We start from the raw sequence: 72,089 nt of genomic DNA on the forward strand, positions 1-72,089 counted from the left end.
TTTATTGTATGCATAATATTGCGAACGATACAGCATGCTTTCAGTATTCCAATAAATTTGCTAAAACTCCTCTCACATTGTAAAATAGAAACCTATTCTTCCTCCCCCTTCCTTCCTTCATTTATCACCACCGCGAACTCGCCAATACAGCAGTGCCGTCGCATCTGTTCTAGCGGCAGAAGCAGAGGACAACCGTCTCTTAGGTTGGCATGTGCTTGGGGCGGCATTTACAAGAGCTTTCGCGTTTGTATTAGGTCGTACATGTCCGACTGTGGCCTGAGCTGTGTCCCAGAAAACTAGTGCTCTTACATAGAAGTTGAAGTGAAAGCTTTTTGTACGCTTCATTAGAACCGATATTTCACGGATGCTATAAAGGGCATTGATCGACATAAGCTAGAAACACCTAATTTTGTGACCGTCCAGGAAAGCTTCATTGCGTTTTTCAATGTGGCGTTTAGCACTCATAGAGAGAGCGACTTGGCATTTTGCTTAGGGCTAGACAGGACAACTTCCGCGGATACGAGATTGGAAGGCACATAAGTGCGCCTGCGTGCTGTGCTAAGGCAGCGCTTCTTCATTCACCACAGTGCTGCAGAATGAGGAAACCGGACTGGCCACTAGTGAAGTGATTCGTGAAAGGCAAAAAAATGAAGAAGCATGTCATATATTGGGCACATATATACATCTTTGGCGCCATGTTTTGCAATGCTGACTTGTAAAATAAAATTTTTGAACAAATCTAGAGCTGTGTTCCAACAAATGTGCATCCTAAAACGAGAAAAGCAGCCCTCTTTTACAAATACTGGCTTATAGCTCCTTGATACCTTGCGGCAGCATAATAAGCGGTAGGCATTTAAAAGAAAATAAATTGGTGTATTTTTTTTGTACGCAAGCTTGCCATAGCTAATTACATTTCTGGACTACATGGAATTTAGCAGAACGCATGTTGGTCTTGAAGCAAGCATTGAGTGACATAGCAAAAACATTTCCGGTTTTACGGGGGCTTTTAAGCTAGCGTTTGTGTTTATGACGAACATTCCGCTTAAAAAAAATTCTATTGGCATATTACCTAGTGACGATACCTTTTTAATACAACCAAACAATCCCTCCAAGGCATCCTGAAGCCGCAACGTCGATGTGAAGCAACTAAGCCTGTCCGCATGTCGCGCGGATTACTTGTTTTCATCCAAATTTATTTAAATCTTATTTTGCAGCAGGTAGTCAAATAAATATACCTTTAACTCATATGGACACTTGAGATTGCAGTCTTGTGTTGGGCCCGTGCAATATGTGGAAAAAAGAAAGTAGCGAGGAAAACACCGAGGGACGTTATGAAAAATCAAATGTATACAGTCGTTAGGCACATAATGAAACAAAAAATAAAAGCAAGGTGCACATCGGACCACACTAATATAAAATCAGATGTCTTGCTGGGAAAAATTATACAATAAATAAATGGCATCTCATACTGGACAAGTTTGTAGAACTTTGAAGTTAAGAGATAAAAATATAGCTGTTTATAAATTTACAAGGAGATTATTCCAAATTGAGGCAGTAGCATAGAGGTGCTTTTACCATGCAGCTTATTAATAATTTGAACGTTATAATAAAAGCTGTAATGATGTCTTGTTTCATGAGATGAGTGTATGAGAGCAGAAGAGTGCTTATATGTGTGTTATAAAATATTAATTGAATATTTGTGTAAGAACTCATTATAATTTATAATCTCTGCTAGCAAAGATCGAAATTATACTGAATCCATTTAAGGGTCGAACGAATCTCTCCATGGGCTTACTGTATAAAATAAAGCCCAAAGCTATTTTTGTAAGGTGAAAATATCATTTATGTTGGTGGCATATGTGAGTCTCTAGGACTCAGAACTGTAATAACTTTGACAATGGAAGCGGCAATAACAAAAAGCTCTTAGTGTATCAACTGAAAATTTTCTAGTATCTATCAGTAGGGCGCAATCATGTCTTAGCTTGCAGGCTAAATTAGCTTTGTGGGAATGAAATGAAATGTCAAGTGAACAGGCTTATCTAGACATGCGTATTGATTGACTCTTTCTTGGAAATCATAACCAATCTTAACTTTCGAGTCCTGAACTTGCCCAAGTAGCAAAAATTGGATCACGATATGGACCCATACTGGTCCCATGGAGCAGCCCATACGAATGCCATGCGGGATTTGCAAATATGGTCCAGAGGGGTCACGAGTGGGCTGCTCAATTTTGCCACGCCCTGTTCCGATTCATATACGGGTGGGCAGTCCGACTCAGCGGAACGTGGGCAGCATCACAAGTCATTATTAGACCCACTTTTGTGCAGGCGGGTGCCCCAAATTGCGCAATGCTTTAATGCTCATGTCGATTAATGCCTTTCATATCCGAATACTACCGGTGCGGTCTTCCCAGCGGCCAGCCCATTTTGGGCTGTTGCTATCATGCAAAGTGTTGCTGTTAAAAGATGAAGTCATTTTCGGCTCTGCTCAGAACCCTTTATTAACCAAGTGCACATTTAGCACCATGTCTTTACCCGGTAATCTATACTTAGTAAAATGACAGAAAGTTATTCTCAACACTATTTTATCTCGTCTGGCCCACAATTCCCAGGGACGATTCGGAGGTAGCTCAGTACATACTGGTAAAGCGTAACAGTTGCTGCTGTATATTTCTGGCAATACTGTCCGATTAACGTAGTTGCCAGAGTCAAAAAGCAGTCTTTAGCAGCGGCATAAATATGTTATGAAAACTGTACACAGGAGGCAATTTCAGTCGCGTATAATATGATTAATATAAATAAACTCACACAATTAAATGCAGGATAGAGAAGCTTTGGAAGTGTTAAGAGCGGCTATGGACAATTTTGGGCAAACTGCGGCCTTCCAAGGGCAGCCCGAATTGGGGTCACCTTAATGTTTACCGAGAGCTACACTGGTTATTAGTCCAGTATTTCGTGGTCGCCGGGACAGGCGAATTGTGGCAGCGCGGCTACCATGGCAACCGGAAAAGAGCAGCAGGTACGGTGTGCGCTTTGTTGTCACCACGGCCACGCACCCGCTCCGCCGTCGAAACCGCGCGTCACGTCCTGCGAATGGTCAGTTGCTCTCGTACTTCGACACCATGGTAATAAGAAAGACCTCAAAGGTGCGTCGCGCGCTTGTTAGGCTACCAAGGGTACTATAGCAATAACTTATGAAACCTGCACAGAGAGGAGAATTGCGGAACGACAACAAGAAATTCACAGTAAGCTGCAAGGCTGGCCGAGACGCTAAACATTGCCCCTTCTCGGCAGGACCAAATATGAACCCTTATTTTGAATATTTGTATGTATGCAACCGCGGAAATCATGTAAAGCTATTTTTCACGCGCCAACCCGTCAGCAATAGCTCATCGAGAAAGTCCATGCAACTAATGATGGTTAATGCACACAGTAACCGAAACTAGCAACAAAAGTAACAGGCCGATGGCTGCGCACAATGTCAAGGACGCCCTCAAAGAATAAATGCTACTTGCTGAAAGTCTGAGTCAAAACGTGACTACTCGAGACGCAGTTCGAGCAGTGCATGCCATCACTTGCCGCAACGGGACCTCTCTGCGGAGAAGTGCTGACGCGGCACCATCCGAGTATTGCACTACACAAGCTTACTGTAAACACCACAACGACGTGCGACTACATCTGACACATCGCAAACCACTATCACGTTTCCATACAGGCGCTTGCAAATGAAAGACGTAGACAAGACTATTCAATCAAGACACCGCTGCCTTCTCGCGCCGAAGCCCATCGCGTTCTGGAAAGTTTCAACGGGATCCCAATTGCAGAAGACAGCCGCTAAAATAAGTTGCTCTATAAGTACTGCACAATAACTATACCGCGTTGTATTTAAGTATTTAGCCACTCGCGGTAACATAAGAACGTGAAGATGTTATTTTATTTTTATTTTTTACTCAGGAGTTCCAATGTTTACACGTCAATGCGAAGATATCCTTCCAAGCGATTGATGTTACTAGCAATCGATTTCCTCAACCTTTTTGTTCCAAGGAACGCAACTGTGCGATGGACCTTCTCTGTGCCTGGCGGTAGGTATCCAATGTCTGTGCAGGCATCTGCGGAAAACGTTCATTATTAAGACGATCAGAATCGTTGATAGGCTCCTTCGACGGCAATAACGAGATATGTGACCGGTCATGGCACATCTTTAACACTTGTTGAAAGCGCCACGGGTCAGGTTAAACGTGGGTGCAAACTTATTCTGGATGGTAATTGTAGTCAGCCTGTTTTGCTGGCAGGCCATCCCACCTGAGTATATGATCCTTTGCCCACCGTGGCTGGGAAGAGACGAAATCGTCATATTGTCCTTTAGTGGTAACAATACCTTTGACGACTAACGAGGATGCTTACAACTCACTGGAATAAATTCTTTATTTGGATTGACTTGCTCCCGCAGAACTAAACAATCGACATCGGCGATATTAACAAGCGCGGTCGGTTATCGTCGATCTACGATTGCCCGTCACATCCGCCAAAGCTCAATTTCAAGGCGGCGAAGAAACCTCTAGATAAAGTTGCAGGCGGTAACTAGCATAAACTGGAACATTGTAGAAGCATGCGCGCGAGGCCGGAATCTAGATACATCTCGATGCATCTTCCCAATGTAGCGAATGGCAAATCACCGTCTAGCGAGCACAATAAATGAAGGCAGAATCAATCCGTGCGCTAAAATTACAGTGATAAGGCCGCAGCCAGTGACTGCTGAAAAAGAAAGAATAGTTACTTGAATTGTTCGCAGCATCACTCCCCCATCAAAAAGGCATCGGCTTGATGCTTACAAAAATAAACGCAGAAAGGTAAACAAAAACAATTACAGCCTTTAGCACGACTAATAAGTCTTCAGGCGCACAACAAGTATGATGTCTGGGTGCTCCCGGCGCCTCTGGGAGATGGTCGTGCTGTCAAGGATAACCTCATATTTAAATTGTCCGCTGCACCGAATGGCTTTATGGAAAGATAGAAAGCCGCATCAGTCTTTCACTCAGTCCGCTACAGCGTATCAGCGTCCAAATCCAAACTTGGTCTCCCGGCTTCTACTCCGTATTGCGTCATCACAAGTTCTATTGTCGGGCATCGGTGCGTTGCAAGTATTAATTTCGCACCCAGAAACGTCGTGGGGCTTCTTCTGCGTATTGTATGTAGTCTGAGACGTCAAGATTGTCCTCGTTTTTTATGTGCGGCAACATAGCGTCGCGTGTGGTCAAAGGCTCCTGCCATACAAAGTGATAAAGGGCTCAACCTGGTTGTCTCTTGGACGGCGATGTTATAGGCGATGATTGTGTAGGGAAGGACGGTGCCCCATGTCTTGTAAGTTCTTTTGTCCAAGGGTGCTAGGCGGTCGTCCTCCGGTTTCTTGACAGGTTGTACTTCAAGGTGACTTGAATGAGTTCCGCTGTAAATAATGTTCTACTGTCGGTGATAAGGAATTCGGGGCGCCGTCTCTCACATGATTGCGCTCGACAAAAATCTTGGCTTCTTCTTCCTCGGTACTATTAGGCAGCGCTTTTTCTTCATCGTAGTGGGTAAGATAATCGATGGCCACGATTACTCACTTGTCACCTGCACATGAAGCCGGAAAGGCGCCGAAGAGATCCATTCCAATTGCATCAAAAGCTAGGTTGTAGGTGGTATTAGGTTCAGTAGCCCAGAAACTCTGATCGGAGACTGTTACATCGCTAACACGGCACGTTTTCACGTATTGTGCAACGTCAGCAGGTAAGGCGGCTAATAATGCTTCTTTCAAACTCTATCCTGATCCTCACTGCGTTAACTGTGCAGTAAGGATCTGCCAGCTGCAGGGATGGGAAGTCCAGCGGAGCCACAGTGAAGGGTGCAACATTCAGATGAGCAGCAGAAGGCTGCCTGGCATCCTTCTGTTGCACGAAACAAGGAACCGCGAGATAGGGCATCTGTATAGAGATGTTTTCGGCCTTATTTTATACGTGATGGCGAAGGTTTACTTTTGAAGACGTAGTATCCAGTGATCCAGAAGACAGAAAAGTTTATTCAGTGAAGACAGCCAACAGAGTGCGTGATGATCTGTTACGATGGTAAAGTGGTTGCCATACAAATGCGGTCTTAATGTTTTGTCGACCAAACAACGCTACACACTTCTACGTAATAGTGCAAGGTTCAGCTGCAGTACGTTTAACGCTCACGGTTGCGGTTACTGCTGCAATGGCCAAAGTTCTTCGCTACGACTACATAACACATTTTAAGCCTGAACTCCACTCTCAGTTTTGTGTGCATTAATACAAGGAATCTTTTAGAACCAGTTCCGCAGCAGTCGAAGAGGTGAGGTGGGTTGTCTTTAGCTTTATCAAGACGGACGTTGTCGGTGCTACCACTGACCCCACGGAGCTGGCTGATGTAACTGAGCCATCTGTATACCCACGTATTCGGCGATTGTGCTTAGAACGAAGGTGATCCAACGTCATTTGTTGTAAGGCAGGCATTGGTACCCCAGCTTTCCTCTCCGTGCCAGAAATTGAAAGGTAAATATGAGGTTCATGTAGGCTCCATATGGGTGCGAACGGTCTTGAAGCAGGGGTGAACTGCAAGGGAAGATTAGTGCGGTGAACCTCAATGTTTTTGGAAAAGGCAGTACATGGCTTGGTTGCTGAGAGATTTGAAAAGGGGTGATTGGGAACTCGTGCAAGGTGTTTAATGTTTGTTCTTAAGGTCTTGATAACAACATAGGGAGTAACAAGATGTTCCCCGGCTAGAAGAACAGTTGCTACCGTTGAGGTGCATTTAGGCGAACCGAGGCAGATGCGGAGAGCTAGAGCTTGCATACTTTGGAGAGTCTGAATGTTCGTCTTCTTGATGTTGTTGAATATTGGAAGGCTGTACCGCATGTACCTCATAAATATTGATCGATAAAGTTGTAGCATCGAGTGCACCGGTGCGCCCCATGACTTCCCCTTGAGGAAAGTGAGAACATGGGCAAAGGCAAGTAGTCTCGTTTTCATGTCATTCAAATGTGGGCTCCACGAGAGATTCCTGTCGATCACAACTCCCAGGAAGCGTTGGCTTTTTTTTTATAGGGAATGGCTTCCCCGTTTATAGATATGGTGTTTTGTGAATTTGGTTTGCGTGTGAAGGCCACAAGAGAGCATTTTTCACTTGAAATGTTAAAGTCCTGTAGGTAAGGCGTCACAATTGATGCTGCCGTTTGACGTCTCGCACGGACTTGGCGATGAGTCACACTTGACGCCCAAATGCAGATATCACCGGTATAGATGGACATCTGAACAGATTGTGGCAGCAAATCGACCAGGCCGATGAGAGCAAGGTTTAACAGGGTTGGTCCGTCCTGAGTCTGGATAAAAAGGGACCTCTCTATAAATAGCTGCGTATCCAGCTGCGCATATACGATCTCCAATCCATAAGGTTTGCGATGCTTGCATAATAGCCTGATGTGTTACATTATTATGAGTGGCGTTAATGTGCAAAAACAACGCCCTAGACAATCTTTTTAAATTTTGTTTTTCACCTGTACGGATGCAACCAAGTCAACGACGTTGTCGATAGACGAACAGCACCGTCGAAAACCGGACATAAAGCCTGGCTACACCTGGCATCTCTCCAAGTACCACTCAATTTGCGTAAGCAGCATTTGTTCCATATATTTGCCGACACAGCTGACAAGTGCTATCGGGCGATATGATGAAAGCTCGAAGGGGAATTGCCCGGGTTTCAGCAGTGGAATGAGCCGGATGGTCTTCCAGTCATTGGGAACTGCGCCATCGCATCATAAATTAGTGCAAAGGACACAAACACACACAGCGACGTGAGAAAGACTAATAACAAAGCGCTTTGATGTCTCTATCCTTCCCGTCCCTGTCTTTTTATGCTTCAGGTCACGGCAAAATGAGTAAACTCCATCTACCACTAAGGTTGAAAGTTCGACGAGTTGAATCTTGTTCATTTTGAAGGTAGTCCAAAAAGCGAGGACCAAGGAGATTTTGCGCTACCTTCAAAATGAGCAAAATCCACCAACTACACCAAGGAACAGCCTCGCGCTTCATTACGCTTACGCGGCAACAATGCAGTACTCACATTACGTACCAAAGCTTGGTGATGAAAAACAGTTTACATATAGTACGCTCTGGCGAAAATCTATAGATTGCCGCCTTCTCACTTCTCTGTTCTCTCCCACCTCTTGTCTGTCCTTTACAATGTGCTCAATTTGTCTGTAGCCATCAAACTCGACGCTTTCTACTTGATTGGTACTTCCCCTTGTCACATAGGTAACGCGGTCAGGCATCGATGCCAACCATCTATGCCAGAGACTAAGCTACTTCGCTCAGTTCACCTCGCTATTGATAACATCAGAGAAGCCACGAACACAGTTGGCAGCCTTACGTATGCAGTCTATGTCAACCATAAAAACAGCAACATTGTCTGCATGCGCCAGTTGCTTCAATTTGGCTGCCTGTATCTTATACACAATCATACTTTACGGGTGGAAACCACAGAGTAGCCGAAAATATATAACATCACACAACAATACGTGAGCAGCTCTGAACAATGTCAGCGCCTCAAGTCTCGCACTACTCCCCCTGCCGGTCTTCTGCGACCGCTAAAGCCACTATCGGAGCCTTTTGAAAAAGTTGGTATTGAATTGCTTCGCCCATTTCCCAAGTCTTCAGAAGGACACTTCCGGATTAGTGTCTATATTATATGATTTGCCAATATATATGGAGACTGGAGCGCTCTTATGCGCCAAGGCAAGGATGTGTCATCAATAATGCTGTACTGGATTTTTCTGCGTCATGGTGCCCCCTGTGTTATCATCAGCGACTGAGGACGGCAGTTCACTGCCAACATTTTCGAGGAATTACTTCGGCGGTGCGGCTCCGACTATCGCCACTATACACCTTACCAGCCACAAACAAATGGTCTTCCTGAGCTCACACACCGAAATCTGGAGCCTATACAACACCGCGACAACCGCAACGATGGGGCCTATACAACAATTCAGACAAAGGGAGCCAACAGAAGCGGATCTGACTCTGCTAAACATAGATGGCCACAACAAGCTCAGCCAGACAAATGTATCCTTCGCTACATATATCTTGGCATAGCAGAGCTAAGCCACTGCCAATTATTTTGAAGACGGTTGGCGTGATGTAGCAATTTCACTTGCCTTAGATGAGCCGGTGCCACGGAGGTTTTGGCCTTCACGCAAGATGCATTAAGGAGCGCAAGGGACCTTTAATGAAATTTTGTGTTCGACATCTCCGCAGGCTTGGCCTTGCGTCGAGAACAGAGAACATGTCGGTGTCCAGGTTGTCCTCAGTTGGTGCAGGCTTTCGTTACTCGGAGCTCAGGTCATCCGGCTCTGAGCTTCACACAATCACCGCGTTGAATCGGTCCAGTTCGGCGTGCATTACCTCTCTGCTTGTCAGGAGTTGCTTCAACGAAGCCGTCCAATGCAGTTTAAACTCCTGGCCTCAGCTGCCATTGTTCTAAACGGGATCCCAGGCTTTATCATAAAATAAACGTTCGCTTTTTTATGACGTTGGGTGGATTATTTTAGAACTGCAGAATAGGTGTATTTTACGACTGTAATGCACAAAGAGGCACTAACTGCTCGCAGCTCCGAAGACTCATACTGTTTGCCTTTCGGCTTGATGAGAGAGCCGCTTGAGCTTGTCTACCCCCTGGTCCACACATCCTCATAACATGTGCACGGAGCCGTCTCACGCAAGGTAAATGAGCTATGCTAGCCTGTTTCCTAGAGAGGCCAAAGCAGCCTTTCTTCTGAGCTACTTTTTCGGCTAAGTTGCTTTGCCGTAAAGATGGCGGCAGCGCAAGCGGCACGACTATTCGTTAACAACGGCGCAACGAATCTGACGAAATTTTTGTCGTTACTTGTGAACGTGAGCGTTTTTGCATAAAACTTGGTCAACTGTGACCTTACATTGGAATATTATTGTTTAGCATTACTTGTAAATAATAAAATCGAAGCAGGAAGATATTGTTCTATGTTATATGCTAAAATAAAAGCATGTTGAAATACTGCATGTAATCATTTTTGTGTTGTCTATTTCGGTTTTATCTGATGTGCGTTTGTTTCTGCACGTCATCCACTGAATTCATGCGAAAGCAGGTTTTATTTAATGATTAGCTTGGAAAGAATTTGATTGCACATTGGAGTGAATATTGTCATCCTCAAACGTTTGCATCTGCACCGCTGCATCATATGCCTAGTTAAATACGCCGTACTCATATGTCATCTGGACGAATTTATTAAAGTCCGTAAGGATAACGTCGGACGAATTTTCAGAAGGTGTGATAGAAGCCGCAATGCTTTCGCATTTCCGCACGTAAAAAGAACCGAGTACACTTTTCAAACTTTTTTCTTCATTACCAGTGCTAGGTTTTTGAAATTGAATGTGAAATATATTATTGTTGTGTGTGTTTGAGTGCATGAACAAAAGATGTTTTGCGTGAATGTGTAGTTGCATTTAATATGTAATGACACTTACAAATTCAAAATTGGCTTTCCTCCAAAGCGAAGGATTCTGCATTCCACACCAAAGCTCGCTCCTTAACTACATTTGTGAGGGGTGAACCTCGGTCTGCTCAACACGACTTGAAGAAGTTAAAAATGACGCAGGCATTTAGATATTACCAAGCGTGCAGTTTACGATTCAATAATTATTTCACTGATACCTGAGTTGTTTGAAGACTATTTTCATTTAAAAGGCGACAATGTAGTATAATAAGTCATTCAGAATCCGTAGAGCCAAAGTTGTCGCAACTGAATTGGTATTTGGGGCGCTGCTTGAATTTGGTACGATTCGGTATGTTTGGCCATTAATGAAGCATGTTCTAAATTTTTGAATATTTTTATTTATCTCCATACGAGAAGGTATTCCTGCACTGTACGCCGCATTTTCTCTCTTTCTAAATGATTAAACATTTGTTAGGCAGCTAATACGAATTAGCTGCCTAACAATTAGCCTAGAATTAGAAAGCAACCCAGACCTTTCGCTTCCATGAAACCTTGACGCCTTAAAACAAGCCTCTGTTCTGGCTTACACGCGGCAAAGTGGAGCAGACGGGCTTCAAATTCACGTTGTAGAGAGGCGGCGAAATCTGTGTTCGCAGAAGGCCTGGAAAAGGAGAGATACACATTGAAACAGAAAGTGATCTTGGAAAATATTGTACCACAGTTTTGAGGGTTTTTGGAGGATAACTGGTTTAAGACAATCCAATATGAGTTTTACTGATGTTCGCTTTATCGACGAACGCACAAACGTTCTGACCGAGTCTGTGAATAACTATTTTTCTGTGCTTCACCTAAATGAATGTAGCCTACGTCCAAAGAATAACGAGGTTTGGTAACTTCGTATAGTTCTATCACGGTTGATGTGCCAAAAATGAAACCCTTAGAGAGGTTCATAAAATATTAGCTCTAACACTTAACAAGCGGGGCTTCACGCAAATCTCAATTGTATTTGTTTACCTCTAAACGCAAGCCAGTTATGTTTACGAACGAAGCGTGTGACGTAACGTGGAGGCCCTGTGGTTTCTTAACATCGGTTGATGCAACAACGAAAAGGCAACTGCTTCGCTTATCTAGGCCTGAGGTGCTGTGGATGAAAATGATACGATAGCAGCGACTAACCATTTGCCTTGCACCTGAAGAAATATAAGAAATAGTCATTGAACTTGTTTCTAATCTTCATGTCATTGCTGATTTTTTCTAAAATGTCTATCCCAAAAACGGCGTAATTTCCCCCATTCAAATACAGCCATATTTGGCCGTAGTTATCTATGAACGTCAGGAATGTATATAAAAAGAAACGAGGTTTATAAATTCGCGTCTTTTCCTTCAACGAGTGACGTGTTTGTCTTCTTTTCTTATAACGTCATTTGGTTTTGCTTTTTTTAGATGACTCTTATCGGGCGTCATACATATTTATTTCCTGTTCTTTTGCTTCTATTCGTGTTTTCGTCTCAGTTTCTTTTTTTACGAAGTTCTACGGCCGGTAGTTACGCGATTTTAGTGAAAAAAATAAACATTTCCTTTCAAAGCTTCACCAAATAGATGGCTGAAATGCAATGCAGCAAGAGCAGAAGCAATAAAACTACGGTATATGCATTGGCTGCGGCTGAAAGCTGTGAATGTGTGAGATGCCGGTCCCAATGCTTTTTTGGCTCCTGGATCCCTGGATCAATGGATCAACCACCACTACCACACCATAGTAAAGCTATCTAAACCCACCAGCTGTTATTCCTTCCCCATGCTAAATAAAAGTACACCACCTCAAAACACAGGACGAAGAAGGTTAACCTTTCTTTGATGAAGTATCTTATGATGTATCAACTTGCTCACGCCTGCATCTTGCACAGTTAACTTTTCTCGCGCTGCGTCGACACCATAAACAGCACACAGGTTCAACAACGAACCCTGTCGCATTGCAAATATATCGTTATAACGAAGCACTGCCGCTACATGTCCACCAACTAAAGGAGACGTCTGTTGCCTACATTTCGCGCGTCTATAATAATTACCTATGGCAATTTTGTCTATTGTTTACATTTGTCAGTATTTTGAAATTATTTGTTTAATATTAAGCAATTTTCTAAGGTTTCGTATTGTCAATTTCAAGCATAGTCAGCCGCCTATCAGATTCAGCTACTGTTGCGTAAGACTGCTACATGACCAGTGGAAGTATTAAAAACTGCAGGACGGAGAAACAAGCAGAAGTCCAAAGAAACGCGGTCCAATGGTCTCGTCGGGAAGAATGCCATCAGCTTCTTCATTTTGCCTCTTCCCGTGGGCATGTTCTGTGTACATGTTTCATGTTCGTATAAACTTATTATTATTATACTAAAGACTAAATTAAATCTCGTAATTTGAGGCAGTGGTGGTAAGATTTCGATAGAATAAATATTGTGTACTTGCTGAGAAAGGCTGTTTTGTGGGCCTCCATTCAGATCTGCGTAAATATCCTTAAATATCATTATGCGTAGCTTTCTTGCATTTCTCCAGTCGCTTGAATATCGTTGTGCCGTCTTATACGCAGATGGCGTTTAGAGCTATTCTTTCAGCCTAAGCACAATGCACTGACTAGCAGGCATTCATGAGAAAACAAACAGGGCAAACAAACATGCCTACATAACACGAGAAAAGGCCGTTCAGAGGAAAACGTTTTATTCCAGATTTCAGCTCCCATTATTTATACAAAGTGCGGTATTTGAGCACAGCGTGCGGTATTGATTGCGAATGGACATAGCACAAGGAGTTGTAAATTATTTTTTTAGCTGCATTCTTTGAATATTAAAATCCTCCCAAAAGAACAATGGTTCTGGGCATAAGAATGCAAAGATGTGGAACAAATTTTTCTAGGCGCATTTGGAGTGTCATATTTTTTCTTGTTCTTCCGCATTGCAGAATAGGTGACACAGTGCAGTGAAACTACAAAAAATGTCTGTGTGGCTGCGTTGATAGTGTCGGCCTCACCCTCATGCTTTTGACGTACACTGACTATAAGGCTCAGTTCCCACAGAATTGCTTCGTCAACAGTTGCAGTATATATATCATGCATTGTGTACATAGGTGGATTCACAGAAAACTTTTATTGTGCATATTTGTGCGCATGAATAGCGACGTTTCATTTCAGGCATTTGTTTTTTCGCCGTTGTCGTGATGGCCGCCCACACCAGCCATCATGCAATTTCCCGGTCGGACGTTTGACCGCACAGCCTCTGAGTTTTCGGCCGTTCAGTTTATGATCGCTTGTAGTTCTGGACGCCACCTGTCGACAGAAATCCAATAGAGAATTATGATTTATGAATACATTTTAAAGGTAACCAATTTGAATCAAAAACATCTTTCTATGAATATAAATCGTCGGCATACAGTGTTGCAGCGGTTCAAGGGTACCTCCACTAATTAAAGGAAAATTCACCGAAGTCCGAAAATTACTGAGTAATGATTATTATGTTGCAGTGGTATGACGTCACTCTGCCAAGGTGCTTATTCTTTCTCTAAAGATTGAGGAAGGTGTACCTATTTCATTAGTGTCATGTGGATGTTTCGTCGGACTCTTTACTTCAACAATAAGAAGACTTCTAATGATTCAGTAATTAGTATATGCAGAGAAAGAAGCGCATTGCAGTCATAAAAAAAGTTCCTTCCTTTCGGGTTACAGGTATACCTTGCGAGATATAGTATTCTCACAATGGTTGGTACCTGAAGGCTTTTAGGTGGAAGAACTATATTTAGAATCTGCAGCCCACAAGAAATCATCTTTTTTTCCTTATGATTCTGGATCTCAGTGTCTTTAATGCACTTTTTGAAGAGAGGGTTTAAATTAGAACGTACGTGCTGTTTTACCCCGCTCCAGATAGGGGGGGGGGAGGGGGGCGATAAAGTGCAGGACCACGTTGCTATTCTAAGAAACTTTTCAAAAGAGGCTTACAATTAAGGGGTATGGTTAGGTTTGGTCGAATATCTGTGAGATTAGAGCGATAAACATTCCTTCATTTTTCCGGCCCACCAAAAACCATTCTTGCGGCGACGTCATATTGTGCACAATCTCCTTATACTAGAACTCGTGGTTGAATTCATTATGAGCGCGACAAGGACTAAAATCTAATTCTTCATTTTGTTTAACACTGTGTAAATCCCATAAGAACCATAGAATGAAGCGTGATTTTCGGCAGTTGTTTTCAAGCAATTTTTATCCCTTTTTTCGACATATTCTTCGTGGTACAGCAGAAATTCTTCGTGTTGAGAAATTAAACGAAAATGGCTGCTAATCTTGGAAATTCAAAAATTATGTTTCAGGTAAAAATTACATTCAGAGTATTCGATGGAAGATGTGTTAAAAATATGAACACATAAAAATGTGAAATAATATACAGGCAACAAGTCTCTGAACATCCTGGCTGCACACTATTTCAATTTCTTTTCTAAAACATACTGGAGGCATTGAAGTACTGTAAAATATATTAATCAAGAATGCAGATTTCATGCAGTGTAAAGTGTTTGAAATTTCTCACATTAGTTGCTTAGAAAATGTTTATAATTGGATCACTGATCAGTGTAAAACAGTATCAAAACGCGATGCATGTGTGAATACCCAACCGGAGGAATGAATTTTATCTTCTACCCATCAAAGTTTTCATTGCACATATGTTTCAGTTCATGGTGATAATAAAGGGTAGTGTGATTGTGACAGGTACTCTAAGGTTCTAAATACCATTTTTTAGTATCTAGAGAAACTGAGAGGAGTTTGACTTTGCTGGTTTTTATTTTTGACACAGATAAAAGCAGTCACCGCAAGACATTTCACGTCTGGCTATTTGCTTCACAATAATTCATTTAGTCCATCTCAAAATCTACTTGGATATTGTGAAGGACCATTAGTGATTTTCCCCATCGTGTAACGCGCCCAGAATAAGACCATTTTTCTACCCTGAATGCTATATACTTCTTTTTGTATGAAAGCCAGTGCTTATTCGCTCTCCGGAGTGCGTGCTTACCAACCAACCGGACGTAGATATTTGTACCGATCTTCAAAATATATCAGCTCATGTACTAGGCCTCAGCCAGGCGCGAAATTGGGCACCTATGCAGAGACTACTCAAGGTAATTTAACCAAGCTTTTAAAAACGACCGCCTGTTCTAAAGCATGAAAATTAACACACGGTTTTTTGCGTTCACTCCTCCAAGTACATGCTATTATCATTAAATGACTAAACATTTTCATTATCCTACGAAACACAACTCTTATCCAGAAATCTCTCGTTCTTGTTCATAAGCAGATCAGAGCAATGTTTGCTTCAAGGTACCACCATTTATTGCATTGCACAAGGTAAGGCTAGGTATTTACTTTGCTTCAAATGAAGCTATAAAGTCGGCAGGTTCTGGCTCGAACCTCCAGTCATGTGAGCACGCGAAGCTCCACTTATATCATCATTATTATAGCATTATTTGTTTAGGATGAGTAAAAGTTTTTTAGTAAAAGTATCAGTGAGAAATATTTATTTCAGCATTTTTTAGCATCTGCAATGAATATTTGTTCCCGGTTCCAATAAACGAACGATAGGTAATTACATCTTATACAAAAACGCTTAGATACAAAACGTCACGTGGCTCTAAACACATCAATCATCATCAGCAGCAGCAGCAGCAGCAGCAGCCTGACTGTACCCACCGCAGAGCGAAGGCGTCTCCCATATTTCTCCAATTAACCCGGTCCTGTGCTAGCTGCCTCCACTTGACACCTGCGAACTTCTTAATCTCATCCGTGCACCTAACTTTCTGCCGCTCCCTGCTGCGCTTTCCTTCTCTTGGAATCCAGTTTGTTACTTTAAGCGGTCATCGGTTATCCTCTCTTAGCACTACATATCCTGCCCATGCCCATTTCTTCTTCTCAATTTCCACTAGAATGTCATTACCTCGAGCTATTTCTCTGGCCCACTCTGCATGCTTCCTATCTCTTAATGTTACTTCTACCATTTTTCGTTCCATAGCCCTCTGGGTTGCCCTCAACTTAAGTAGAACATATCTATAACATTTCACAAAGTAACAGCGAGGACTCCTTGGTTATCAAATCCATGATGACATTTAGATTATACGATAGGTAGTGGACCATGACAGCCGCATATGAGGAATGTAATAATGAGAATGAGACAAAGCGCCGGCGTCCATGCCTCTATATGGTGAAAGCCTCGACTTCTAGAAAGCGGGTCTGCGAGCCATGGTCTCGCACGACGAGTGACAAATTCAGTCTCTACTAAAATAACGGTTTATTTATAATCAAACAAAAAACGTTCAGAAATTAAAGACCACCGGTTGGCACTGCACTGCAAAGAGAAGAATAAAACAGAGTCAGTATCCGGACTTTAACGCGGCAAAGGGACACAATGCCGCGCAAATGGTGCAAGCGATACAGCCAAAGCATTCAAAGAGGTACAAGAAACACCGATCACGCGCATCTGCAACTCACGCAAATACGCCTACGCCATCTCTGGAGCTTCCGTCTTATTCACGACAGGTATCAGTTCCGGCTGCGCAAATGCTCTTCGCCGTTCTCCCGCCGGGTAAAAGCCAAACCCCTTGCTTCTGACGCCTTTACCCTTGTTGCAGCACCGATAATGTGCCGCCCCACGATTGACAGCTCACTCGCGCGCACTCGCGTTGCCCGGACAAAGCCAAATAGAAATCAAAAAAGCACGCGCCGTGGTAAAATCCTGAAAGGGGCCGCGCGGGGCCCAAACTGCATTTGGCTCATTCTAGTACCATTTGTGGAGCGCTGCCGCGCGCGCCTTCCTGCGACCTTGGTCATGGTGGGCGCGCATGTTCCGCGGTAACGGCTTGGCATAGACTGAAGTGTAAATGCGGGCAAGGTGCGTTTTTAGTGGTGCTTTGTTTGGGCGAATAGTGATACCTAGCTTACAGAGTGTGTGTGGTTCGGTAGTTTCAGCGGCTAATCTTAGGTATTGTGCTTATGTGTGGGCCTCTCGAAGTCCATGCGTTGTGTTATGCACTTAGAGTTACAGCAGTCTCTCGCTGCTAGTGCTTTTCGGTAATTGAAGTGCTGCATTCGTTGCTTGCCGAATTATGAGTCTATTCCCAATCGAAAAAAGCACAGAAAGTTTTCTAATTTTAAGACAGAATTTCTGTACGGTTTTTGACGGGAAACCTGTTGTGACAGCAGAACATTCTTTGGTAACATCAATAATTTCTGTAGTTACAACATAAAAGGGCTACAGAACTACAGACAACAGAAATATACTGCAGAAAAACTACAGAACTACAGAAAAGTCTGATGGTTACGACAAAACTACAGGATATTTTGTAATATTTTTAACGCAGTTCTGTAGTTTTTTCGACTGGGTTTGTTGGACCTCCCTCTAGCGGTAATTTCTGAGGGCGACGACCTTGATTGATCTGGTCTCTCAACTACCCTGTACGTGACGAAGTATGTAAGCGAGCTGCGATAAACCCTTTATTACCACGAAAGGTCCGGTCCACCGAGGAGCGAGAAAGTCAGCAAACCCTGATGCTGCAACTATTAGTGAGTGCGAGTGTTGGAGAACTTTATCCCCAACCTCGAATTGAAAAGGAACCCTGCCCTTGTTGTACTAGCTGATGTGCTCCAGGAGGATGAGGTCGAAACTCTCCCTGGCCTCTTTTATGATTCTAGCGAGATGGCAGAAAAGGTCCTTGATAAACGTGAGATAACTGGAAACCTGCAAGTCAGAGGCTTCTGCAAAGGCACGCTAAATAGGAAACCAGGAGCTCATGTCTGAGGAGAACAGCCACCGACATAGTACATCCAGCTGACAGGTTTAGCATTGCCCTTGGGCCGAAGGCCACCTACTGCACACGGGAATCCCCGTGTTTGCGATGCTCAGTGAAAGCCACGTTTATAGTTTTCATGTTTCGGTTGAGATTTCTGTGATGATGGCCTCAGGGTGGTACAGGGTTGTCTATTTGGAGTCTTGCAGGAGTCAGAAAATATCCTTTCCGTAAAACATGTCATCTAGTCTGTAATCAGCTGCGCTGGGAAGCCGAACCAAGTGTATGTTTTTAGTAGCATTTCTCGGATTGCGTTTGATTCCAGTTTACGCAGCGGGAACAATTCTATCACTTTTGAGAAATGATCAGTTACCACTAACAAGTTTCAATTTTTTTAACTGATCTAGAATAGGGACAAATTATTTCGCAGTCACCGATTTCCCAAGGGTATCTTCTCTGTACGGGTTACACAAGGCCCTGGCTTTTCTTCCGCGTGGCATATGTCTGACATATATGACAAGTACGAATATGTTCAGGACATCTTATTTCATTCGGGGCCTTGTCACGACAGGATTAACTTTTCGTAAAGTTTCTTGCAGTCGCTGTGCCCTGCGAGGAGTGGGATAATAAAGTACTCTACAGAGCTAGCGCAAGCTATTCGGAATGATAACACGGAATGGCGACTCATCACTGACTGCGTCCATAGCGGCTATATACTGCAGGAGAACCCCATCTCCGCTCCTGAATGGCAGTCGCTGCTGCCGGCTGGCGCTGTGCTTCCGGCTGCTGTCCTGAGTTTCCAGTATCTGGTTACACTGCTGATCGCTCAGATAAGCATTGATCATCTGTTGGCTGGAGACAATTGTGCCCCAGACATCTGCGGCAACTGCTACACCCTTGATGTGTTGGGCCGGATCACCAACCCCATGCAAATGAGCTATAGATAGGGCATCGGCTTGCTTCCTGACGGGGCCTTTCTTATATTCCCGCCTCCAAATTTACTTCTGAAGAGCGAGCATCCAGCGGCTAGACGACCGGCTGGGTTTGGCAACTTTGACATCCACTGCAATGACAGATGACCATCGCATTGCAAACTCAGCCACATCTAAGTATACATCAAACTTTTTTATGCAAATACAATCACCAAGCACTGTTTCTCCGTTAAAGTGTAGTTTCTCCCCAGTGATGCGTGAGTGTGCTTTGCAAATGTCAAAGGGCAAAGCCTCCCTTGGAGTTCCAGAATCAAAACGCTAACGGGGCCCTACTCATTCGCATCAGTTTTCACTAAGAGCTAGTTGAAGCCCAGGGGCCACAAACGAGCAGTATTTGCGATAGCGGCTGACAGCGCAAGAAACAACCTCATCTCCGTGTCAGTCCAAGACCAACGGACACCTTTGCGAAGGAGTAGGTGACGGGGTCTTGGACGTCAGATCTGTTAGGAATGATATGGCGTCAGAAGACTGCAATGGCCAAAACCCCTTATCTCTTTATGCTCCCTTTTGGTGGTAGATGCAAAATTGCCTGTAGTTTTTCATTGTCTGCCCGGACTACCCCCTACTCAACAATGGACCCAATCAAGTTGATCTTAGTAAAACTAACTGCACTTTTCGTGGGTTATCTTGCTGTCTACGTCTTGCATTTCTTTTTTACCAGTGGGTAGATGCTTATCTAGTCTTTTCGAAATACCACAACATCATCAAGCTATAGTTGAATTTAGCCTCTCCAAGCACAATATCCTATAATCACAGAAAAATCATAGCTGAATTGAATAAACCGAAGACCAGTTGGACAAACTGGAGTAATCGCCGATGGCAAGTGAATCTGGCGTTCTCTAAATCACAATGATCAATCGATATTTGCAGGAAGCCCCTGTTACGGATCAGAGCAGTCGAGAACTTTGTCCGTAGTGTCTGTGACCAGCAGATTGGACTGACACTCTGTCCTGCTTGTCACGAACTTGAAAGTTTCTCCATTTCTGTCGTACTTGCAGTTGGCTGAATGCAGATCAACCACGGTTCCTGCTTTCAAGATGAAGTTATGGCCCGAAATTACCGGGCAGGAGAGTCCGCGGAGATGAAGAAAGCTCCACCTTATCTTTTTCCCATTGATGGAAACTTTTAAGCGCTCTTTTTAACAATTCGGGACTGCAAATGTTTTGCGTTGCATGTTTGCTTGACATATTTCCTGAAAACAAAAACAATAGACCTGTTTTCAGTACATATGGCACTTCCATTCCCGGCACTTAAATAGCCCCCAAAGTTGAATTATCAGAGCGGGCATCCTGAAAACGGCACGTTGACGGCAAATCGCTTACCGTTTGATCCTTGATGCACTGAGGCCGTGCTTCAGAATAGAAAGCCGCCGCCATAGCCTTTCATCCAAGGCAGTCTGGGTCAGGGAAGCGAATTCATTCACCATCCACTTCATCATTTAGTAGAACCTTAACTGCAATCCGGCATCTTTGACACACGACAGTGTCACGATAAAAGGACCCTGCGCCGTGCTGACCACATCGCGCTATCGTTAGCGTGGTAGCCGGCGGCAGCAGCGCGAGGCCCGTTCTTTTGGGCGGCCGCTTCGGGGCGGCGCTCGGTCTCTTAGAGGAGACCCAGTCAAGCTTTCTAACCCGCGGCTTCAGTCTTTCACTGGAGGACCATGCCGGTCTACCACGCCGTACTGCAGTCTTTCACTGGAGGACGCGCACCAGAGCCTGCGATCTCGTGGAAATCGGCACCACCGTACGGCAGCAAGGAGTCCCCAGGCTCTGTACTGCCGATGATCTGAACCGTGCGAAAGATGTCTGGCGCATGAGCTCATATCGAAAACGTCTATAAAATTATGCATTTGAGTGCATCGCCACTTTCTATGCCTCCAGGTTGCTGGGGAACCCACTAAATTACAGGAAGCTCATGGGGGAGCATAGTCCGCAATAGCCAATGTTATCTAACAAGCATTCATTTCATGAATAAAATTGAAGATTTCTTGTTGAGGTATTCTTCAAAACCTCGGCACGGGCCGATTCAGCGGCAATTAAGTATTGTGATGCGAAGTTCTGGGCGCTAATGAAAGTCGCTCGCTTCCCAACATTTTTGTAAATAGGCCTTTGATTCAAGTAATTGGGATAGTAGGCCATGTATGCCACTAGATAAGTCAGATGGTTCGTTTTTCATTTCTTCTAGTTACTCTCGGAGGGAACCGCAGGAGCTGGAGGCTGGTAGTCATTTGTCGATTGGGCGCTTGTGCCGGGTATGTTGAGGAAGTCCGTCACGGCTATGCATGAAACCACGGAACGTTGTCACTAAAAGTGCAACCCTTGCACGGTGCAAACCAAGCCTCAGCAATATCACGTTGGGCACCAGTTGAAGGCCCTGCCTTTTAGAAAACGGGCTCGTGAGCCATGGTTTCGCCTGAAGAGTGACAAATTCAGTCCCTCTAAAACACCGACTTCAAAAAATAAAAATTGTTTAGAAAATAAAGAACACCGGGTGCCACTGCACTGCACACATGAGGTCAAGACACTTGACAATGCATCGCTAAGAATAAAACAGAACAAAGGTCGAGGCTGTAACATGACATTACAGAACACACTACGGCGCGAATGGCGCGTAAGATGCTGCCTGAGCATTAATGACGGTATAAGAAACATTGCTCGTCGCATAGCACCAACGCAAATAAATACTGCTAAGCGATATCTGCAGTCACCTCTTCCTTCTTCATCCGGGCACATTTGTATTCGTTGCCCTGTGCACATCACGCTGGCCCATGACACTCGCCGGCTGCCCGCTGCGCACAATCCACGAAACTTACTTCCGACGCCTTTATCTACCTTGTTTCCGCGCCAATAACATGCCTACTCGACTATTGACAGCTCCCTCATGCGCACTCGCACTGCCCGGTAAATTTCAATAAAAATACAAAAACGCGCGGGCACTTTCGAACACCAAAAGGGGCCGTGGGGCGCCACAACGCCCAGAGCTATGTACGGCGCGGATGTCGAACTCCTGAAGGCGGAGAGCCCTACGTGCGAGGCGGCCGGACGTACCTTTACGAGAGGACAGCCAAAAACGGGTGGTGCTCTGTGACGACCTCAAACATGGCGACTGTACAGGACTGATGTGAAATGTTTTAGGGCTCACAAAATGGCTCGACACTCCTACCTTAACAGGGCAGCTGTATTCATCATTGGAGAGGAGGTCACGCGCGGACGCGTTGACATATTGTTGAGAGCATGTCTGTGTTGAGTCAAGACAGCTCCGAGGCCAATGCCCCTCGCATCAGTATGAATCTTGTTAGGGGTTGTTGAGTCGTAGTAGCAAAGGATTTGTGGCGAAATTAAAAAATGGAGCGGGGTGGTCAATGCCTTGTCGCATTTGCCCGATCATGCAGTTGTGATTGTTTTCCCCAAGTAGGTTCGTCAAGGTTGAATATAGAAGCTAAATTGCGTACGAAGCCCAGAAATATGAGCACGTACCTAAGAAGGTTCGAATTTACTTGAGCAAGACAAGTCTGGAACTCCGCCACTGCCCGCAGCTTTGTCGTACCATGGCGATAACCTCCCTTTGAAATGTGCCTTATAATGGTCAACTGTCGGGCACCACTGTGACGCTAAGATTCAACTGTAGTCCGGCGTTATTTAGGCAAACCAAAAACATGCCGTAAGCGCTCTTGGTGCTTGGTGAAGGGATAATTGTGCTTGTGGGTATTTTAGTTCAATTCCCGGTAATTGATGCAAAAGTGGAATAACCATCTTCCTAGTTTACTAGCACGTGCACCACCAGTGAATACCAAGACATTTGAGAAAAATGTATGACACCAACAGATAATTTGCTAACAGACGCCTCCACCTATTTAAGTGCGGAGACTAGTAAGACAAAATACTACTGTGCCTGAATTAATGTAAAACACACGTTCAAAAACTGCAAAGAAATGTGTAAAGAGAGATCGTTCAAAAAGAACTATCCCTTCCCAAACAAATGGAAACTGTCCAAACTACTACCCACTGCAGCAGTGTACATCAAGCTGCAAAATTTGTCCAGCAAAATCAGTACAGAGGTACTCAAAAGTTCCCAGGCCATACTTCCTAACTATTCTCGCTATTATCTTCCACTTCAGATCCCATTAAAACTATCAATGATCTGAAAGGTTACAATAATCCTTGTACTCTCCACAGTTATTTTAGGATTTGTTGTTGTCGTAGCTTCCTGACTATAGTGCAAAAACCCAGATCTTGTGGCTAGGAATCGTTTGACTACCCCTGCTCTTAAAAGTTTTTAACACTCTCTTTCAATAAAAGTTTGTTCAAGGATGGGGTGAAAAATACCTAGAACAGATCACACAAGTTTGGTACTACACGAGTTCGACCACACATGGCATTGTTTTCTAAGGATAAAATTTGGTGCCACATGAGATAAACGCAGGTATCCCAGATTGTAGCGCCCCAGTGGGTCCGTTCAAGGCAAGCAGGGCTTGGGCCACTAACCAAACACGTGCATTGGTACCCGATGGAGCAAAAGTGGCAGGCCGCATTTGGACTGGTCCCTATTTCTCTATATGGGTCCCATAGCGACGGTACTCAGGCTAAAGCAGAGCTCATTTCTGCATCCAGGCCACAAGGGTCCTTTGTCGGATATTTGGGCACTTTGTGGGAAAACCCTCATACATCCGAAATACGGCCACCAAATTTAAAACTCTGTACAAAACGTCCAGCGACCATGAAGAGGAAAAATGGGCATGCCCACATGCTGTGCCAGTCGATCCACTGAGGGCTCTTGGGGGCAGGCGGAATAAGAAGGAAAGCTCAGTTTGAGCAAGCTTTCGTGAAGCCAACTAAGGCCGCCTCGGTTTAACCGCTTTATATCCCGCATCGGCCCTAATTGGTCTGAAAGGCGGGCGTCCTAGCACGGTACAAAAATTTGTCCCTTCTGGGGAATATGAAGGCACATGCAACATCACGCGGGCTCTAGGTTCAAAAACAACACCCAGGCCAATTTGTGCTGCCCACAAAAAAGCGCTTTAGGTGCCACTTAGGTCTTGGGGCGAATAGAAACCTGCACATCCCCATGTTCATCAGATTTGATAAGAATAATTACTCTCAAACTCAAAATGAAGGCTCTTGGCGCGAAAATAGCATTAGCCCAAATGAGGCAGCCTAATGAGTCTTTCTCTGTCCTAAATTGGCTGTAGAGGTCTGAGCGCAACAGAGTCAGTGCATACTATTGTGCACTCTCTCTTTGCTTTATTTTTCTTATATATTGCGTTAAACAACTATATTAGAGGATTTGTATAAGAGTTGTTAGCATCTCTAGTCGATTAGAAAAACTTCGTGGTATTTTTTGTCTCGCTCATGTAAATTGCACTAAAAGACTGGCTCATACAATCTTCTTAGTGTCTCTCTGCAAGTGATCACCATGGAAGCTGTCTCCTCGGCACACAGTATTACAAATCACAACAAAAAATCTCATTGCCTAAAGCAAGTGGAACATCTAGTTATTTACACCAGAATATATTTATAAGAAATTACTGTGAAATATCTTGTTTAACTGCTCAGAAAGAGAATAAAGTGTAAATGTTGACTAATTATGCCCTTAATTATTCAGTGAGAGAATGTGGTCTAACTGCTGCGGATCAGTTTCTGCATCCGAACCCCATGGTAATCATGTAGGCAAGAGCAAATTGAATTGCCGCTTTTGAACCCGTATCGCTCCTATGTCACTATCTCTGAGGTTAAAAAAATCTTCATCTAGAGCGGCCGCCAAAATCTATCTGAAGTAGGACCATCGGGAGAAGTGGGCAAAACGTGTCTATTGGGCAATGCGGGGGAATGTGGACAGCCCCAAAGGGCTGCCTGCGTGAGGCCCAGGTGGGGCCCACCGGGCCGTTTGTCGGCAGTTCACCTCAGGACTGTTTGGGTGCTATACAGCACCCGTATCCAGCCCGGCGGTGCTCCCCCTTTTAGCTCATCAGAAATAGACCACCTGTTTATAAGTTTAACCTCAGTTTAACTGTAATTATCCATTCTGCATAAAGCGGGCTATGAAGCATGGGAATTATATTTCCTGTGCTTCACTTGCGTTATTTCAATATGGTCTATTTCCCACGCTACACAAGGCGTGCTGAAATAACTCAAGATAAAATTAGGTTAAAATTATAGGCAGGTGATGTAGCTGATAGTAGAACTGCTAAAAGTTTTTTATACTGCGAAGGGAGAACAGTATGTCAGTGACACATCGTTAAAGCGTTCGAGGCCTTAAATGAAATACTTGAACGTGTTCTGCAAAATGCCTGTGGGTCTGACATCGTTTCTGTTTCTGCCGATGTCTGCGCTTTCCTGTGCATTTTGAGTCGTGGCTGCAAATAAAATATACCAGAATAATTGCTTTTGGTGTAGAATTCGTCCTTCATGGATCTTTTAATGCGCTCTTTTTTTCATACTAGAAGTGATGCAGAATGCAGATGGATGACGTGAAGTCATAAAAGTCATGAGAGTGAACGCAGCAGAGCGTGTATCGCTGTACAGTTGCGAGTAAAAAATGACAAAAATGACTAGCGCGCAGAGCTTTGGTATCTCGCCACGCGGCACTGCAGTTCGCGGGCGTGCCTATCGGGCGTGCCTATTTAGCAGAAGTTGGGGCGAGAGAAAAAATCTATCAAACGAGCTACCGCTTAGCGTCGTTGTGCCGCCTTTATATAACTGCACAAATGACATTTCTTCTTATCTATTTCGACAATACCACCAATGGCCCATTTTTTTGTTTCTTTATTCCCAGCTGATATAAACTTCAGTGGGCACCCCCACCCTCCCACTGATCAGTTCGCTAAACCCCCTAATAGCCTCAGATCGACGCGTTGTCATTCCGCTGATCCGTGACATGTGCTAATCGTTTTTTCCTCGACTGTACAATCAGCACACCATAGCTTGCGCTAGACGCGACATACGCGCGGCTAAAGCTGTTCGATGAGCTGATGCCCTGGCGGCTCCAGCTGGCTGTCTGCAATGCACACAGTAACCGAAACAAAGGCCCGGAGGCAAAGTTCGTACCTCTTTCGCCTATATTCTACACACTGTTTAGCTCGATAACATCGCAAACACTGACGGCGGCGTAGCATAATCTACGAACAACCACATTAGAGCGGCGCTCTAAATCGGAACACAGATATTTGAGTGTACTATAGAACATCGAAATTTTTGACTCTCTGCACAAGATACGTAGCATTGATAATCGTGCTCCTTTGCTGACCTATTATCGTCATGTGTTATGGATGCGTAACGCAGCTATCATCTATAAGGGATGCTACAGGGCTATCCCCATATAGCGAAAGCCACCGAATATCTGAGGGATGCGTTCAGATGAGATCGTACAGATAGATGACAGAGTCGAAGCGAGAGTGAAGTTGCCTTTTGAGGAAGAGCAGCGATACAGGAGGGTTATAGTCCTTCCACAGGCGCGATTTGCGCACAACTATTGGTGTAGAGTGTAAACGTTTTCGTCGCACGATGAAGGGCGCCAAATGACCATTTTTATCCCGACGTTGCTGGAGGACAGGCGTAATCACAGCGACTGGAGACCCAGAGCCAGACTCCAGAGCCTGGCTGACTAATACAGGCATAAGGATGGAGGTCAGCGCAAGTGACCGCAGTAATTTGTCGAAATGTTTTGCCACGGTCCCAGACGTATAAGCGGAAGTATTATGGATGAACGGAGGAGATCAATGAGAGAATGCCGCAGGGGACGCATGTTAATGTCCTAGACTACCTCAACAGAATAGAAGCATATGTCAGTCTTCAGTGCTAAGCAGATGCCTAAAAGAACGAGGGGAAGGTGGTCGGGCCAGCGTCCTCTTCGCAATTAGATCGTGAAGGGAGGCTTTGTTCGGCGAAGCATAAATTCTATCATGACATTTGCCGAATGACAATAGGCGGTCGTATAGGTGGAATGGATGCCTAGTATAACGGCAAGGCCGTAGGGTGTACATACAGAAAACAGATAGGAGACACTCAGTTGGTCATGATGCCATAGCCACACACTCTGCCATATAGTGGAGTAGTAGGCAACACCTCGGGAGCATTGGTGCAACCACACATGTGAGTTGTTAACAGTACCCGTTATCAAGGGGAGAAGGTCCAACAAAACATTTGTGGAGGAAAATCGTCGTAATGAAAGGAACTAAAGGAGATACATGCGTGACGGTATCAATTTTATTTAGTGTTTCTACTGAAGGTAGCTTCGTTAAAAGCATCCAGGTAGCGAGAATATCGGAGTGGCTCATACTGTGCTGTTTCAAAAAATGCTGCGAAGGAAACGCTAAAGTGTATAAGAGTGTGCCTGCGAGTAAAGATTTACCCATGCAAGAGCAAATGCAAATTTTATATCCCCACCACACCCTTTGTTTCATGAGACACTATTGATATCTGAAATATTTATGACGGTGTTCCCTGAAGAAAAATATTCCAATATAAATGAATGGTAGATTTAAACATTTCTATTGTTTCGAAACAAAACCCACGAAGTGAAGTGAATTTTTGGAACCTGACGTGAAGCACCACCAAAAATGTATTTGTGCAAGTTCTCACTGAATATCAGCATGCCAGATATAGGCAATACCATTTTAAGTCGAGATGCTTCCTATGATGTTATTTCACATCGCCAGGTTTTTTACCTACTACCAACGGTTTAAATTGTGGGGTTTAGGCTAAAAAAACTTTAAATGACGAGAATAATGGAACCAGTTAAAAAAAGTGGGTGTCATTTTATTCAAAAGTCTATATCAAAATTGTTTCAACTGCGCTTTCAGTGAATTATTTATATACTGGAGATCTAACAATGAAAGCCAATTCGTTATATGAAACATACCCTGCGAAAGAGCAACGACGTAAAAAGTTTCCTTTTTAGTAAACATTTATCGTACACGTGAGAAGTATGGACTAACCACAACGACGCATTCAACTTACATACGTCATTGTCCAGACATACTACAAAAACCAAGCAGTATAGCCGCCCCTGACAGTCCTCAACACTCTCAAGAGATTGCTATGGCGTTGTGGACGGCAATTGAGCCCCTTTTTTCTTGCCTTCCTTCTACCATTAGCGGTGTCTGAAAGTGCCCAAAGCGCAAGGAAGCTCCCCCCATACAATGTCTCTGACATATCCAAGGTATAGTGTGTATTTCTTTCCATATTTTGAAAACTATTTGTAAAATATTTAACTGGTTGAGTACTGCCAGGTCTAATATTATATGCATGACGAGTAGTTTGGAGTGCTCTTTTTGTTTGACTAATTGCCTGCTGATCTAATTTTGAGGAACGGTATAACGCGATTCCGCAGTTTCCATTGTAAAACGGTAATTTCAAACAAGGTGTGTGATGTCATGACAAAACTTAGTATGGCCATGTTTGCATTCGCGCATACGTTTGGGCGAGGGGCTGCTCTCGTGATATAGCATAGGACACTACCCTATTGAAAAAATCCTATATATATATAGGACCTATTCATATTGGGTTATTGGACATGGGAGTTGTGGGAGTGGTAGGAGTAGTAACAGTGCAGGAGTCGCAGGTTATGTGCGTTGTAGAATGTGGTCATCGCCCCTCGTTTTAGGGAAAATGCGGATGCAGGCTGAAACGACGTTGAGGGAAATAAAAAAATGTACGGAAATAAATACACTGAAAAAGCCGCGCCAGGAATCGAGACATGATCTCACGAATGTCACCGCATACCAGCCCAGCACGCTAACCACTACACTACGGCGACCGGTCGTTACCGTGCTTATATTCATCATTTTCTTTTTCTACTTTGCTGTTTCGCACTTTGGATCTTTTTCTCAAGTGCGGTCGTCCTTTGACGATTGTCCTGTAAACACGCTGAACCTTTTTTTTTATCACCACAAATAGGCAGTATCATCTATCATTCAAAGGTATCAGTTTGTTGCACGGACACCTACGAAAATGCGAATATGTTACGTACTGGCTATTTTTTCTGCTGTGTTAGAGTGCATTTTTCTTTCTACTACAGAGATATCCGCTTATCATATATCACCTTTTAACTTCACATGCTGCCAGCGAAGCAACGGCAGCAGTATTTCACTTCTCATAACGCCTTTTGCATATGCAAACCCTTAAATAAGCATCGCTGTTGATATGCAGCTATCAATTGATAGATCGGTGAGCGGCGACGTGTGTTTTAAGTTATACTCGAGCATACGTGTGTTCATGTGGAAAGGCGAATTTATTCCCTGCATATCCGTGTTGCAGATTCGTCATCAGTTACAGATATGAACGGGCACCATAAGACCGGAAAACGTGCAGCGATTGTTGATTGTAATTACCGCATGCATTCACAGGAGCACAGATCGAAATGCAAAACAAACTTTCATGTTCATTTCATTCAAACTTGAAATAGGCGTTTTTTGTTTTTAATTCTTGATTCAATTCAGCTGGGACACCGCATACGTATATCGAATTTTGATTTTTCAACCTTGCATAAACAAATCCTGAATAAGGAGCCGATCGAACTCCTGTATCATGGTACACAGGACCTATTCACAACTCCGATAACTCCTAATATACATCCCACATGTGATATACTGGAGTTGAAGGAGTCTGCAAAGGAGAAACAGGACCTATATGCGTATTCTGAGCGCCCTCCTAGTAGTCCTGAATGCTTCTTTATGGTTCCTTTAGCCCCAATTCGGCTCCTGCTTACTCCCATATTATTTCATACAGGACCTATTACAACCGCAAATAGGTTTTATTAATAGGGTAGCTTAAATCTAATTTTTGCTGTTACAGTTAAACCCAATTATTAAAAAAGCTACTGACCCTGTCAATTTGCTAAAAAGAATCATATATCAGTTCTATGTCTCTAATGCAGTCGTGAGCGACTGTTTAGGTGAATAATGTAGCCATAAAATTTTCTTCGTTCTTTTTCGCCAAAAAATCACTGCCTTGTTTACCTTTTTGCAATATTCAATAGATAGTAAAACTACCACATGCCTATGTACCTTTACGATTTCGTTACGATAAAACAAACATGATTCGCATGGCAACATCAGTCAACACAACCATAAAAGGAAACAACTAGGAACTGCGTAATTTCCATCGAGGTTAGACGACAGGACAGCTGCTTACTTCAGAAACAATGGAAGCAAACCAAGGTGACCAGATTATGCATTTCTGCTAATCGTCAAGATGTCCATAGAAATTGCATCGTGCAGGAAGATTTACTAAATAACAAAGTTTTGCTTGTAGTTCACCCTTAATCTGTTTCTTAATGCTAGCATCAGTTCAGTTCAGTCGTTCAGTCGTGTCCGACTCTTCGTGACCCTATGGACCATGTCACGCCACGCTTTCCGGTCTCTCACCATCTACCTAACATCACATAACTTCATCTGCAGTGCCTCGAGGATGCCATCTAACCATCGCGTTCGCTGCCTACCCCTTCTCCGGCGACCCTCAACCTTTCCCAACATCAAATCTTTCTCCAGCGACTCCTCTCTTCTCATCAGATGACCAAAGTAGCTGAGCTTTAACTTTAGAATTTGACCCTTCAATGAGCAGTCAGGGTTTATGGTCGACAATATCGACTGATTTGATCTTCTGGCAGTCCAAGGAACTCTCAACAGTCTTCGCCAGCGCCACAATTCAAATGCGTCAATTCTTCGGCGGTCAGCCTTTTTCACAGTCCAACACTCGCATCCATACATCACAACTGGAAAGACCATAGCACGAGTTATACGGATTTTGGTTGGCAGACTAATGTCTCTGCATGCTCTTTACTGGGCGGTCAAGGCTAACCATTGCTCTCTTTCCCAGAAGCAGGCGTCTCCTAATTTCATGGCTGCAGTCTCCTTCCGAGGTAATCTTGGAGCCCAAGAAGAGAAAATCTGTCACAGCTTCCACTTCTTGTCCATTGACGCTCCAGGACTTGATAGGGCAAGACGCCATGATCTTTGTCTTTTTAATGTTCAGTTTAAGCCCAAACTTCTCACTCTCTTCTTGTAGGCGCATCAGAAGTCTCTTGAGCTCCACTTCACTTTCTGCCATTAAAGTGGTATCATCCGCATATCTAAGGTTGTTGATACGTTTTCCAGCAATCTTCACTCCAGCTGAAGACTCGTCTAGACCGGCCTTCCTCATGATGCACTCTGCATATAGGTTAAATAGGCAGGGCGACAGTATGCAGCCTTGCCTCACTCCTTTCTTGATGTAAAGCAAAACTCAAAGGCTCTATTCAGTTGGACTTTTCTACACAACGCACAAAATTTGGCGAAATCTCGAAAACACCAAGAAAGGGGCAAAATGGCTCCAGTTAAAAAAGAACATCATCTTCAATCTTTATTAAAATCTTTAATGAAGAACCCTGGGTACCTGAAAATCATTATGAAGCAAGAAGAGCTGCAATATATTTTTCTAAAAGAAAAAAAAAATATAATAAACTGAAAGCTTGTACTGAAAATTATCAATATTAGCCCTACATTCTGACACGATCCAATAAATCTGCTCATCATCATCAATATCATCATCATCATCATCATCATCATCATCATCATCAGCCTGATCATACCCACTGCAGGGCGAAGGCCTCTCCCATATTTCTCCACTTTACCCGGTTCTGTGCTAGCTGCATCCACTTGACCCCTCTGAACTTCTTAATCTCATCCGCCCACCTAACTTTCTGCCGCTCCCTGCTACGCTTTCCTTCCCTTGGAATCCAGTTCGTTACCCTCAGCGACCATCGGTTATCCTCTCTTCGCACTACATGCCCTGCCCATGTCCATTTCTTCTTCTTAATTTCCACTAGAATGTCGGTAACCTGAGTTATTTCTCTGACCCACTCTGCACGCTTTCTATCTCTTAATGTTACCCCTACCATTTTTCGTTCCATAGCCCTCTGGGTTGTCCTCAACTGAAGTAGAGGACAACCTGCTAGTAGAGGATAAATCTGCTATTCAATCTTTTTTTCGGTGTTACGCAGCCTTGTGTTTATTGTAAAAATTGTTAGTTGCGGAGTAGTCTTTCCGTTCTCCATATTGCTTCAAATTTTGCCAGATATAAAATATAACATATTACCACATTCATTCAATTTAAAACAAAAACATCATAATCCTCAATTTTCAATCATGCCCCTAAGAATAATACCCAGTTCTTCATAAATATGGGCTATTAAGAGTATTACATTATGTAGAGCAAAAAGGCCTTCGCCTTTAACGAGTGGGCGTCATAAATTCAGTAGCTCATTGGTGAATTTATATATATATATTTTATGTGATGCAATATCCAGCGTCTTCTCAGCGCATATAAAGTCGTTTTCTGCCGGTTGGAAGTGTTCTTACTAGCTTAAAATAGAATAAATGCGTTATTTTTCGCCCTTTTAAGAGCAGATGTAGGTGACGGTTTAGCTTTCACTCTATCCTATTTTTTTATTGCCTTTGTTGTGGTGTCCAATCTTGATCCTAATTTCGTTATTTCATATCTCATTTTTGATAATAATTAACATTATATGTTTTTAAGACAAGCCTTCAATGCATCATCATTGTCAGAAGAACTGTCGGCAGAGGCTGTCGGCAGAGGGTCTCACACTTTTTAGAGCGCGAAGTATATGGGCATAGGTGAACTGTAACTAATTGAAAAGTAGTTAACGGGTTAATTGGTTGGGTAGTAATGAGTATCACGCTACTTAGGTAATTAGATAGTTTACTAATTAATTAACTCTAAATAGTAATCAGCCAATCGAATCAGCAAACGAATTAGGTAACTGACTAATATTAACCAATATTTGACACAATTACCTGCATGCAATTGATTACCTAAGTACCTATTTTACTGATTAGCCAATTATTGCATGATGTCACCAAATGGAGTGATGACATCCCCAAGTGCAGTCTACAGTCAAAGTGTATAGTCACACTACGGTCCAATAAAGCACTGAATAAGCACAAACAGGACTAATCAATGCCCAATATGGCGCTATCATAAGCAGAATGCTGTTCATCAGGGTTGCATTGGTGGAAATATATATGTATTTATGCCTCCGGCGCAATTGACCCGACGTGAGGAGTGAGGCTAGGCGAAGCGAGAAAACAAAGCGATACCGCCATCCACTTAACCTGCAAAGCCTCGGGTCTGACATTTTGCTTAAGACTTTGCAGTTGATGTGGATGGAGTGTTCTTGATTTGCCTCAACTTTCTCTGGGATAGAAAACTCCTTCGACAATAATACCCACGCCCTTAGCTATTTTGTACATCAGGCAAAAAAGGATCTATAATCCATCATACCTAGCAGGCTGCCAAGCGTTTTGCTTAATATAGTACGTAAATGCACTTGTGGAAAATGGTCTTCAATACACGTTTTGTCCCCGTTTACGATAGCCGAGGTAGTAAATAATATAACTATGAACTTCACTGAAAATCACGACACCGCCAAAAGAAAGAATAAAACAGGATAGACTAAAAGCTAAACTGTTACTTGTGCTTTTTTTTGAAATTACCAGAAATGGTGAATATATTAGATAGTAAGCTATCTAGTCTGGAAACAAGTAGAAAACGACTTTATCAGCACTGAGAAGGCTATTGATATTGCATGAGATAACATGTAACTTAAATTGAACAAGTAATCCATCGTACTTCTGATGCCCACTCCTGAAGGAGAAGGCCTAGGTAAATCTATAGCAAAAAACATGTGCCCTGTTGTATATCTATTTATACATTTTTATTTGACATAATAGAATACTTTCAGTGCCTGATATATATGAAGAACATAATTATTGTTTAAGGCGGCTGAAATAAAAGTTGAAAGTGGTGATGATTTTTAAATTCGAATAAAATATTATTTATTGATATTTTTCAACGATGACAATTTTGAAGTGATATTGAGAAAGAATAATAACTTCATAGCTAAATTGTACATAAATAAAGAAGGAATGCGTATACTGAGAAAAAGGTTCAATGACAAAAACTCTTTGCATCATGCCAGATAAAGAGGAAATGATGTAAGACACTAGCAAAAGGAGCGGAAAAAGAAATGAAAAAGAGAGGTACGGAAGCGCTTCTCTGCCATGAGAGCACAAAGAGGCAAACACAGGCGGAGTGGGCCCGTGGTACACACAAAAAAAGGAAAGTAATCAGCATAAGGAGCAACAATCAAAGTTAGTGGTCAGCGAAACAAGGAGAGTCAGGGAGTCTCTATGAGTGCACTCATTTGCATCTAGTGCAGGTGTTTACGGTGCCTTTGAACTGCCGGGGTGGAGCATCAAGACACAGGTCTAGACTGAGGCAGATAAATCAAGTAAAATGCACACATTCGCATGTTTTGTGTGCGAGCAAAAAAAAAAGAAGAGCAAAACTGGAAGTACAACCAAAATTGCATAGAGATGACAAACAAAAAAAGATAAACGCTTGTGATGAACGAACACATTTTTATTGAAGCAGATTCGCCACCTTTGTCGAGGAAATCATGCGAAAATGGGTTTAAATTATACGAACAGATTTATGCATAAGCATTACATTGTTTTCAAAAGCAATGTTACTGAGTGGAACAGTGCACAAGATCAGCAAATACATCATAGTATTATTATACATCGCACGCTAGCGCTCCCAATTATTGCAATGATCTGCGATAATACAAATAAAATCAAGCAATACGTCTGTTGCATAAATGAGAGCCATATGTATATAAACTGTCTCATGAAATATACATAGCCACAAGGAAGATTATACGTACGACCATTGCTAACTCTTGCAATGTTAAAGCACAGAGATTTATTTTAATTCCGCATTAGACGAGAGCTCACCCGAGAGACCATTGATGCAGTCTATTTCCTCCAATGAGGCATGTGACTTTAGCAGTACTTCGGGTGAAAAGTAACTCTTTCAGATTAATAAACGACCGAGCACATATACAATCACTGCAAAGACTTCCAATCGCAAGACATATAAATGCAGAAAGAACTTATATTGACAGCTTCAGGGCCACGCTACTGTAGTCAGCATGAAGGCTAAGCTTGCAAAGAACTTTATTATGCATATTCAGCCACCTGAATGCAGAGATTAAGGAGGGCGCTGGCAAACTCTTCTGCCTTTCCGTGTGCATTCCATCGTAACCCACTATCCTAGATTTGATTCGTGATGAATGTTTCACCCCACTATTCATGTGCTTATGGCCTTCATTTTTGTTCCCTTTTGGGTCATACTCCATCTGGGTGAGTGCGGTCGAGGTCAGGTACCATATTGTCGAGCGAATCTACCTGGCGTTGTGAAATAACTCAGAATGTTTTCAATTTACTGTCCCTAAGCAAAACTAGTTGCACCCTTGCATGTTTTCAATGAATTCGTTAACGGTAACAAATTGCTGGAAAATATATTTTATTTTCCCAAACACTGCTGTTCGAAACACAAACCAATTGTGTAGACACTAACAAAGGAAGTTATTTCGTTACAGGTAATCAATTGCAACAATTGTGCAGTGTACTAATTGGCCAAACACGTTATGTCACTTCACAAGAAGTGAAATATCCAATTTTCAATCTGCTTACACTTTAGGTGTCGCAATAACTATGCAAAGATGTGATCCAAGCCTAGCAATCTGGAAACGTTTGATTCCTCGTTTGAATTGGTGCCCTTAGAGCTAGTAGACACGTTCATTGAGATTGATTGAAGAGGGGCATTATGCCTTTTCTTGAATGATCATTGGCATCAAGCGGCGATTTACAAACGTATCCTACGGAGTATGATTTGTACAGGTGTAGACAAGAATTGCAAATGGATATCTTTGTTAAACCGATTATATTGTGACAAAGGAAAATGCAGTTTCAGCTGTAGATAAGGCACCATATGGGCTTCCCCGTTTAAAACAGCGGAGGTTTAATTGTGGCCTCCACACTTGCCTTTCGAGGGTCATCTGGGAGGCGCCGCTTCAAATAGCGGATGCTTAACCCCACAGAGGTCTCATTATACCATGCGAAAAGAACTTGTAAAGTGCTGGCGATTGAGGCCAATCTCCACTCTCGCCTACATGTAGCATGTAATAAATGTTTCCACCACCACACCCACCACCTGCGCCTGCACTATAGTGAAAACACTTGACAACTGAACCCGAGTACCCGGAATAAACTCCGCTTCGGTGCTTTTATTTTAGGAGTGACACTACAAGTTGCCATGGTCAGTCAACGTGAAATCATAGGATCTGTGACTCGATCTGTTCAACCGGCGAACAGAGATACGTCTAGGGGTGACCGGCGTTGGTGCCACTGTACCGAGCATAGTTTGAATCACACTCTCGAGGCCACGTGATTGTCGACCCAGGAACTAGTGGAATCCGTCAGATAAATGGCACAAACAAGGATGATTGCACGAGATCATTGGTCGATGGTTATGATCGTATGAGAGCGTTCAAGCTAAATATATGTGAATAAGCAACTAACAAATGCATTTACGTGAAAGCTAATCCGGAGAAAAGCGAGCGAGTGTGATTCAGTAGCGGTCCCACTCACCAATCTATGGGTCCACTAAGATTTTATATATGTAACAATTCTATGATTTTGTACAGCGTGCCAATAATTTTATTTTCGTAGTAAGGTAAAAACGAATAAGATGCCCCCTATTCACTTTCATTAAAGCAGCCCTGCAAGAGATATTTAAAGAGCAGTTCATTTCGATCATTTGGTCCAGAGGTTTGGCAGCCCCCTCGTCGCGCGATGGCCAGTTGGTCTTGTAGCCATTCCGAGGTATGCCCTGTCCTTCAGAAATTGCTGAATGCTATAGGCAATGTGGTGATTATATGGCTGAGGCGAAATTGAACAGACAGTGAGTAAGATTGGCATTATGTTGTGTGTATATGGGGCATGAAGGTATGATATTACTCCGGTATAGACTCTGCCATACGAAGTATGAGGGTTTTTAGGTTGATTTTGTGGTGCAATTAGAGTTGATTTTCTGTTCCGATATAAATGTTTGAGATGGAGTAATGAGGGTACGGCAATGCATGAAGGTACCCCCTGATAGGGCTGGGACAGGTAGGTCACCGCCGCTTGCTGCGGGGACTGCCCTGCTGCCGAATATTTATCTGTTGTGGCCGTCATTGCGCCCACCACCGCTCCGGTGGTGGACGGCGGCTGTTGTTGCGGCGCACACCTTTCTCTTCCTTTTCTTTCTTTATTTTCTCTTCTGTCTGCACGAGGCGGCGGAGGGGGCTCAGCTGCGGAGCCAGTGGTGGGTCCCCCATGCATTTTCTTTTCCGTCTTCTTACAGCTACAACAACAACGGTAATGCAGTAATCATTTTAAATGTTTGTGTAGTGTGCATTACTTTTTTAGACGCTCAAGGGTCCAAATATAGGTATGGCTAGAGATTTACTGTAGCCTGATGTGAGGATTCAGGATATCATTCCAAGCAGAGGAGCAGGAGCCTATCTAATTGGAAGTGGCTTAGGCGAGACTTGAGCCTGTGAGTCATTCAGAAGCAGTCACTGAGACACAGACCTGAGCATGTCAAAAATTTTAAAACTACCTACAAATGCTCTGGCAGTTTTGTCTTCTAGTCGCAGGTATAATTAACTACATGCTTCCCAATAACTGTACCAAAATACATGAGCACTGCGGTTTCATATTTTTCAAGGTTTAATCCCCCTAAACTTTAAACATTAATAAAATCCAAGTCAAATTTCCTGTTTTCAGAAACCTGGGCCATAATTTTCATACCGAAAATTGCTATAAAGACAAAGTGCGCCACCACCATCATTATCCGAACCATACCCCTTTGAGTGCGAGGGCTGTCCTTTACTCCTCCAATATCCCGATTCTGTTATCATCGGCGGAACCTTCTGCGAGGGGCTACCATGATATCATTTGCAGAATGAGATCTCCTTCGAAAGCGACAGGCGAGAACTTTAATCTCGGAAGAGGACAGAGAGTGTAATTGGCTGTGGAAGCGACGCAAATGACACAAGAGCTAGGGCACCTGCATGAAAAAGAAATACTTATCAGGGTTTAAGCCTGTCTTGAACCTAGTGATAGAGCGAAAGCTATGAGTGCTGCAGCGATAGCCTCCATAACACTCGCTTTTCAAACCACGGCTATTTCATATTTTTTAATATTAGCGTTGGGGACAAGGAGCCTCACTAGCTGGGCATATAGTATTAAACATTGCCGTTGGGTCACTTTTCATTGGTTACCTGTGCGGAACATGGGACACTTCGCATCGTCCACTGCGTCAGAGGTCTAGCCGCTGGTATAGTACTCTGACTATAGCCGCTGGTGACCGGGGGCAGGAGTAGTGTTCGAATATTCATAGGAAATTGTGACCAATTTCTTCACGATGGTTCCCAGATACTGTGGCGGTGAAGGAGTGGGTCCCCAGAACGGTTCACAGGCATGAGGTCACCCACCAAATTTATTTATGCAATTCCTTCGACGCGCGGAATTTTTTATTCAGTGTTAAATTTCACAGCTCCGGTATTTCGAACCACTGTCTCCTTGAATTGGAGCTGAATTTTTACCTCTAAGCCCCAAGTTTTTTTAAATATTACCTATAAAGTATGCATTCAAATCTGTTTTATAAATGCGGCCTGTAAAACGACGGCTGTGTTGCTGCACCGGGTTTCACAAATCTTTACGGGACCTGGCTGCGCCGTCTACTTCCAGTCTATTCTTATGCTGCCGTAACGTCATTATTTATTTTTCACACAACAATCCAGTAGTTAGAGAAAATATTCTGGTTCTATTCCATTATTACTCAGCGTCGCTTGCACACTCAAAGATCGGTTCCTAGGCCATATTTGTTCATTTTAGCTGTACAGACACCATGATCAAGAACGCATTATTTGAGCACATGTAGCTATAATAATTGTTCTTCTATTGCGTTTCAACAGGAAACCGTATTTAGCAGCGTTAGCGGAGTTCGTGGATTTACAGATATATATACATCGCATTTCGGTATAGGCAACGAAATATATTCAACCGTGCGACGTTATATAATGTTCAATTTTTTCGACCAGCAGGATGGATTTTCGCATATACATCGCAATTCGGTATATTCAAAGAAATATATATATTACTACGAAATTATATAATGCTTGAATTGTTCTAGCAGATTCTTAGATCTTCAGCACTAATTAAGGAAAGAGACTGATCCAAGTAAGGCGTAAGGCTTGTTGTTTGACGGACGGTGCTAGAAGCGCAAGGTATATGTACTTGATTGGGAAGGCAGTGCTTGAAGAGATTCCTTAGTGTTAAAGTGTTTAAGATGATACCGAAACGCGTGGGCTTTTCAATTTGCAGAATTTCTTTATTGCTATTCTAAATTTTTTATAGAGTTTAAGCATTTGCAGCCGCACATGCTATGAAATGTTATTTGCCGACCTTCCATGCTGAGAAATTAAATTTCTCCTTTTCTTAAAAATGTTATTCTCCACCAGTGATGATTGGATGAAGGCCCTCTGTAGTAGATATTTTCAAGAATTGAAGTCTAAATACGCCTGTTAATTTTTTATTCGGTGTATTGTCTAGATGGCATCTATATCTTTCACAAAATTGGCCGTGGCTTAGCTCAGCTATGCCAGGATATACCTAGCGAAAGCACGTGTGCCTGGCGCTGGGCTGTGTACTCCTCTCTAATCTAATCTAATCCCATCGAAACTAGTATAACTCAATCCAGTCCAGTAAAATGTAATTCAATCTTAACAAATTCAGCCTATTCAAATCCAGTCTTATCAAGCACAGTTTGTTTCAGTGAAATACAATCCAACCAATCCTGTTCAATTAAATCCAAACCCGCCCTATTCAAACCAACCTAATCTAGTCGAATCCAACCTAGTCCAATCATGTCCAATCCAATCCAGTCCAACCAAAACTAATCTAATCCAATCGTATCCAATGATGAGTACACGCTCGCCCGAAATGCGCCGCTTCCTAGCCTATCATCACCACTTCTATCATCCTCACGCTAGAGAAGGAACATTAAGGTGCGCTGCTCACTATATCCAGCTATGTTGTTGCATTAAATGGGCGATGACAGGGTCGGTCGATGTATGGCCGTTTCTCACTTCTGTGAATTATTACAGGTCTTTGATTCTACACTCACAGTTTTAGTGCCTAGCAAGTGGGTATTACAAAAAGAACGCCATAGAAATTGAAATCAAGAAGCTCCTCCCACGAGAGCGACCGCCATTTTGAGATGCTCCCGTGACATTACAGAGGATACACGCGGAGCGCCCCCTGCAATGAAGGCTGCAATATCAAAGGACATGCCTCTATTTTTTTTTAAGACTGAAACAGTGGTTGTCCCTCATGCTTAAGTCCTTTATGAAGATGTTGCCACAAGAAATTCATATGAAAAAAGGCATTTCTTTTCGTGTTTTTTATTTCAGCATAAGGCATGGTCACAGTCAGTGGGCTGCACGTGACTGAGGTTTTTAGCTACTTATTGACGCACTGATCTGTCACATTGAACTAGCAACGATGCCAGTACGACCAACGGTCGCCTATCACCGTAGTTTGGTGTGTTCGGCTTGCGAAGCTGACGGAACTCATCAGCGAACGAACGCCCGATCTGTTTTGGTCGGATTGCGTTCGGAGGCTGAGCAAGAACTTGACACACGATGAATAAACAGCTTGAACAGCTACACTCATCTGTAGCTTAACTGAGTTATAAAAAGCGAAACACTTTATATTTTCCGCTGCTCTTTTTCAATGACTTTGGCAAGAGATGTTAGTCGCCGCTGAACTATCAGCCCGTTCCGCGGCGAGTAGGCCTAGTGCGAATAAGCGCAGTTCGAGTCTAGAGATTCGGCGAAATCGGTGCGCGCTTTCACAAGCTTTAACGAGTAAATGTGGCCTCGAGTGTAGTTGTGGCAGTAGTGACTCCAAATCGACGACTACGTACATCACAAAGCAAGTGCACATTCAGCGAGAAGCATTGATATGACCCTGTCTGGCGATCGCAACCAGCAGCTGTCGCCGCCGCTTATTGGTAAACAAACACGCTGGAGGCAAAGTTGTAATCAGCAAATCGGCGTATTCATATGGGAGTTTAGGGCTCACGCACTAATTACTAAATGGTATATGTTTACTCTGTTTATGCTGAAGCACTCACGAGGTGTCATTTGACTCGGCAGTGAAACGTATTCGAATAGCGATAGATTTTGCGATAGCGGGACTCAAGCGGCTTTGGCGGAGCATGCTTTCGTGCTCCGGCCGTGGTCAGACTGAACACAATTTTGGAAAAAAAAAGAACGCTTTACCAGCCGGGACTAATTAACTTTCTCTAAAACGCGCATTTAACAGCAACTGAAGGGTTACCGCGTCGTTTAAAAGTTCTGTCTGCTTCTCTAATGTCGCAAGGAATGCTTTCTCGTCAACGCATGCTTCTTTCGAATTTCCATAGTTTCGGACCGTAAGAGCGCATTCTAACGCTGAACCCCTCCCCGCTTTCGCCGCGCACACTGCGGAAAGAAACGTTGGACATGCGCCTTTTTATATGTGGGAGCGTTTCGTTGTCAAGCTAAACTCCCATAACGTAAGAATAACATGCTTCTGATTGTATGTTTAAATAATAGAGCTTAAGGCCATCGTTTTCGGCCCTCTCGACAATCGCTAGACGCACCCAAATCAAGTCGGAGGATCACTGAGGTTGCACACTATAGTGAAGGCTTGTGAAAGAAAAAATATTATGCGAATACAATATTTTTGCTGAAGTGAAAAAAAAAAACCTTCCAGTGATCACCGTCCAAGGCGTACATGAAAGAGCGCAGCCGACACCGCAAATAGTAGACAACATGCGCATGAGATCTCGTGTGTCGTTAGCGGCTAAACGTTGCCAGAGCAGTAAGCTACCTTCTCAAATATAATAAAACTTCTTTTTACGAATGACTTCCAATTTTTACTGTATATATATATATAGTGTGAGCCCTCCACAGATCTTCTTTCATTTGTACATACCATAGTCTTCTTCTTCCTCTTGTACATACCATCACCATCGTCCAGCGGCGGAGGCTCCGGCACGCGCTTGGATTTTCTCCATCGGATTAAACGCTGACACGGCATACCTTGCCTTGCCATCACGACCTGGCCTTCTTTCACAATATATATATATATATATATATATATATATATATATATATATATATATATATATATATATATATATATATATATATATATATATATATATATATATATATATATATATATATATATATATATAATATATATATATATATATATATATATATATATATATATATATATATATATATATATATATATATATATATATATATTTATATAGCATAAGTAAATAGACGTACTTGGTTGCTAGAGGTTACATACAAGTGAAAAATTGCTTCATACTGTTTCCAAGTTTATTTGTAGTAGACGTTTCGGCAGGAGCCCTGCCATGGAAAGAAGCCAACAGTCGGCGAGGCCAAGGAAAGCGTTGGGGATGGTACTTTATGTCTTTTTTTTTTAATGTTTACTTGGGTAATCACAGAAGTTCGTAATGTAATCTGTTAAGGGGAAAGATAATTAGATACAAAGTAGAAGAACCCACGACCTCCGAATAACGCGTCCGGTGCTCTTCCAACTGAGCTACATCGACCGCTGTCCCCCCTGCTACTTTCTTGGGTATTTATGTTGTCTGTATACGAACCTTGAGAGTGTTCACCAGCGCCACTGTCACGAAATCGGCGCCCATTTTCATCAAGCCGGTACGGCGCGAGGCCCGCACTGCGCCGCGTGGAAGGCATGGAGAGAAAAGCCCCCCTTCCCCGCGAGGGAGAGCGCGTAGCTTTGTACGCGTTGCCGTCACCCTCTTTCCCATTGCCCGGGGAGGACGGTGGTTGATCGGACTGGAATCAGCGAGAAAATTCCTGCATCTTCTATGGGACCTAGCCAATGACGACGCGCGGCTCGACGGGAGGAGAAGAGAGAGCTATAACCAGCCAAGCTAAGTGTGTGTGCGCGCTAGCTTTAACGCGTGCTAACAAACAGACGCGGCGCGCCTTATTTAAAGCGACCGCGCCGTTTGTTTAGCCAGTCAGTCAGTTCGTCAGTGTTTTGCGACGTGTTCGCCTGTGCTTCGGCTGGACTCCCGGGGATCACCCGCTGCTGGCAAGCCCACGGACTTTCAAGGGAGCGGCGCTCGTCTCGTATGGCGGCCACATCGTGACTCTTGAGGCGTCGGACTGCAACAGTGCCCGGTGAACAATTTGGTGTTTGTTTATGTACTCTCTCGTGTTTCATCTGTTGTAAAGCCTCTACGCTTTTGGATACCTGTGTAATTGCATGCTTAGCGTTTGTATTCTGTGAACCTCTCGTCTATGTATTTCAAGTGACCTTGTGTATTCCTTTGTATCGTCTCTTGCTGTGCATAAATTGTGTTTTGTTTGCTACTTCTGACTCCGATCCTTTCTCTGGTTTGAATCGGCGACCGCTGGGCACCAAACGACCACCCCCTTCTGTCACCACAAGGTAGTTGAATTCCGGCTGAGCTTCCCACGCAGGTCGAGGGCATCTCCTTAGCGACCGGGACAGCTACCCCCACTCACTCAAAGGGTGTCTGGGAGTGTGCGCACCGTTAAGGGCGCATCGTTAATAATACCTCATATTTATTAACGGGTGACAGCCACCCTCAGCCATAGCGGCGGAAGTGGGACGTCCTTTGTTACCGCCAGCGTCACGTAGAACGTGATCAAGAGCGAGGGTGAAAGCTGTGCTAGAACCCTCTTACGCTACCTAAGGCTTCAAGACTGCCAGAACCGAGACCCCCGTAAGCTACAAGCAGATCAATCAAGGGGAAATGAGGAGGCTCGTTATAATACATGAAGGAAAGAAGCCAACAGTCGGCGAGGCCAAGGAAAGCGTTGGGGATGGTACTTTGTCTTTTTTTTTAATATTTACTTGGATAATCACAGAAATTAGTAATGTAATCTGTTGAGGGGAAAGATAAGTAGACACAAAGTAGAAGAAAAAACAACGCGCCGATGGTGGGATCCGAACCCACGACCTCCGAATAACGCGTCCGGTGCTCTTCCAACTGAGCTACTACGACCGCTGTCCCCCCTGCTACTTTCTTGGGTATATATGTTGTCTGTATACGAACCTTGAGAGTGTTCACCAGCACCACCCTCAGCCATAGCGGCGGACGTAAAAGAAGGTAAAAGGCGGAGGTAAAAGAACAATGGCGCCACTATATTTAAACACTGCCGTGAATGCGATGGATGCTTCTCCTCGCTGAATAAAGTCATTATCGGAAAGAAAAGCAAGGTTTAAAGGAAGACTTTGGAACCAGAAATTGTGCCAAAACATGACCTTGACACGTTCGCTTTAGTCAAATAGGCTCAATGCCAATCTAATTCATTACGCTATTTCATTTATTTTGTAGTCCGAGTCTGATACTGCTACTTTTCTTGAGAAGACATAACCACAAATATATTCAACTGCTGCTCCAGCTAATGTACACAGTGGATCCTTTTAGTTGCTCTTTACCATTATTTTAGCCCTCTGCAATTTCATTTAGGCATATTGTTCAGCATCTCTTGTCTACGTCATTAATTATCATTTAGGGTTTGTCAACTCCATTACTTACCAGTTTACTATTATGATCGAACTGCTCCAATTTCAGGCCGTTGAATACTTGTTCAAAATAAGTCGTGAATATTACACCTAAGGTTTTGTGTCCACGTATAATATATTTATTTACAGGATTTGATATTATAGTGGCTACTCTGTAGCCACATATTTATAGTGGCTACTCTGTAGCCACTATAAATATGTTCAAGTACATTCACGTTAGCTAATCTGCACTTTAATGCCGCAATGCATGCACGATAACTGAGGTTTCTATTGAGCGGAATGTTTCTTCATAGTCGATGAGTGGTATGTGTAGAGGCTGGTTATAGTCTGAGAATTTTTTATCATCTGATTTATAGTGTAATTATAATTGATTTAGAGTATTCTTCCCTAAAACCTGTCACATTATTTAGTTGTTTGAAGTCTGAGGTTGCCCTGAATTGTTTATCCAGTACCTTTGTACAACACCTTCACGTAAAAGATAGTTGGCCGATTTCTGTGTAATCTTGAAGTCCTTGACAGGTCTTATGATTCAACACAGTGTCAGCGTTCATCCGTGATTCCGGCATTTTGGAGGTGATGGATCATGTATAGGGTGGCCAGGTTTTCAGCCCAATCTCTTCACTGAATTTTAACAACGAACAGTTACCCGATTCTCCCTCAATATTTTTCCTGTGTTAATTTATTATTGTGAGTTATTTATTATTTCCTAAAGAATCGTTCGATTGTTCTGCCATGCTCCTGTTTTCGTTATAATCCTGGCTACTCTGTTGCACTATAGATCCGTATACAACTTTACGGCTACTTTGTTCTCTTCTTATTGATAAAAACATTGCACGTCTTATCTCTTCGCGCATACAGCTGCTTTTCACCTGCGTCTTCTGTCTGCACTATATTCAGAATACTGCCGTTGTGTAGAGCATCCTTTAATTCTCACCGTATTACACTTCCTTATGTAGGGATTGTTACGCTTCTATATTAGATTTGAAAGCTTAACCAGGTCTATTTCTCTTCTGGTTTGGAAGCTATCGTGATTTGGCGTTTCTTAATCAGATCTTCTGCCTCTGTATATATTTTAGCAACGCCCCATCTATATATACTACCGCCTACTTGCATCGCATAGTGAGTATTGATATCACCGAAATGTTTTAGTTCCGTTCTTCTACTCTAATGTCGTCTTCCCTTAAATGTGATGATTTACTCTCACTTGACATCCTGAATTCCTATCCTTTACCACTTAACCCTAATTTCTTGATGGTCTTCTTCATTTTAGGTAATTCTTTTTCCTCTTTAAGTGGAATTTTAAGGTCCATGTCCTGGAATGATGCATGTTAAAAAATAACTTTATTCTTTATTCACCCTCTTACGGTTTTCCAATGTCGACATTTGGAAATTTTGTTTTATTGACATTTCGTTTTATTTAGCGGCTTCTAAGCGACTGCGTTCTGCAAAATCTGCTATTTCTCTACGCTGCTGTTTTGAGACCATGCGTCATATTACCCACTGCTTCCTCTCCAGCATGCTCCCCGCCGGGAGCATTTGCTGAAGCAGATGATTGCGTGCACTGTGCGTCACCATGGACCCCCTTTACCCACGCTTACCCGCGCGTGGCAACGTGATGTCTGGGGAAAAAAGGATATTGGTCGTTGAGTCGATGCCCAGTGTTTGGACCTTTAATGCACCTCGGCAGTGGTAACATACCAATGCTGCCCTCGATTCCCATAAATGACACCTCCGGGCTGAACCGACCTAGGTAAATCGGCAGTCGCCTTTTCCTGTCATTCGATGCACGTTTTACTTTCCTATCTTCATTCTCACAACTCTCCTGTCTTATCTTCTTTTCTTGTTATTATCGTTTGCTTGCCGCTAGGGTTAACCTTGTGTGGCTACCAACCTTGCGTTGTGCCATATTAGGCTATAGCCGGGGTGTACAGCTGTTGCGGGCATGACTACTTTTCAAGTTCCACTTACGTCCCCAGGTTGGGCTGAATGGTGGGTGGCCGCCATACCGGCTGAACGATGAACTCATGTATAGCTACTTTACACTCAGACGATCACTCCCGGAAAATAAGGTACACTGACAAAACTGCACAGTTCTTTTTTTAGAAAATAGGAACAAATTCCCACGATTCCTCAATTTTTCACAGCGTAGACGCTGAAAAAACTACACTTAACTCTCCTTTCATTGTGACAAATAATGTGATAAAAGCAATGAGACTGGGCTACAAATTAAAAAGCTCCCAAACGTTGATCTCCTTCTGGAAATCTTGTATAACCTTAAATATGAAAACTTTCAACAGTAACTAGCTTTTGTCAGTACCCAGTAACAATAACTAAACACGGCTTAATGAACATGCTAAAAGGGGTAATTTCAGATGATGATCTTAACTACTTGAGTGAAGCGCTCTCCGATGAATTAAAGAGAAGAATGTCATAAATGTCTTCATATTCAAAATCAGACGGGAAAATAAGTAGATTCAAGCCAGGCACATAGCCCTTACCTTCGAATCGAGCACACTGCCAAAGTCAAAGTAAACGTAACTTACAAGGAATCCCGTAAGAAACTCATATCGACACAGAATACAACATATTCTGTTGAGAAGCAAAAGAGGCGGCATCACAGCAGTCTTCGAAAACTTCCCAGGCCACACGTGGCTCAACTCAGGAAGTGCCTTATACGACCCTGGTGGAGGTAGTTGGGATTGCTCCATCACCACCAAAGTAGGCTTTGTGGACCGCAAGTTCAGCTGACCGCAAGGTCTCTCCAATCAAAGCGAGGCCTAACAGAAACTTATCTGTGCGTTCTGCACAATCGTCCCGCACGTCCGTGGGTGAATGGACACAACAAACGATGATCATCAGGGGCCGTCAACAATATAGAGGCAGTGGAGCTCCTCCGAAGGAAGTAGAAAAAAGATCTGAATCATCAGGCCAGAAAAGACCTAATCTCTCTACCTTCCTCTAAAGAAGACGGTCTTAGGCCATTGGAACTAACTGTACAGGACTTTTAAATAACTACAGCGATATAAAATACATTCTCATTTCATTCTCGCCTGTGGCGCTGTGTCTACAGGAAACCCATCTCGATCCACAACATTCACATATACTGCAAAAGTATAGTTTGCCGCCGCAACCGAAAGCAAGCCAGCAACATTGACATTCAAGCAAACGAACATAAATATTACACTTTGTTCGAAACGGTGGCAGCCACCTTGATTACACTCAAAACGCTGCTTGTACTTTGAGCAACATCGAGAATAGTCTTCAGTGATTTAGCAGATCTTTTAAATTATTACGGTATAACCTACTTGGTAATTGATGCTTTTAATGCACAATCTTCCCTTGGTTGAAGTGAGAAAATTGATGCACGATGTCTAATTATAAACTTAATTCTAACAACATTTGCTTACTAAACTTCTAGCTCTTCGAGGGGATTTCGAATCTATTGTTTATTCACCTTCTTTATATAATGTTCTGAAATGTGGAGTTTTAGACAATCTATATGGGAGTGATCACCTACCACTACTACTAAGTTGTCATTATTACCGAATATCATCCCGAATAAGCACCGCGGTGGGAACTCCATTTAGCCGACTGCTCGCTTTTCCCATCTGAAGATAGCCTGGAGAAAGTCTTTTCAGCAGAGCTCAGTGTTGTTGCATTAAATGAGATATTTAGGAATTGTATAATAAATGCAGCACGCTTAGCTATTATACAATTCAAATTAGTTGTACATGAAAATTATAATATTTGAGGCACACGAGAATTCCATGAATCAAATATAAGAAAGAAAATAAGAACTCGGACCTTTCCGCAGGTACCCAACACCAGACATCATAGCATTTAAGATGGCAAGAGCAAAAGCATGGTTTATTCGTCGACATGCTGGAAACATTGGAATAAATGTTACTTGAATCACGCAAACTCCTTGACGTTCACTAGTGATGTTTTAAAAGATCATGCTCGGCATGTGACTACCTAGTTCGCCTCAAAAACGGCGTCTGGGAGGCATTTATACACAGACATTACTGTCTGTATGTATTTTTTGTTTTGACCAGTCACAGCGCCTTGTCTTTGTGCTTTCTTTTGTCTCTGTGTCGTCCTTTGCGCTCTTCCTTAAACAAATACACGATACCACTTGGAGGTGTGGAACTCTTCGAGACCTAGCAGGGCTAGGCATACGTGGTAGTGTGTTAAGCTGAAGGTTTCATGTCCAGCTGTTCTATTTAGGGACGCCTAGAGGCGACACTTTCGAGGAGATTGGCTCAAGAATACGGAGTACGTCAGCACAGTACGTCAGGAAGCATGATTCACAAAATAGAAAAAATTTGAACACAAGGCCAAACCATAATATTCTTTTGGGTTCCTAGCCATGTTGGGATAGATGCAAACGAGAGACCTGACTAGTGTGTTGCACAAGCTGGAACCAAGGAAATAAAGAAAACACTCGTCCTCTATTAATGTTGCGTCAGGTTAATACAAAGAAGCTTAAGAACTAAATCACATAATAAACGGAAGAATGAAGAACAAAAAGCTACATTGAATAAAGTCCATAATGAGAGAATGAAGGTAGTGCATACACAGTTAGTATCACTGAGGTGATTTTGTGAGCCGCCGTATTGGACATACACTCATGACGCAAAATTTGTTTACGCGTAAAAGAGCGAACACCTGTGTGCCAAAAATATGGTGGTGAGCTCACTGTGAACCCCGTTTTGATCCTGTGCACCGACCTTGAACAGTTAAGAGAAAAACATTGTACTCAATTCTGCAGTGAACCCATCCCATTCCATTCCTGCTCACGGTTACGAGACAACACAATTTATTTTTTAATTTCATCTGTTTTAGTTTTGAAGACGATTTAGGAATCCTTAATAAGATGTAATTGACTAACACTTTTCACTTTTGCCCATAAAACGAGCTCAGCGATCTTTTGTTTGGTGAATGATGGCCTTTGCTGCCCATGTGCTAAAAACCTCAACTCATCTCTAGCATGCTTCCTGCGTACCTTAGCTTTGAAGTAGACCAGTAGTTCTACATCTTCATAGAAGTCCTTGACTTCCTAAACTTCATTACCAGAGATGGGCACGTAGGACTGCAGGGCTTTCAGTTTATGTCAATTCTGAAGCTTAATTAAAATCGCTCCCAGCCTCTTGATGAAAACGAATTCTGTATATTTCTAGCTATATATTTATTGATCAGCAATCAGGCACGTGTTACTCGTCTGCCTGCTAACACACGATAGCGCAGTATTTATCCCCCCCCCCCCCCCTTTGTAAAGCATATGCCTTGTTTGTAAGACTAACCTCACTAATCCTTTGATATTTCTTAAATGTCCCAAGTTTCTTGAATAGCTTTCCTAGACTCCTTAAAAAGCGTTCCTAGAGCGTTCCTAGAATCATTGTTTATTACGAAAGATACATGTATAGGAGGTCACAAGAGTTAGTAAAGGAGGGACGAATCTTGAGGCTATAGCAAATGCATTCAGATTTGGTTTTTAAGAAAAACGAAAATATGGAGATGTTACTGCGGGCAAATATTGGCTTGGCGCTATGTGTATGTTTATGCCTGCAAGGCGTGGCTGTGTCTCTTTCAAAGTAGCAATGTGACTCGATATCTAGATTTTGCAAATTTAAAGAGCAAAATAAACAAAGCCGGGCAGTCGTCGTTCAGCCGATGGTTCGAAGACTTAAATATAACAAATGTTCCAGGGAGTACCTTCGGTTATACATACTATATATTGTTACGGGACAGAATCCGACGTAACCGTAACACTTCGCCGTTAGGGACACGCTAGTAGGACCAACAGCGCCTAGCTTCAGCATCGTCGTTTATCACTTGTCCAGCACTTCGTCCTCGTCTCCGTGACTGCGTATCGTAACAATAAATGTTAGTGCTAAAAATTGTGTCTTTTTCTCGCTTTTCAAACTAAACGTAATGTGTGGGTCCCAAACTATGTTGGCATGTTGATACGCTTGAAGCCTAAGTGTATGTTTAGAGAATGACGTAATTTATGTTTTGAGCAGCCTAACCTTTTTCTGGCAGAGGAGCAAATGTTTGAGATGTGGGATGATCATGTCAGATTTGATGTTAGCATCACGCCTGCTCATATATACACATTTACTTGATTAATTACGTTGTCGCCGCTACAATATGGAAATTGAATTTGGTTAATACTGGTGGTAGCACATATGTAGATAGTTTTACTAATATTATGTTTCACATCCCACTTCTGCACCAATCCGCAAGAAGCTGCAAATTCACATTTAGGACAAGTTGGTAGGATCCCCAGTATATGGTTCTAAAAATAATATAATCATCGGCGACCAACATGGCCAACGTGCTTGATTTCAGAATACTTATCAGGTCATTATTGCAAATAATTAAGAAGAACAGGTTCTAAGACCGAGCCGCGCGGAACGCCTGAGTGAACGTCTGGGGTGTGGGAGCAGAGCCATTCAATTTCCACGTTGTTTTCAATTTTGCAAATAAAACGCTAATCAAGCAATGATTTGGGAAGGGATGCCTATTGCTTCCATTTTAGTTGTTAGCTTTATATGAGGTATCGTATCCAATGCTTTAAAAATGCATAACGATTATATCCACCTGACGGCCACTGTCGAGCGTTTTTGCTATATCGTATGTATCTTTTAGCTGCGCAGTGGTGGAAAATCGTTGATGGACGCCATGCTGCCTGTTGTTAATTATGTTAATTGTGTATAAAAAATTGTTTACGTAGTTGAGGATAATATGCTCGATCTCTTTTCAAGGTATAGAATGGGGGATAGAGGTTGGTAGTTCTTTATTGTCTATGGATTTCCTTTCTCCAATACAGGTCCACCACCCGCAACACGCCAGTCATGAGGCACAACGCCTGACACTAGAGATTTTTAAAGGTTGTGACGAGAAATGAATTAACATTTTCTGCATACCTTTTCAAGAATGCTGCTGGTTTATTTCAAGGTTGCAACTGACGTTTTTTTTTTTTTTTGGATCCAATGCCAATAGACGGGTGGCTCCTTCCGAAGAAATAGAAATATTATTTTCGAGATCGCAAACTGACATGTTATCAAAACTCTCATCAGGTCGAGATAATACGCTGCAGAAGAGAAGGTAGAACCTGTCAGCAATTTCCTTTCCTTTGTGACAACAGCCCAGTGATTAGTTGCTTCGTCTGACTTTCTATTATCATTATTCGACAGGTAGCTAGGGCCAGAATTTGCGAGGTGTTTCTGTTGCAAACCAAGCCAGTCCATTGGAAAATTATTCTTCTTGCGTTTTGCAATCTACTTCTGAAGAAGGCGTTCAATTCAGTCATCAGAGGCTCATTTTCATTACTTTGCTTTGAGCAACGCTTGATTTTTAGCTCTCAGTGAATAGTTCTCGAGTTATGCGATCATTCGTTCTTACTATTTTTTAATTTTTTTCTGGTAAAACGTGTTCCTTACGTGGCCCTGCTGCTGAGATAGAGGACACTTGGTCAATAAAGAGTCTTGCATTAGCATTTTCATGCAGGCGAAATTCTAAAGACGCCGGGCCAGGTACGCTAACGATGTCAGCGCATATCAATGAATCCCAATTGGTCTCCAACATTCAACAGTTGTCCACTGCGTTGTCCTGGTACCACAAGTTTGACTTCAGGATTCTAAACTACGCAATATACATTTAATGTTGTGTTGCAGTCTGTTTAGGAATTATGGACGCAATAGGAGGTCCCCCGGACAGTTTATACTTCGGGACCTCCTTCTGTAATACTAATAATCCATGTACATGTACCTCACAGTGAAAATAAAAGAAGAATAAAGATAAAAAAAAAACATTTAATACTCCAAATCGCCGCGATGGGAGATGTTTTGTATAAACGTAGTTCTATGGGAAATGGCGCAGTGTTATGTTGACCTTCTGTAACTGTTCCTTGAAAGCTTTTATTCCGTAAGCCTTCAGCTCAACGCCAAGAAATGCCGCTTCGGTCACAGCAGAATTGGGATTCTTGGTTACATGGTTGATGCTGACGGCGTCCAGCCCGACCCATATTGTGCGCTTGACGTTCGAAGTTTCATCGGTTTCTGCTGCTATTTTCGGCGGTTTGTGCACAACTTTGCTGTCATCGCCCGTCCTGGTGCATTCGCTCAACGAGGACAATTCAGCAAGTGCAATGCCTTCGGGCAAAACCTGTGGCGGTGAACTTAAGTGGACGACCGGCAGAGTGGCTTGCGTTTGACGGATATGAACGGAAATATCAGGGAGAGCAACATTACGCTGTAGAACGACATCGGTGACAGGGCAGGCGAGATAGTTCCCGTTAGGAACGGTTTGACAAGGCAATTAGGTGACATAGATGGCAGCTTCCGGTGGCAGGTGACAAAATGTGGGGGAGCGAAGGCGAGTTGGTCTCGATAGGTCCCCGGAGCAGATAGACAGGTCAAGTCCCAGAAGACCAGCTGAACAGTCAATGAGGGCGGAATGCGCAGATAAAACGTCGTGTCCGAGAATTGCGTCTCGAGGATAGCTGTGGAGAGCGGTCAAAAGGACAGAAGTATGGTGATCGCCAACACTTACACGAGCAGTACACGTGTCGGCTACAGCAGCACAACTGCCATCGGCTTCGCGGACGGTGGGTGTCGTGGCTGCAGTCATTTCTTTCTTTAGGCGACGGCGAAAAGAGGAGCTCAAAACAGATACTTGGGAATCAGTGTCAATAAAACAAAGAACTGAGACACCATCCCCAGAAATAATGATCAAATTACTTGCTAGAGCAGAGGTCGGTAGAGGACTTGTAGTCCGGGTCGAGAATGCAGCGTCACCTACGGGAGCTGCATTTCCTAGTTTCCCGCGAAGTTTCCGGTGTACAAAGGCGACAGGCTGCGGCTGGGAACAAGAGGAAGCAACGGGATTTAGGGATGGTGAGCGACTTCAGGTCGGTGCGGGAGGGACTTGGTCGGGTGCTTGAGGCATAAAATGCGATACATATGTGCGTGGCGGGTAATAGTTGTACCGATATTTGAAGAAACGGGGTGCAATTTACCAACGATGTGCGGTACGGCAGTGGCGGAAGATATATCCCACACAATGACATAAAAAGAATATGGGATGATCGTTAGGAGTGCGCTATTCCGCGTCATTTCGATAGCCGCAAAGGGGGCGGAAACCAGTTCGGGGAGTGACAGCGGCATAACAGAGGGTTCTGAAAGAATATGGTGTTCGTCCATGATGTGGCCTGTGGAAATATCTATGTTGCAACCTCCTGGCATACTTCTTTTATCAAGGAAACTGTAGCAGTTCGTCAGAAGGTAATTGAGGAGCACTGGGAACACAGGTGCCCGGGCCTCTAATTCTCGGTGCACGATGCGGGTGAAATTGTCTTGTATAAACGGCTGCCTTAAAGTTGCTGAATCAGCGCAGGTGGTACCATCAGCGTTAACTGGCAGCTCCCAAAAGAAGTTACAGGGGTCTTGAAGTGGTCAGACAATGCAGCACAGCACAGCTAACATAGTAGCGCCCAGTTAACTGCCCACAAACTTCAACGTCGTCGTCCCTTAGCACAATCGAAAAATAGTTCTTCACAATATTGATAACTTAAATGGAAAGCATAATACATCTGTTGTCCTTAGTGTATGAGGGGTCCGGTGGAGCCTAAACAGTTATAATTAATAATCATGGTTAATGCTACTCTTAGCCTCCAAGAGTACTGTAGCTGGGTAACCTTTGAGCAGCAGTATACCGCCAAGAGCACTATGTGGGCCGCTGTATGAGCACCTTCTCTATCAAATGTTTCCCTAATGCTCGTAGGATGCGCTATAGTAACGCTATATCGTGCGCTCTGTACAGTTTCGTAACAATCTTGGTTAAGCATCCTCAAAAACAACTTCAAATATTTTGAGTGGTCACAAATAACTTTCTTTTTACGTACGTTTATTTCTTCAATGGGGTCGTCGTCGCTGCTAGTGTCTCTGCATTTTCAATATCGGCACAATTTGTTGAAGATGCTGCTTACCAATTTACACTGTAGTCTCGTGCCAGCCGGAGACATTGCCTCCTTGATGAATGCTGCTTCGTATATTGTTGCTTCTTGGGAGACATATCACTCCCTATTCGGTTTTCTTGTGGGTAATATTCGGCTCATAAATGAATGTTCACAACGTTAGATAAATAGTACACTGGCAATTCGTACCGCTAAAATCGAGTACATGCTACCTCTGCGCTGATAGACATTTCAATGACCTTACGTGAGATGCCAAGCTCGTGTCCATCTGCTACAGTGGGACGAACAGTTTCACGCTTCTTTCGGGCTCCTGTGTTGGCCGAATGACCTGGTACTTTCCTTAACACAGTGAACACAAGAAAAAAGTGCATATTTTTTCAGCGTAAAATTAAAGACAGGACTAAAGGAGAAAGACAAGGGACAAACGCTGAAAATCGTTTGTCCTTTGTCTTTCTCCTTTAGCCCTGTCTTTAATTTTACGCTGACAAAATATGCACTCTACTTATCAAGACCAACTAGCCCGTCTTTCTAGGTTAGCAAGAAAAAAGATTGCTTTTTATCGCTTTCTTTCTAGCTTAGGCAATACTGGTAGTACCTGCATCAAAGTGCTCTCAATTAGGAGTCCCATATGTCTCCTTGTTGGCTATCAACAATATCAACAGACCAGTTGGAACTCGTGTAGTCAATATTGGATACTCTACCAAGGCATGTGAACACCGATCGAATGCACATGACGTCATATACGATGCATAAAGTAAAATAAAATATCAAGGGGAATGGGATTCAGCGGACATACAAAACACGCGGATCACAAGATAGGTTTATATGTTTTGCTCTCAATAATTCCCATCTTTTAAATGCGTGGCCTAAAACGCAACCAATATAATATTTTTACAACTTTTCAATATTTCCTTTACAAACCCAGCAGCTTGGTTTATGATGACATTCTAGTTGGCATTCTGGCATCTGACGCTTCATAAATTTACCATGGTGCATCCAGAACCTGCGTTTATATCTGATGCAGTATTTACCTCAAGTGAACATTTCTGCCGGGTTTATAAATAAGTGCAAAAAAGCATTGTTGATGTTCTAGTCATCCCAAAGCAAGGTAATAAAACAGTTTCTAGCGCACTCGTGTTTCAAATCCGCGCCCTGAAAATCACGAGGTCACGGGTTGCATTCTGTTTCTTAGCTTTATTTTCTGCGTACGGAGAAGGCAGACTGGTGGTCTCAGTTTACTGTAAGAGAAATGGCTGAGACGCTGGCTAAAAGATCTTCGCAACATAGAAAAATGTCCACTTTCCCAAGCACCTTCCAGCGAGAGAAATTACAAAGTCATTGGCTACGTGCAACCGCATTCTTCTAACCCCAAAAATATCAAATAGATATGGTCATGATATTATGTTTTCTGTACTGTGCTAATTTTCCTGGTGAGGGTGAATTGATTATTCCGCCCTATGCAGTACCCTCTTGGTCCAATGTCGTGTGTACACGAGCTCGGGAAGTGCTTAGAATATGTACTAACAACGCAGCTTCAATTTGAAAACACAAATTTATTATTACAACTACTTTTGTGTTTCTACCAAATATTCCAATTTGTTGCAACTTTAGAATCATAATGGACATACTTTTCAAGTGGTGACTATAACATTACATGCAAGGAGGATGAAATGATCAATATTTCAAGAAAAATAATTAATTTTAACAGGTCTGAAAACTACTCTTTCGGCGAAAAGAGTGTAACGAGCTAACAGTTCTGTCCTTTTTTTTTTTTTTTTTCTGGGGGGGGGGGGGGGAGGTGGTGTAAGTTAACTGTGAATCGTTATTACTCTTTTTTTTTATTCCAGGCACTTAGCAGATGAAAGCAGTGTTCGAAACTGAGTGGGATGATACAATTTACAACTGTGTACCGGTTCGTGATAAATGTACGTTTTATTCACGTTGTTATATTTCCCATAGGATAAAGATGTTGTAGTCACGCAATGCACTTCTCGTGATTAGATTGGCGTTTTAGGTAAACATATTTTGAATTTAAATGTTTAAAAGATTGCTGAATCAACATTATGGTGTAGAAAGCGCAGAAAACAAGTCGGGGCCAGGGGCTGATACCAGGCTAGGCAGAAATGATAAATAACAATTCTAAAAGGGTCATATTCCTAGGCGCATTTGCACAAATGCATACTCTACTTCCCTTTAAGGTTGCCGCTGTTGAGTTGAAAAGTGTAAACTACTGAATGCACTGCCCAACACGTCGTAACGTTTGGATAAAGTATCCAGCGAAAATTCAACCTCACACATATTTCTCATACTAAACTCACCAAATTTCATATAATCTCATACATTTCTCATAGGTTGAATAAGATATGTATGATATAACAGATTTGTGCGATTTTAGTATGAGAATTTGTATGAGGTTATTGTAACTCAGATATTTTTCACTAGGAGTTGTAAGTGTTGTAGTTGTACAATAAGTGGTTCTTTTTTAACGATATCGTCATGACTATTTCATCTAAGTTAATTTCTATTTCCCATTTTTTACACCATGTTACCATTTTCTGGAAGCCACTATTAGGCCAGCTTGATCGTCAACAGAAGAAAGCGTTTCCTGCAGCGCACAATCTTCAGTGTACACCCTGATACCAACCGAATATGACCAACAATAAAATTTATATGAGGCAAAAACAAACAAGAACGAAGAACCGATCCCAGGATACGCAAAAATTAATGAGCACCTTATTTCAACAAGAGGAATGTGGTGCTACAAATTGATGACGTTTAGTCAAATACCCACTTAGCCAGGCGAGTAGTTTTTCATTTTGCAAAATACAACCACGTTTGTACAGCAATTTGTTTTCGTACCGATCTGCGTCACTTAAAAGAAAAAGATCGAAGGTGGAATAAAAAGACATTTGCAACGTCCTAATCACCACGTTCTTAGTTTTGTTGCTCAAGCAAATTGGCTAAATATGCGCAGCTGTGCGTTGGCATATGCAAGGTGTGCGTCCATTACAGAATATTATTACAGAATGCGACATTACAAACTTTTGTGTGCAAACATCTTAGACGTAGCTTAAAAAGTGCTACATGTATTTACTCCAATGTGCGCCCAGTTTACGCTTAATTCAATAAAGAAGACAGCAAGCCAAGTATTTTTCTCTGATGGTGCACTACATCTAGCTTCGCCGTTGAGCTCTGACAAGGTAAGTATTATAGAGGGGTTGGCTACATTACAATATATGTCGCGACCAAGCGTTTAAAACATACCAGAAGTTCTACCGGAATCGTTTTGGTGATATTCCTGTAAGTTAAAATATCAGATTCCGTGAAATGACGCTCAATGAAAAAGGGAACCCAGAGTTGCTTCCACAGGTGTGAGAATACATAAATTTTAAACTGCGATATTTTTAACATACAGCGAAAATTATTACGTTGAGTCATATATGTTAGCTTCTAGTCTACTTTCCTAACACACAATAGCAATTTCTGACTGGTTAATTACGGTGCTTTGAATTAGCATTTTATGCCATGTTAGAGACAACAATGCCACCAACAGTCACTGACCAGGAAAATTGATGCTAAACGTTCTGTAGTATTTGTTTTTCTAGAGCAGGGAAGATATTAATTTATACGATAACACATTTGAATTGAAGTTAAGGAATAAAGGAGAAATTGGCCACTTACTTACGACATCCTAATTTTCACACAGCATCACACCTACCGAACGAATCAGGTTACAGTCAAACCTCATCATTTGCATGGCGTCTAACCTGGCGTTGGGAATGTACAGCGTTTGCAACCTCATCTATTGCGGCGGCCTGAATAACTCGCTATATAGGAAGCTATATAACAATGTAATGCGACGAAACGATGTCTCAGCAGTGCGAGAACTCTGTCATGATGTGTAAGAGTTGAAACTGCCAGAAGTGGTGCCTTCCGAAATATTTAGAAACGCACTGGAAAATGAAGGCATGATCATAAAATACGCATCTATAAAAGAAATGAACAGTCAGCGACGTAAAACGAGGTGTAGAAGAGTTCCTTCATCATGGTATTAATGCCAAGCAATTAATTTCTGCAACCATTTTTGCCAGAGAAGGGTCTTTCCAGAAAAAAAAAAAGCAAACAATCATTTTCTGTATTGGGAAGCACGTCCCACGTCACACCATCGACAACATTTGTTATTCACGGTAGACACCAAAAATGTTGCACCCTCGATCGGTATATAAAGCTGAAAACCCTGATTCGTTTACGAACACGGCGAGCGCGTAGCTGACTCACTGACTTTTTAATTAAGTATAACTGGCTGAACGAGGTGGACAGTTTTAGAGAAGGCGATTACGATTGACTAAATGAATTATATTATTTAGAGATATGTACTACTTTCGTGACATTCTAATTGTTATAACAGGTGCAATAATGTATCGGCACTGTTGTGTCTTCTCTATATTCGGCCGCATGTGGACGCATTTAGACGCTATGAGCTACAGTGAAAAGTGAAGTCAGTGCGCAGTTGTCGATGCGGCTGACGGCTACTTGTACAGCCACCAAGAGGCAACATGCACATTTAATGGCGTTGTGTGCAGCAGCCCCTCCCCTTCTCCCTTCCGCTATTTTTTTTCGTTCTGGGTCTCTCAATATGCCCTCAATGCTCTTAGATGTGACCCACTGCTCATCCAAATTTCAGCCTCACCGGCACCATGGGTCTCTTAGTCCGCATGCTCTCTGTGCGCAGATGAATGTTTGAACGTCAGTTATACTTGCGTGCTTTACTATGTCCTGGCTGACCATAATTGTTTAGGACTCACCATATGCACCAGATAACCACCATAGACCGCCCAACCGTCTACATTGACTGAGGCATCCGTTTCGTCCGTTGAAAATGAAAACCTTCGTGTGGTCGAAATCGTTAGATTTTACTTCTCCGTCCCCGAGGCTAGCTGCTCATTGTTGTTAGCATATAATTTTAAATAAAACCTGTTTTTAGTGTGACACCTTAGAGACATACAATATATTTCGAAGAACCAGAAACTTTAGTATAGCTTCATTGAATGACAGTGCATGCCCCAAAATAAAGTCATAGGTTCAAGGAAGAAGGCTTTTCAAAACGCAATATAGCAAATACAAATTCGCAGGCTTCAGTCAGAAATACGCGAGAATAATTTCGTGTATTGCAAAGTAGTTGGAGACAGTATAGATCAAATTCTAACCAAACAGAACATTAGCGGCAGTCACTTAGATGCATAATAGCTCAAGGTGGCAGAATGTTTGTACGAAAACAAGACATATTCATTACTGCAGTCCTCTCATTGCATATATAGTCAAATATTATTCTCCGCAGTCATTCTACAGTGGTATTTAACGTTACGCAAGCAGCATCAACCTTTGGCATGCGCGAAAGCTTCTCGTTATCTTGTGAATATATTCATACGTCTTGTTTTTCCTGAAGATTGCACCACTGGTATGCATGGTGCCTGGAATGACATCTTATGATCGTGCTGCTTACACAGACAGTTGTTTTTCTGCCTTGTTTTCTTTTTTTTGAATTTTTTGAAACTTTCCCGCACAACTGGGCGCCAGAATGTTTGTCACAGGAAGAGCCCATCTGTCTTGACTTTATGACAGAGCTCCCCAGCTACAACAATATAAGCGCTTACAGTAACACTAAGCGAGGAGGACCTGCAGTGGACTCCAACCGGTCCGAACATGAAGTGGAAAATGAAAAGTGAAGCATCAATTAAAACACAGACATCGCACAAGCAGCGTTGCTGTCAGTATCGTTTCCGTTATTCACGAGAAGCATCTTTGTTGTGAACAAGAATGTTTTGAGATCCACTCAAGTAACAATTAAATCTCCCTAACGAAAATCTGGTTTTCGGAATCACTATAGCACGCACCAAGAATCAATATTGGTGAATATCAGACGAACCTCAGGAGAATCCTTATCTAGAGCACACCATACTCTCTTAGGGGCAGCCCATCTGCAGTTCTCCTGTGAGTATTCTGCTGCTCAAAGCTTAATATACTTAGAGCCCAAAGAAAGGAGACTTGACCGCCGTATAAGAACTACAGCGGATTACGTTGCACTGGGTCCTACCTCAATGAGTGTAAACAACACCAAACACGCTTTCAGTTGAACTTTTACCACTGACAGTCTAGACTAACCGAAACGTATCACGTAAAAGTAAACCCATACTACAGATCTTCCCATTGAGCGGCACCAAGAACTAAAAAAATTCATACCACGAATGGCGGAGAATTCACTATGCATGAATGTCTAGCTTTTATCGTGACATGGTGTGATGACTGCTGCACACGCAAAGACATGCCGGCTCCGGTTTTCGACTGAACTCTCGACTAAGGAAGAAAATCCTCGACTGCGCCGACAGGTTTAATAAGGTTTGAAAGTCGCGCCTTCTAAAGGACGTACCCGCAAGCAGTGGACGTACCCGCAAGAACGTGGTCTTTTCCGAAAAGTGGCAAGAGCAACCTGTTTAAAAACGGAGGTATGTTCCGGTGAAACTGCTTCGGAAGCTGCTTCATAGCAAAGTATGCGGTTGACACGCGCAAGAAAGCAATACCAACATTAAATCACTTAGAGCATTAGGACTTACTTATACAAGGTAAAATACTCGGTTGGAGTAGCGCAATGCGACTCGACCAAATGTTTGAGTGGTACAAGGAACATTCCCTCTAGCGTGGCACCATCTCACGTTAAAATTCTTAACACACATCAATATGCACCGCGTCAGTCTTCGTACGGCAATGCTTCACTCCACCGTCCGTCTATAGACTAGGCTGCACCGCTGCCTTCAACCGCTTCCACTGGAGTCCTTGATCCTTGATTCCAATGGCCTTATCTTTTCTCGTTATCCACCGAAAACGTGGAGCCCCGCGACTGACAGCTCGCTAATGCTCAAGCTCGCTGCCCGTGGAAGCACCAATACATAAAATTAGAAATGCCCGCGCGCAGTAGAAAGCACCAAGAGAGAGGCGGGGCCCCACGTACTTTATCAAAGAAATATTCTGTGCATCATGCGTATAAGTTAATGCGCAATTGAGGACAGAACATTTGTAAGCTAGTCGTATTTGCTTAACGCCCATACACCTAAAATTCCTAAGGTGCCTTCAATCAAGGTAGTTGCTGTTTAGGATCGAACAGCAGTAGCTTCATCATATCAGGTTATCCTAGGAGCAGTATGCAGAGCGGAAAACATTATGGCTCACAAAATGCACCCAAATATTTTGAACAAGTACAAAGTTTCTTTGCTTCGCGTCATCTTATGGCACACACATTGCTGCTTTAATGTATAATTTTGCAGGCCAAATGCAACCCTTAAGGAATCGAGAAGTGACTCTTCATTGAAAAACCGCACTACGTCTTACTTCTACATACCACTACTTTACAAAATCGAAATAAACATTTGTATTTTGTAGCATTACCTCATTTGCCCCCATAAACGCATATATTCACTTATATTTTTTTTTGTCACGGCAATTCTTTTTTGTTCGAAAATGGCTGGAAACGATAGCTAACGCGGTGCAAGCAGAGATTTCAGGGACGCCTAGATTCTCTACATGGCATATTTTATTACGTTTACCATATTTTGTGCAAGAAATTTTTTCCTGAACACCTAAAGGCTAAGCTTTGACCTTCCGTTTTCAAAGACAATGATGAGTACAGATGGGTTTCATAAAGTCGAGCAATTAAGTAGGAGATTGATTTTGTATGGCAGTGGCAAGGTCCTTATTTTCTGAGGTTGCGAAAAGTGATTTATGTCGACCCAGCGCCGAAAAGCTTGTCATGCACTCCTCCTTATATGAAAAGCTTTGAACAAAATGCTATCTTCGCTTTTGAATGCCATTAAATCGAATCAATATATATATATATATATATATATATATATATATATATATATATATATATATATATATATATATATATACATATTCGCAAGACGAGGCGTCACATACTTCCCACTGTTATTGGGCCTTGAATATTTAGGAAAGGAAATGCAAAAGGACTGGTTATCTGGCCGAAAAGAAAAAATCCCCACCCGCAGCATTCGAAAGCATGTCTTTCATATTCCAACGGTCATAACATATTCTGTCAACGAGTCATATTATAACACGCAGCTGCATTGTAATTATGGACTTAAAGAATCAATGAACTCCTGTCGCCTCTGGCTCTGGCGAGCGGTCTACAATACAGTCGCCTGGCTTAACAACCAGGAAAACCTGTCACAAAAAAGAAACAACCACCCTACCACTTTTTCTACAACATTAATGACTCGACCCATTAAATACATTGTGCGTGCGTAATCACCAAGCTATCCCAACAAGCCAACATTGTTCAGTAGTACTTGCCAACCTCTCGTTACCATAAAACGTGGTCAGTACACTACGGTCTCAAAGTGCTAGTCCAATACACTTTTTTTTAGTCTATTTCGAGCACGCTTTTGACGGTACTGCAGGATATACCTAAAATAAACACAAACCGAAGCCATGAGCTCATTCAGAAGCCACCGACAAGTGGCGTTTTACGTACAGGACCCTACAAGGGGCTGGCCGTACGAGTGAATAAACAAATCAACGGATAAATAGGTAAAGCTTTTAAGAAAACTAGTATCTGGAAAAGATACATCATATATAACACCTGCTGTATTAGTATACAACAATTACATATCTCCGTTACACCGCTTTGAGTACCGGTCAAGAAAGGGCATTGGTGAGATAAATGAATGGTGTAAACACAAAGCGCTGACTCTACAATCGCATTGTGACTCTGAACAAGGCTTATGCTGCTGTTGAATTCAAGGCGCCCTTTGCCTAGCGCCCTTCTCTTTATAAGTTTGACTAGTCACCAAACAACTTAGAGAGTATTTCAAAGTAAATATGTCATTTTGAGACATACTTCTCACTTCCTTCTTTTTGCTGTTTTTTTTTACTTCGAAAACTTGGCACAGGGCATAATGTAGAAATTCATGTAACTTGTTTTCTGCCAGAAACTGGAGAAGGCTTTAGCTTTTAGTTTTGTATGTTTGCCACTTGGAGAAGCCCTCCTCAAACGTCGCGGCAATCGCACTTCCTGGAGGATCCGTGTCCTCAACGTCCTCGTCCCTGCACAAGTACACAGCAGATGGCGAACATCCACCTCTGCAGCAGGTGTTGAACATTTCGGTCAGGTGGTCGATCCTGTGTTTTGATAGTCACATCAGCACGTGACTGACTGTGTAATGGCCACCTCAGCTCTTATCCTTCAAAGGGATACCTTCTCCACTTTATTTCAGTTATGAGAGAGGGGGTAAGTGCACAGCGAGATGAGGGCACGTGTACTTTTCCGCAATGAGGATGCTAGGATGGAGAAAACTGAGCGGACATCAAAAGGTATTTCGGTGGGGGGTTGCATCAGTGCATAAAATTTGGTGTTTCAGGGCATCAGCTTTTCTCAGCTCAGCATTCTCAGCATTATTTGTGTGCAGTGTATCTAGAAGCTTATCTTTTTTTTTCGTATTGAGTGCATGGATGTCTTGTGCCCCACGTGGTGTCTTTGTCACTGTTTTCAGTTGTTTTATGGCCGCTGATCAGTCTGTATAGATGTGGGCTTCTGTTATGGACTCTATTTTTTATAGTCTTGATTGCATTCCGAATTGCATAAAGTACAATAACAAGCGGGTCAGAATATTCTCTTTAGTATTTGTTACGTATGTCTAGCTCTTTGTGAGCCGGGCTTGCAGTGGCTTTTCTGCCGCCATTTTTCATATTCAACGCGTCTGTATATGCAATATAGATTCCTGGGATTACATCAACCAGAGCCCGAGCAGCCGGCTCATCTTTACGACGTAGCTTAGTTGTTTTCTTCGTCGTAATAGTTGTGAACTTCTTTGGAGGGTGTCAGCCATTGTCGGTGTTTGCCTTGTTACCGCATTGGTCAAAGATGCCATTACTGTATTATATTTCTGTTTACTATTTCTTGTTGCCTATTGTTCTTTAATGAGGTCTGTCAGTGTATTGAGCTGCGCATATTCCTGAAGAATAGGGAAGGAGGTAAGATTTGGTAAGGCAGCGATTGTGCGCAAAGCGTTCCTATTTATTATTTACAACTCTGCCCACTGTTGCCTCGTGAGGCTTTCGAACAGGGCCTGGTATAGTTTTCTGGAATGAAGCACCGATTGCACAAGACGTCTTGCGATCTCCGTTCGGGCTTCTCGTTTGCAGGCTGAAGACACAAAACAGAAAATCATTTTTCTTTGAAATATTTCTAGCATGAGCAAAATGTCATTTTATTAATAAATGACTTCGTATTTTTTCTGATTAATCTCTCTGAACTGTAAGCTACTTATCTTTCCACTTGCTCAGTTTGAAAATAAAAACTTCAATACCACCTGTAAACGCATGATTTGCAATTTAGGATTTGAAACGTAAAACATAGGACCAACTTTATCACCTAGCAAAGGAGAAGAATAGAAATGCAACAGTATACTCTCTTCGAACAAGGTCAAAAGGCTCGATACACATGTTCATTTAGATTAAGATCAATTCTAGAATAATAATATAACGTATCATTTTACTGAAAGCCCGACAGCAAATGTGAAAACTGCCAACAGTGTGAAAGTCACGCAAGAACAGGCTGCCTTAGCCGCTACACTGTCATAAATAAATATTTTCAAAATAACAAATATGCCAAGCGCAATACCACAGCCGTATATTTCGAAATATGTCGTATGATGGGCGGATTAAATTTATAAATATATAATGACCCTTATTTTTAATATACACTGTATGTGATTACTTTGCACTAATTTCTCTATGCCTTATACGACGTCGTATCCACTCCATCAGCATCAGCATACCTTCTCAATGTATCATATATGGGCTTCGAAAGTTGCATATGGCATCAGTATATCGGTTGTAGAGAGGAAATGTAATTATGAGACTACTCATATGATGCTGAGCTCCGGGGCACTAGTAGAGCACCCGAGCTTGAAGGAAAACAAAACCTTGCATTATTCCTATACTGAGTACAGTACAAAAAATGTACGGCGAACACTTGTCACCCAATAAGCGAAAAGCGTAACAAAAACATTTTAACTGTCTTGCTGCGAACCTTAGAACACTCCTGATTCCTCCTGAGAAAGAGAGCCATTGGCCCTATACCGAACGTGAGAAAGAGAGACTCCCTATTTCTCTCTCCCATCCTCTACTCTGTCATTAGAAAAAATCTGTCCCCCTCTCTACATTTTATATATACAGAGAGGGAAGGTAGGAAGAGGGATGTAGAAAGAGAGTGGATAAAGAGAGAGTTAGAGAAGGGGAAAGACGGATGGAGAACCGGAGAATAGTAGAAAATATGGGGTATGGAAAAGAAAAAGGAGGAAAAGGAAAGAGTGCGAGACAATCTTTCTCAACAGAGAAAGAGACCCTCTTCCTCTCTTTCTTTGTCTGAGATCCACTTCATCTGCATTGTTTTGTGAGAGTGCTAACTTCTTCTAGCTCCTTCTAGAGAGATGCTTATTAGAGAGAAAGAGATTCTTTTCCGTCTGACAATCGCTGAAAATCATCCATCAATTTCTATGATTATCGACCTGTTTACACCAGAACCCTGCCAATATCCCGCGGAATTCTTTGGAATCTCGCGAACTAAACCTGTATACAGTTTCTGCGCACGCTTTCTGCGATAGCCACTCACGAGCGGTTAATGTCTTTCACCTAAAACGCCGGCTCCCTCAGTCGACGTCGCAGCCCGCTAAATGCATGAATTTATTCGTTATACTTTAGGACTTGTGCATGAGAGAAAAATCCCGTTGCATATATTTGCGCGAAAAAAAAAACTCCCATATTATGTTTGTTTCCAAAAATCCCACAGGCGAAATTTTACAGTCTTCCCACGATAGCCTTTAAACGGGGCATGCCTGGTTTTCCCACACGTTGCGCCGAATCCAAAGAAGGTATTACAGGCCGCGGTTAGCCGCTCCCGTAGTACAGTGCGTAAAAACACGGCGACAGTGTCAGCCACTTAAGACGCTCCCATTCAGAGTAGCCGTACTTTTGTAGCCCAAAACAACACCGGTGAAGCACTTTCAACAAATGGGATATATTCTCCCGGCTCCTACCCTACTGTAACAATCGGACATCAAGCAGATCCTTGTGGTAACCGGACATCTCATCCAGTAGGCTGAATGAACTGGCAACTGACACTATTTTGGAAGCGCATAATTCTCTGTGAAAAAATCTTATTACTCAGTTACGCACAAGAAGTTCCCATAATGGACAGAGGCACATAGTTTACGGCTGAGCTTACCCTTGCGATCCTAGACTACAGCAAGACAAGCCACCGGAGGACGATTGCCTACCACCGACAGGCCAACGGATTCGCAGACAATCTGAGCAAAACGATGGCAGAAATGCTCGCCATGGGACGCCATTTAGCATGCCCTACTTCAATTTTGCGTATAACATCTCCGTTGAAGAGAGAAAAGCGACACCTTTCCAACTTGACTATGGCAGATAGCCTTGGACTATTCTTGACGCAATGTTGTGGAAATTAATAGAAAATAAAGCCTGGCTTTATATCGCTAACTACTTTGAACGTTCAAAATATTCTGACGACTCGCCCGACTACGCATTAAAAAGCAGCGACAATTTTTCGCTGCGATAAAGGATTAGGCAGCATTAAAGAAAATTGTTCGATGAGTCAACTGATGACGTCCCAACGCAGACTACAAGTCGGAGGACTAGGTCTTGGGATGGGCTGGAATTCGATTCTCCGGTATAGATTGACTGAAAAGCTCTCAGGGCTACGACCTATACAATGTTCTTCGCCCCATCGAAGAAGTGAGTTACGAAGAGATCTCCGACAGCGCGACAACATACAAGCTTCGTCGCGTGCGCAGATATTGTGCATACTGTTTGCCGTAAACTTTACTACGCGTGCCAGATTTGTTTATGCTCCAGTTCCTAAAGGTTGTTTGGTCACTTTTGCTCATTTTCCAAGATTAGGACTATGTTTTTGTGAGGGAGTATGGTCGCCAACAGTTCAATGCTTTATTTGTGGTTTTTTAACACCCCATGCTATGATTATTTATCGCTGTGACTGCTGTTCACGGGACGATCTTTTGTTTGTTTTTCATGCAAAGCATCGGTAGATGCGGCTTTATGATTTTCTTTATCGCTCAAGATGCGTTAGGCGATGTTTCGAATGAATGCAAGCACTCGCGGAATCTGCTTCCATATTTTTTCAGGTTGGCCGAGTTTTTTGACAGTTTCATCTAGATGTTTCTTCGCTGATTTTATGCATACCGCTGACGATGGCACAATGCTTATATCGCCACCGACGAGTTCTTCAGATATTTCGGCGCGCAAATCAGCCCAGTAAACAGCTGTTTTCAGAATTTTCCCGATTTTTTTGTTATCTGATATCACTGTCAGTCCATTGAAAGTCACACCGCTTCAATACTAAATACGTGTGTGTTTTTAATTTTTCAGTCTGTGTAGACGTGTCAAGCAGCCTTCAAAAATATCTGTTTATTCCAGAGTCAAAAAGTCAAACTTTCAGGCCAATCGATTTCAATTATTGCACTTTTAAGAAAGCAGCTACGAAGTCGTGTTTCATGACTGTACAAACTTTTATCATACAAATGTCAACAAAATGCTCAGAGCTGTCAGCTTCGTGTATGTAATTAAGCCGAAATTGTACTTATAAGAGCTGTGCAGAGCGCTGTCACAACGGTAAGTGCTTAAGAGGGCTCTTGATGGCGCTGTGCACATTTCTCAGGGTTATTTTTCTCTCCTGCTATTTTTTCTCAGCGTTGAGTGAAAGTGGCCAGAACGGAACAGAACTTCCTCCTTTTAATGAACTTAATATCTCACAGGTATTGCGACAGAGCGTTTTCTAAATAGATTGGGGCCAAATTGTTTGACCAGGCGCGACAAAAATTTAGGAAAGGATGCTGTGCTCTAAAGACCCATTTTGACGCTGTGGTTGAACAAGAGCTATACAGGAGTAGGTAGGAGCATTGTTTACAGATTGAGACAACCTAACAGCCGTGTTAAGAAAATCGAGATTTCGAAAATTGAAATAACAAACTAATGTATGGAATGAAAGTAAAGCAAACAAAAAAAGGGCATTATTAAGTATAAGTTGTGCTCGAGTAACTTGCAAGGACAGCCAGAAGGGGATCAAAAGCGTCACCTTGGGACACCAAGTAGGATACGCATTGTGTGGCCCACGCAGGTGCTTCTTTTTGCCGACAAGACATGTAGCAGAGCGATAAAATGTTGCATATGTAATCGCTATCAACATAATCAGCCGGACAATACCCAACCAGGCCTGTGCTAGATGTATCTACATGACACTTGCGATCTTCTTAATCTCATCCGCCTTTGTAACGTTCTCAAGCCCTTGCTACGCTTTCCTTTCCTTAGAATCCAGTTCGTTTCCCTAAGTGACCATCAATTATCCTTTCTTCGCACTATATGTTTTGTTCATGCCCAATTTTTCTAGATTTCCACTAGAATGTTAATAACTTCCAAATTTTCACTAACCCACTCTCCATGCTTCTTATCTCTTAACACTATCGCTACCATTATTCGTTCATAGCTCTCTGCGTTATCCTCAAATTAAGTGGAAGCTTTTTTGTTAGTCTTCACGTTCTAGCCCCATAGGTGAGTACAGGTAGGCTACAACTGTTGTATATTTTCCTCGACCGATAGCGGTAATCTGATATTCATAAACCCTAAGTACTTGCCAAATGCCCTCGATTACATGTTTATTGTCCTTGTTATTTCTCTTTCATGGCCGGATCTGTGGCTACTAACTGTCCTAAGTAGACATATTCGCCTAGCATTTGCAGTGCTTGGCTTCCTAGTGTGAACTACTGTTTCTTCTAGAGGCTGTTGAACACTATCTTAGTCATCTGGATGTTTATTTTCAAGCCTACCTTTCTGCTATTCTTATCTAGGTCATCAATCATTCTTTGCATTTCATCCCCTGAGTTACTTAACAAGGCAATATCATCAGCGAATCGCAGTCTACTGCGGTATTCTTATCCCTAACGTCTGCCATTCGAAGCCTTAAAAATTCACCTAAGCAAGCTACGAATAGTGTTGCGGAGAACGTTTCACCTTGCATAAAACATTTCCTAATATGAATTTTGTTTCTTTATGCGGAAGTATCGTCGCGGTGCAGCCACAATAGATATCTTCCAGTACTTTCACATACAACTCGTCTACACCCTGATTTTGCAATTCCTGTATGACTGCCAAAGTGTGTGCCTAATCAAATGCTTTTTCGTAATAAATGCATGCTAAGTACATGGGCTGATTATATTCAAGCATTTTTCTATCAACTGCTTGATGGTATGAATATGGTCAATGGTAGAGTACTCTTTCGGAGAACCTCTTTATCTCTTTCTTGATTAAAGTTTACAGTTTAGCTTATTCTATTAGTTATCCTGTACGTAAATACCTTATACACAAAATATAGTAAGCTGATTTGTGTGTAATTTTTTAAATATTTAGAGTTTATTTTAATATTTGTGATCTTTCATATTTCTGGTACCGTCGATGACACCAGGCATTGCATATACATGGTGGCAAGGTTTCCTACCATGATATGCCACCTAACAAATCTGCAGTTAATTGATTGAGTTAATTGATCTCTCTAGCTGCTTGGTTTTTTCATATTTTCTAAAGCTTTCTCAACATCGTTCTTCGTAACCTTCGAAACATCTGACTGCTTTTTGCGAATGCCAATCTTATTGTTGTCCTGACTACTTTGGCTTATTTCCATATGAGTATTGAACTCCTCGGTAACTTTGGCTATCTTATCTGTAACCGTGATAACATTGCCCGCCGCGTCCCTTCGCCATACACGTGATTTTCGTCTATGCCTAATTTCTTCTTTCCCGCCTTGAGGCTTCCCCCGTTTTTCAAAGCATGCTCAATTTTCTTTGTTATACCTCATTATATCAGTCAATTTACGACTATTGATGACCTTTGGTATCTCTGCTAGTCCAATCTGGTCTGTTGGGTTGGAAGCTTTCATACTTCTGCGTTTTTTTAATCACAATTGTCTCTTTAGGCTGTTTGCGGTATCCTCTCTTACAAAGCTACCACCTATTTCTACAACGCACTCAGTAATGATAGCTCTCAAATTATTGCTCTTAGCTTGTAGGCTAATGTCGTTTCTGTTAGAGCTGAATGTCTACTCTGCAGCGAGATCCTGAACTTTTGTTTTCTTTCCTCACCGCTAATTCGTTGATTGATGGCTTTCTCATTAATATTTTTCGTTCCGTCTTGATATTTACACTAATTCAAAACCTTCCCATTCCCATGGTCACTGCGTCGCACTTTCCCGATTATCCCCACATCCTGCAGAAGAGCGGGGTTTGAACAAAGTATGAGGTCAGTTTAATTTTTAGCCTCCCATTTGGGCTTCTCTATTTCCACTTCCTGTTCTTCCCTTTGACGAAGAAGGTATTCATTATTCTTAAGTTATTCCACTCTGCAAACAGAACTATAGTAACTCGTCCCCGTTTTTGCTGAACCAATGCCATAGTTACCAACTACCTGATCTTCTGCCTGCTCATTCTGATTGACGTCGCCCATCAGTACAGCATACTACGTCGTTCCTTTCAACATTTCGATTCCGTATCTTTGTAGAAACTTTTAACTGCCAGTTCATCATGACTGCATGTAGGTGCGAAGGACTGCACAACCTGCAGTATATACCACTTAAGCTTAATTGCGATGTCTACACCCTCTTATTAATGCTATAGAAATCCTCCATATTACCGGCTATATCTTTATTCACAAGGAAACTTGCCCGTAGTTCTCGTCTCTCCGGTAAACATCGATAACACAGTACATGCCCGTCCTTCAGTACAGTATACGCCTCATTCAGCCTCCTAGCCAACTGTGTACTACGATATCCCCTTTAATACCCTCTAGAAAATTTGTTATTGCACACTGTGTTGGAGTAGCCAGATATTTAAAAGCGCTTTTGGACGTGTCGTAACATCAGAGTGTCTACATATATATTAGTGCCGAATTGTTAAGGGCATAGGGCAGCTTAGAAGCTCAGTAGAGCAAACTGCCATATAGAACTTGTTTCTACACTCCACTGTAGTCACTTCACTGCAGCCTTCAGACATGTTATCAGATTCCTCGTGTCCATAGACTTCTTGCGCGATCTTTCGCGTCACCTGTGGATTGGAAAGCCCGGTTA

This window comes from Amblyomma maculatum, chromosome 10, assembly GCF_055883805.1.
Source record: "Amblyomma maculatum isolate TAMU_Amacu chromosome 10, ASM5588380v1, whole genome shotgun sequence".
In the NCBI taxonomy this organism is placed as follows: Eukaryota; Metazoa; Arthropoda; class Arachnida; order Ixodida; family Ixodidae; genus Amblyomma; species Amblyomma maculatum.